The 69,204-nt window shown below is 56.4% G+C and overlaps 3 protein-coding genes across 5 annotated transcripts in view; 2 read left to right on the forward strand and 1 right to left on the reverse strand.

Moving 5' to 3' along the window:
* Positions 1–2,958: 2,958 nt before the first annotated feature.
* On the reverse strand, positions 2,959–21,171 carry LOC132534702 (uncharacterized PE-PGRS family protein PE_PGRS54-like). The gene is made up of 6 exons (XM_060179170.1): positions 18,536–21,171; positions 16,366–18,432; positions 15,098–16,000; positions 14,654–14,897; positions 3,863–3,994; positions 2,959–3,018 (listed from the first exon to the last, which is right to left on the reverse strand). Exons 1-6 carry the CDS (start codon positions 21,169–21,171, stop codon positions 2,959–2,961), a joined length of 6,042 nt encoding a protein of 2,013 aa, XP_060035153.1.
* A 258-nt stretch (positions 21,172–21,429) lies between these two features.
* TRPC3 (transient receptor potential cation channel subfamily C member 3) lies at positions 21,430–59,756 on the forward strand. Its single transcript, XM_060179172.1, has 11 exons — positions 21,430–22,125; positions 30,758–30,946; positions 34,700–34,864; positions 39,876–40,092; positions 41,392–41,625; positions 42,101–42,365; positions 43,773–43,968; positions 45,245–45,454; positions 53,990–54,073; positions 57,197–57,272; positions 59,632–59,756. Exons 1-11 carry the CDS (start codon positions 21,430–21,432, stop codon positions 59,754–59,756), a joined length of 2,457 nt encoding a protein of 818 aa, XP_060035155.1.
* A 5,790-nt stretch (positions 59,757–65,546) lies between these two features.
* Positions 65,547–69,204, forward strand: part of BBS7 (Bardet-Biedl syndrome 7) — a 51,654-nt gene continuing 47,996 nt past the window's right edge. Inside the window, exons 1-2 of one of the 3 annotated variants that reach the window (XM_060179131.1) lie at positions 65,547–65,674; positions 67,785–67,850. In XM_060179131.1, coding sequence (XP_060035114.1) covers positions 65,639–65,674; positions 67,785–67,850 — 102 coding nt within the window. In that variant the 5' untranslated portion in view covers positions 65,547–65,638. Of the gene's footprint in view, positions 65,675–67,782; positions 67,920–69,204 lie in introns of those variants that run through there. The other 2 variants (XM_060179132.1, XM_060179133.1) reach the window with 2 other exon arrangements.

Consider the following 69,204-nt stretch of genomic DNA (forward strand, 5'->3'; position numbering starts at 1 on the left):
CACTCCAGGGCCACACTTCCTGAGAACCAGGGTGGTGGCAGGCTGGACCAGCACCCCTGCAGGGTGGGGGCATTACTGCACAGCGACCTGCACCCCAAACTTAGTTGGAGCATATGCCCAGTCCAGTCTGGGGGAAAATTGCTCCTCAAAGAGAGAGAGAGAGAGAGGAAGAAAAAGAAAAAGAAAAAAAAAGATGAATGAAGCAGTAGAAATGGGTGCAGCCAAGGACGGCCTCTTGCTGATCTAAGTGGAGTCTGGAATCCTGAGCTGCACTCTGGAGCCTCTGAGGCCCTTTTGCAGCTCTCCCTCTCCCTCACCCTCTCCCTCTCCCTCTCCCTCACCCTCTCCCTCTCCCTCTCTCCCTCTCCCTCTCCCTCTCCCTCTCCCTCTCTCTCCCTCTCCCTCTCCCTCTCTCTCTCTCTCCCTCTCCCTCAGCACAGGGATTGACTCCTGCTGCTAGAGTGAAAGCCCAGAAGTGCTGCTCCAGAAACTGAAAATGCAAGGTTTACTTCCCCTTTGTCTTAAAAGACTTTGCTGTTTCCTGGAAAGTGTGTGTGGCTGTCTAGGTGTTTGCAGATGACTTTAAAACCTGATGCTCCTGGGATGGAGTGGCAGTTCTGGTGGAACAACATGGGGCCGTGCTAGGGACAGAGACCTGCAGAAAGACCCTAACCCTGGGAACCCTCGCCATTGGGCTCCTTTCCCCTGGAGAGTCCTCACCCCTGGGGTCATCAACTCCAGGGCTCCTCTCCCCTGGGGGATAGTCACTCCTGAGGGGTCCTCTTCCCTGGGGTCCTCTCCAACAGAGGACTCAAATGCCTTGGGCCCTCACCCCTAGGGTCCTCACCCCCGGGGTCCTCATCCTCCCCCTGGAGGGTCCTCATCTTCCCCCTGGTGGGTCCTCACCCCTGGGGTCCTCACCCCGGGTCCCTGTCCCCTGAGGGTCCTCACCCCTGGAGGGTCCCTGTCCCCTGAGGGTCCTCACCCCTGGAGGGTCCCTGTCCCTTGGGGGTCCTCACCCCTGGAGGGTCCCTGTCCCCTGGGAGTCCTCACCCCGGGTCCCTGTCCCCTGGGGGACCTCACCCCGGGTCCCTGTCCCCTGGGGGTCCTCACCCCTGGAGGGTCCCTGTCCCCTGAGGGTCCTCACCCCTGGAGGGTCCCTGTCCCCTGAGGGTCCTCACCCCTGGAGGGTCCCTGTCCCCTGAGGGTCCTCACCCCTGGAGGGTCCCTGTCCCCTGAGGGTCCTCACCCCTGGAGGGTCCCTGTCCCCTGAGGGTCCTCACCCCTGGAGGGTCCCTGTCCCCTGGAGGTCCTCACCCCTGGAGGGTCCCTGTCCCCTGGGAGTCCTCACCCCGGGTCCCTGTCCCCGGAAGCGGCCGAGCGCCCCCCCAGCCGAGTCCGCAGTGAGCGGCCGCCTCCCGCCCCGCCCGGCCGCCCCCACAGCGCTCCGCGCTCCCGGACCCGGGCCGGACCCTGAGCCCAGTGGAACCGGGTCCCGCTCCTCCCGACCCGGACTCGGACCCGGACGGGACTCCGCGCTCCTGCGGAACCCGACCCGGCGCCCACCCCCGCCCCGCCCCGCCCCGCGGCACCTCAGCCCCAGCCGGAGGCCCCGGTCACCTTCCCGGAGGAGGCGAGCTGCGGGCGGGCGGAGCGGGGCTGGGGCCGGTGAGTGGGTGCGGGGGCAGGGGCTGGGGACAGGGGCTGGGGGACAGGGGCTGGGGGGCAGGGGGACAGGGGCTGGGGGACAGGGGCTGGGGGGCAGGGGGACAGGGGCTGGGGGGCAGGGGCTGGGGGGCAGGGGCTGGGGCAGGGCTGGGGGACAGGGGCTGGGGGCAGGGGCTGGGGGGCAGGGGCTGGGGCAGGGCTGGGGGACAGGGGCTGGGGGGCAGGGGCTGGGGGCAGGGGCTAGGGGCCAGGGGCTGGGGGGCAGAGGCCTGTGAGTGGGTGCGGGGGCAGGGGCTGAGGGGCAGGGGCTGGGGGGCAGGGGCTGGGGACAGGGGCTGGGGGCAGGGGCTGGGGGGCAGGGGCTGGGGACAGGGGCTGGGGGCAGGGGCTGGGGGGCAGGGGCTGGGGGCAGGGGCTGGGGGACTGGGGGACAGGGGCTGGGGCAGGGCTGGGGGACAGGGGCTGGGGGCAGGGGCTGGGGGGCAGGGGCTGGGGGGCAGGGGCTGGGGGCAGGGGCTAGGGGCCAGGGGCTGGGGGGCAGAGGCCTGTGAGTGGGTGGCGGGGGCAGGGGCTGAGGGGCAGGGGCTGGGGGGCAGGGGCTGGGGACAGGGGCTGGGGGCAGGGGCTGGGGGGCAGGGGCTGGGGACAGGGGCTGGGGGCAGGGGCTGGGGGGCAGGGGCTGGGGGCAGGGGCTGGGGGACTGGGGGACAGGGGCTGGGGCAGGGCTGGGGGGCAGAGGCCTGTGAGTGGGTGCGGGGGCAGGGGCTGAGGGGCAGGGGCTGGGGGGCAGAGGCTGGGGCAGGGGCTGGGGGGCAGGGGCTGAGGGGCAGGAGCTGGGGGCAGGGGCTGTGAGTGGGGGCCATGAGGAGGTGCGGGGTGGGGGGGGCTGGGCTGACTGGGGTGGGGACTGAGTGGGGGGCATGAGTGGAGTGCAGGTGGGTGCTGGGTTGACTGAGGTGGGGGCTGTGAGTGGGGTATTGAGTGGGGGGCATGAGTGGGGTGCATGGGGGGTTGGGCTGACTGGGGTGGGGAGCCTGTGATGGGCTGTAAGTGGGGGTTGGGGGCCAGGCTACGGGAACGGGGTGCCAGGGTGTCTCCGGGTCACCATAAGGCCCTGCCCTGAATTCGGTCAATTTCAGGGTAATCTCTGCTGACACTTGGGGTGCCACAGGGCTGGGGGCTGTTCTGCCCAAGAACTGGGAACCTGTGGAGCTGAGGGGGGAAGATGCTGTTATGGGGGGGCACAGGTGAACCCCACTTGCATCCCACTCTCAGCGGTGTTCAGCCAGATCACCCCGATCTCCTGGTACTGGACAGTTCATTCATATTTGGGGGGCTGAAGCCATAGATCTAGGGACAGGGTGGGGATAGTGGCACTGTCAGGAGAAAATTGGAGGGTCCCAGAATGAGTGCTGGAAGGGGACCCCCGCTTCCATATGGAAGCCCCCGTTCCTCCCCTTGATCTGCTTTGCTGAGGTGCTCAGGGCAGTGCCATTTCAGGTCTGGGGTCACACTGACAGGCTGCACCGAGGTCCTGTGTGGGGTCCTGGTGGAGAACTCAGGTGCCTGGGGCCCCGGGGTGCTGTGCAGCATTGTAGCAGGGGTGACTTGCTCTCCTGCCTCCCTTTGGGGCGTCACCAGGGAACACCAGCTGTGTTTCCACTTGTTGTGGGTTCACTGTGAGCCTAGCTCAGGGGTCGGGGCTCCACTGGGGAAGTGGGGTTCACACTACCCAAACTGTGCCTTTCAGGGTTCAGGGTCCGTCACAGAGTGGGTTCAGAGCAGCAGACCCCTCCTGCTGGCCTCAGCTCAGCTCTGCTGGTCTGAGTGGAGGGTCTGGCAGGATTTGGGAAATCTGTAGGAGCTGCAGCCTGAGGGCTGGACTCAGCCAGGACCAGCACTGGGGAGCATCTGTCTCTGCAGCCAGAGCCGCAGCCCAGCTGCAGGGGTGGTGCCATTTCCACCCAGCTCAGCGGGAGGGAGGGAGTGGGGGCAGCCCAGGGAGGTGGGTCTGCAGGTCTGGGCCCCCACACACGCACTCCCCATGCGGGAGGACCCTGGGTGACTTCCGGCCCCTTCCATGGAGCCCCATCCCCATGTGCTCTGGAATTCGACTGGCGGGGTGGAGCCGGAGGTGGCTGTCTCCCTCAGCCCAGGTTTTTCTTTGTGCTGCTTGTTGGGTGGATGAGCCAACCTCATCCTCCAGGTTGTTAAAAACTCTGACAGCCCCCAGAAAGGCGTCCATGTGCCCTCCGTGTTTACAAGCACAGTGGCCTCCCCCTGCACTCTCCAGATTAAGCTCATGAGGAGAAGGCACCAGGATAAGCTGCGGGGGGGGGGGGGGGGGTGCAGGCAGCACAAGGCTGTGCACAGGAGTGGCCTGTACCCTCCCCCCACCCCCAAAGTGAAACATGTTTTGGGCAGTTGAGTTTGGTTGGATACGGAGCATATAGGAGGACAGTGGGGTTCTGCTGGGTGTGCCAGTGGGGGCTTGGAGGTGGAGGGCCTTGTGTGCCAGCCAGAGACCATAGAGGGCCATAGATTGCTTCAGAGCGGCAGAAACAGCCCTGGCTGTTTCTCTTCTGAGGAGGTGCTGCCAACAGCTCAGTATCTTCTGAGGGGTGATCTGTGCACGGGATACTGAGTGATCTCGTCTGCGCTGACTTGAGCTGATAGCACAGAGGAGGAAGGGCACTTCCTAAAGGCTACTCAGCAGGTGAGGGTGCATCTGTTTGGGACTTGGCCAGGGTGCTCTGTGATTGTGTCTCCAGCCGTGCCTCCTGGACAAGCCTCCTCCCCACCTGCTGCTCAGTCACCAGCTCCACCCTCTGCTTCTGCCATGCCCATGGGAGTGTGGTCTGCTGTGCCTGGCACACTGCCCGGGGATGCTGTCCCACAGAGATTCATATGACAGCCATAGTTTCCTTTGTCTTATAACTAAATAGAGAGTTGTACTTCATATCTATAACGTATGTTTGTACACAGTTGTATACGTTAACATAGCGTGTCCTTTGTCCTGTCACCTGACACACGACAAGACACCACTTGGGCTGCAGACACTTGTTGTTAAAATTCGGAGGCTCTTGCCGGCCGAGTAGCTTCACAGCGGGTAACAGAGACGCGGAGACAACGGCTGGGCAGGGCAGCTGTATTTCTTTATTCAGGAACAATGATTCACAAACTAAGACAAACTAATCACCAAACAGAACTCTGCTGTCTCTTTGCGGCGGCGCAAGCACTCTCTCTTTTACTCTCGAACTCCGGAACCCTCTCCCTTACTCTCGAACTCAGGGACTCTCTTACTCTGGAACTCTGGAACTCTGGAACTCTCGTACTCGGGGAACCCTCTGAAACTCTTCCACTGTGGAACTCTCTCTTACTCTGTAACCCTGAAACTCTCGGACTCAGGAACTCAGGAACCCTCTCTCGGGGTTCCTTGGGGCGGGGCCAAGCAGGCCCGCGAAATTAACAGGACTGATCCAATTCTCTTGGCGGGGGAGGGCTAGAACAAACCAATGTAAAGCATACGACAGACACTTTCTTTTTTGCCATCAGGATTTTAGATGGGGCGCTGTGCCTGCATGACCCCGCCACCATTCCCAGTGACCATATCTTTTTCTTTCTCTCTTCCTCTCATCCTTGCTTTTCTTTTTTGAATAGAAGGTAAGGGACAGAGATAGAGAAGGAAAGAGACAGAGAGAGATAGAAAGAAGAGACACCTGCAGCATGGCTTCCCCCTTCCTTACAAGTGGGGACCAGGGACTTTAACCCAGGTCCTCGCACGTAGTAATGTGTGCTCTCTGCCACCACCTGGCGCACAGGTTACATTTCTAACAGAAAGGAGACGCCCCATGGCGTGCAGGCTCCCTGGCCACGGGCAGCACCATAAGGCAAGAGTGGGCCTCAGCGGCAGGGATGAGGGTCCTCAGATGGCCCTGCCCTGCTGTCCCAGCGCCACGGTCCACATAGAATTAGCACAGCGTTTCTTTCTTTTTTATTAGTGACTTAATAATGCTGGATAAGATTGTGGGATCACAGGGGTACAATTCCACATAGTTTCCACTACTAGAGCTCCCTGTCCCATCCCCTCCATTGGAAGCTTTCCTATTCTTTAGCCCTCTGGGAGTGTGGACCAAAGATTTTTTTTCCCTTTTGTTACCCTTGCTGTTTATCATTGTTGTTACTATTGTTGTTGTTATTGCTGTTGTTGGACAGGGCAGAGAGGAATGGAAAGTGGAGGGGAAGACAGAGAGGGGGAAAGATATACACCTGCAGACCTGCTTCACTGCTTGTGAAGCAAACCCCCTGCAGGTGAGGAGCCGGGGGCTCGAACAAAGATCCTTATGCCGGTCCTTGTGCTTCGCGCCATGTGCGCTTAACCTGCTGCGCCAACGATCTTTATGGGGAGCAGAAGGTGGAGTTCTGGCTTCTGTAACTGCTTCTCTGCTGGACATGGGTGTTGGCAGGTGGATCCATCCCCCCAGCCTGTCAATCTTTCCCTAGTGGGGCAGGGCTCTGGAGAGAGGAGGTTCCAGGACACATTGGTGAGGTTGTCTGCCCAGGAAGTCAGGTTGGCATCATGGTAGCATCTGCAACTTGGTGGCTGAAAAGCATTAAGATATAAAGCAGGAAAAAAATGTTTAATAATCAGGAATGTAGAGGGAGGCTGGACAGCACAACAGGTTAAGCGCATATGGTGCGAACCTTGAGGACCAGAGTCAGGATCCCAGTTTGAGCCTCTGCCTCCCCACCTACAGGGGTGTCGCTTCACAGGTGGTGAAACAAGTCTGCAGGTGTCTATCTTTCCCTCCCCCTCTCTATCTTCCCTTCCACTCTCAATTTCTCTGTATCTTAACAAAAAAAAAATTTTAAATGATCAGGAATGTAAAGGTGAGAGTATAGCAGATGAGATTTGGGGTCTTCATGTTGGAAGACGCTAGGAGTCTGTTTTAAGTTTATTCCAAGAGGCACATGACTTCACTAAGTTTTGCCAGAGCCCGATAGCTAACATGCAGGTGGCTAAAAGTCTTGTCTGGAAAGATGGTATCAGAGTTGGGAATAGGACCAGAAAGCTTGATCAGGACAGAGAATAGTTCCTCAATATGGGAAAGTATATGAATACTGTTAACTGTAAAACCCATAGATATGACCTAGGGCCCATGTCTATTCATATTTAGCACAGTTGTCTGTGTAACCTCTATGGCCCTGTCAGCCTGAGCTCACAGTCCACGATCATAGCTGGGAACATTCTAGGCTGCTCTCATTTCAGGACCAGGCTTCGAGTGGCAGTTTCACATTGAGGGCAAGGCCGTGTAGAGGCTCACAAGAGGGTTTTTATGTTGTTCCTGTTGGAGATGACCAGTGATAGTGGAGAGAGGGATCTGTTAGAGGTCTAGGCCCATCCTGTCTATGTGGGAATCCCAGGATTCCCTGACTAGGGCCCCGGATGATGGGGTGGTCTGATAGAGACCAAGAGAGCCATCATTAAAGTGTGCCGGTCTCTTGCCCTTATCCAGCTTTTGCAGTTCTTACTTGATCTGACAGGGCTAGATTTAGAGTGGCTGAGGGAAGTGGAATAGGAAGTAGGTGAGGAGGGCATCTAGGTCTAAGTAGAAACTATCTGATTAATTACTTCATGGTGTCTTTCTTAGGCCTTTCTACTTGCACTTACTGACTCACTGCAAACTCTCAGGCACTTTGACTTTAAGGTGTATATTTTCCCCCAACTTATGGACACATGTGCACATGTGCTCTATCTCAGGGGCCCTTGTGCTCTATCTCAGGGGCCCTGGTCTGTATCTAGGTTCTGAGGCTTTGTTAGGAAGTGCACCACCTGAAATGGAGTTAAGGAGTCTTATGAGCTGGGGAAGGTCTCACCAGAGTAGTGAAGCTGGAGGGTTGACAGCTCACGCCAGGTGTGTCTAGACACAATCTGAAGTGAATCATGTTGAGGTGGCAGTGGCTGCGTTGACTTGGTTGAGATCAGAAGACAGGATCAAATGGTGTGGATCAGGAGAAGCATGAAAGAAAACAAGCAAAGCCCCCGAGGCTCCAGGACTGGGAGAATTATGGATTTTACTGAGAATGAGGAAGGTTCCTTGCCACCTTAGAATTGAAGATAAGTATTATTACCAAGTTATTTGGGCTCTTGGTTTACTTTGGAAATCCCATGATTGGGGATTTGCTGTACCATGCAAGGCCTTACCATGATCTATTTCATCTAATGCTATTTACAAATAACTATCCCTTATATAAACGGACAGGGCCAGTTGCTTCTGGTCTCCCTGGTCTGAGTTTCTTTCTTCTTAGTGCTTTCACATACAGAGAAAGAGAGTGAGGCCCCACAGCACACTCTTTTAGAAGGTGCGCCGTCTCACAGCCCACAGGCTGTTTCAGAGTGACTGTGATTGCCAGCTGGCCTCCGAGTCCTGCCACTGCTCCCCCAGATGAGGAGTGAGACTGAGGGGGGTGTCTGTCATGGCTGCCTCACGCCCTCCAGGATCCACAACTTGGACTCTTTGGGGCTGGCTGTGTGTCCTTTAGAAAGAGTTTAAACGTGTGTGCTGCTGGGAGGAACCACACAGGAAGTTACCAATCACTACAATTCCTTTATGAGCGCAAATTCTTTCCACGTAACTGCCCTGGAAGTGCCAGAAAGGCTTTGATGGAATCAGAGCAGGCTTGGGGGAGAGGAAAGTAACAGGAGGGGAGGAGAGGGGAGGAGAGGAGAGGAGGAGGTTTCCCCCAGCCCCCAGACTTCAGCCCACAGCCCCTCAGCTCCCACCCCCAAAACCGCAGCCTCCAGCCCATTACCCTTCTGTTTCCTAGCCGCCTGGACCAGCACTGGCCGCCATCTGAGGGCTGAGTTGGAATTTTAGGGCTCCTCTAGTACCTGGTTAGGACAGGGCTCTGTCTTTCTCTTTCATCCGTCTCATTATTCCTAAGCAGTGATCTTTGCCCTCCAGTAGCCCAGACCCCTCCGTCCCAGTAAAACATGCCAGGAGATGCTCTGCACAGGACCCAGGAGACGCAGGGCAGCCATAAGTTGTGACCTGAGCAGTGCCAAATTCCACTCACCTAACACCTGCTCAGCCCTGCCCCTGCCCCTGCCTACAGCCCTGCCCCCCTGCTCCTGCCCAAGCCCTGACCTATGCCCACAGCCCTGACCACCTACCCACAGCCCTGACCCCCTGCCCACAGCCCTGACCCCCTGCCTACAGCCCTGCCCCCCGCTCTTGCCCAAGTCCTGACCCCTGCCCACAGCCCTGACCCCCTGCCCACAGCCCTGACCCCTTGCCCACAGCCCTGACCCCTTGCCCACAGCCCTGACCCCCTGCCCACGGCCCTGACCCCCTGCCCACAGCCCTGACCCCCTGACCACAGCCCTGACACCCTGTCCACAGCCCTGACCCCCTGCCTACAGCCCTGCCCCCCTGCCCACAGCCCTGACCCCCTGCCCACAGCCCTGACCCCCTGCCTACAGCCCTGCCACCCTGCCCACAGCCCTGACCCCCTGCCCATAGCCCTGACCCCTTGCCCACAGCCCTGACCCCCTGCCCACAGCCCTGACCCCCTGCCTACAGCCCTGCCCTCTGCTCCTGCCCAAGTCCTGACCCCTGCCCACAGCCCTGACACCCTGCCCACAGCCCTGACACCCTGCCCACAGCCCTGACCCCCTGCCCACAGCCTTGACACCCTGCCCACAGCCCTGACCCCCTGCCCACAGCCCTGACCCCCTGCCTACAGCCCTGCCCTCTGCTCCTGCCCAAGTCCTGACCCCTGCCCACAGCCCTGACACCCTGCCCACAGCCCTGACCCCCTGCCCACAGCCTTGACACCCTGCCCACAGCCCTGACACCCTGCCCACAGTTCAGATACCCTGCCTGCAGCCCTGACACCCTGCCCCTGCCTACAGCGCTGGCCCCCTGCCCACAGCTCTGACCTCCTGCCCATAGCTCTGACCCTCTGGCAGGACAGGACAGGACAGGACGGGACGGCAGACTGGTGTGAGCTGCTGGTGACAGGGATAGGGCCTGGGGCTTGTGGCAGGCCAGGGCCAGAGGGCAGGTGCGAACCACTGGTGACAGGGCCAGGCCAGGCCAGTGGCCTGATGACAGGGACAGACCAGGCTAGTGGCTTGGTGACAGGGACAGAGCAAGCCGGCTAGTGACAGTACAGGGCCTGGTGTGAGCCTCTGGTGACAGGGCCAGGTCTGCGACAAGAGACAGAGCACCTCCTAGAGAGTGTCTGTGCCCCACCTGGCGGGGAGCCTCCAGGCCCCTGTGTGTCCTCCTGGCCAGGGCACATGGGACCTGGTGTGACTCTGAAGTGAGGCTTCTAAAGGAGTCTAGCCCGTTGGGGGAAAATGACTAGGCTGCTCTGTGTGTGCTGCCCTGCTCTCCCCCTCCCACTCTGTTTTGTTCTCTGTAACATGGGGGGGGGCGTTTCTGTGTCCCCTGGAGGGGACAGCTGTGTCCTCTGCCTCCTCATCTCTGGCCAGGTCCATTGTCTCATTTTTTGGTTGGCGCCCGGGGCTGGAACTCACTAGATGTTGGTTCAGCTGCTGACCCTGCTCCGGGGACTCAGCACAGATACTTGAGCTCCTGCCCTCCAGTCGCGATGAGGTGCCTGCTGTCTGCAGGGGGCAGGTCAGGGCACAGCCCCGGCTCCCAGGGGGCTTTCCCAGATCCCCATGTAAATGTCTTCCTGAGTGGAGCCCCCTTGGCTGGCTGGGCTCTAGCAACAACCCATGTCCTGTAGACAACTCCCCTGAGGGCGGGTGCTGTGAGGAAGGGGCAGGTGTGGACCCACCCCACCGTACCCCACCAGGCCAAGCGGACGCCTATCTCTGTGTAGCACACGAGACAGAAAGCCCCTGCTTGGACTCATGGAGACACTCACGTCCCGTCCGCTGTCTCTGCTTGAAATGGCAGTATTATTAGTTCTAATTGAGAATCTGATTTCACACTGAGTGTTAGGCTCCCTACAGACAGGCTCAGACACGGCCTGTGACTTGCTGTGCGGCGCTAACCGCGTGCAGACAGGCTCAGACACGGCCTGTGACTTGCTGTGCGGTGCTAACCACGTGCACTTCAGCTCAAGCTTGCAACATGGACGTAGGACTCCAAAGCGGGAAGGACTGGGCATTCAGAGAAAAGACTCACAAAAGGATCATTTATTTCCTGGTGTTTTCAGATTGTCCTCTATTGGAAGAAAAGTTGGGGCTTTTATAAGTGGTTTTCTTTGTAGGTTGCAATCATTAGACAAAAGTCCTTCCATGAAGACGTGGCACCACGTGTGCCAGAGTGATGTTCTGGTGTTCATTATCTGTCTGTCTGTCTGTCTACCTCCACATCTCAAATAAATTCATAAAATAAGTTTTTATTTAAATATGAAGCATATCGGCTTGCAGCTTAATGGTGAGATTTTTAATCCAGTGAAGTCAGTACCTATATCTATAGTGACAAGACATACTCCCTCCTCACAGTGATGACATCTACAGGGAAGTCATACAACTTCCTTGACTATCATGTTCCCAGGTTGAGTTTGAGTCTCTCAGAGCTGAGCAGCAGAGGCAGTGTTGCTGAGATGGGCCAGGGTCCCTCTCCCTGGCTGACTTTCACCCCCCAACTCTGGGAATCCTGTTGCTCGGGGTCAGAAGTACTGGGATACACATCGCCCAAGGAAAGCATCCCCAGCCATTCATGTTTATCTTGGTGCTCATGATTGCTGAAACCAATAACAAAACGGGAATTTATTTGTTACCATTTGGGGCTGCTCATACCAAAAAAAAAAAAAAATCTTTAAAAGTAAGTGATAATAAGTATTTCAGTCAGCAAAAAGTTAGATTTGATAAAGCAAAGGCATGACACAGCTTTACTTAGATGAACAGTTCCTGAAATAATAACAAGTAGCCATGAGTTTTGAAGTTGTATCCTTCAACATGGTTTCTTAGAGACTCGAGATTTCTACAGGTTTGTTGTTGTTCCCGGGGCTTCCCTGCTCCAGCGTGACTCCTCCAGATAGAGGAGAGGCAGAGGGAGGGTGAACCGCAGAGAGGGCACAGCAGAAGCTTCGCCACTGCTGGGGGCCAGCTCAGCCTAGGTCTCAGCAGAGCAAAGCAGCCTTGCTACTCCTCTGCAAATGTTGTGAATTCATGAGCTGGTGAGGAAAATCGGAAAGTCCTATGAGTTTTCATTTCCCATCCGGGATAAGGAAATGAAAATACTTTCCCAGCATCGCAAAGATTAAAGTGTGGGCTGGATTCTCTGCACACATGGGTCAGTGGGTCGTGTTCAGAACACAGCTCAGTCTATGAGGCTGGTGCCCACAGTAGAGCGTGGTTCTGAGTGTCCAGCCGCTGTCCAGCGCTGTACTCACAAAGTCAGGCTACTGATTTTTTAACACTTTATTTTTTTTTTGATAGAGACAAATTGAAAGGGAAGGGGGAGATAGAAAAGGAGAGAGGAAGAGAGGCACCTGCAGCTCTACTTCACCACTTGGGAAACTAGACAATAATGTGTGTGCTCTAGTGGTGTGCCATCACCCAGCCCGTAAGACTGTTCATCTCTGACATGAGATCACCATGCTATCTTCTTTTTGTTCAAAGTAGCAACTATAGAATGTTGGTCATGAAACAGCACTCACTGCAAAGGCAGTGTTAATGTCAGTAGAGTAGAGCCCAGGCTGACGATCTAGTTTGCTCATTGCTACGTGTCAACTGTGCAGCTGAAATTATGAAGCTGTCACATGGTTTTCTTTGTTTTTTCTTGGCAGGGGATATCCTTAAAAGAGAGGGAAAATAAAGGCAATATAGTGGCTGGGTGGGTGGTAATGCACTTAGTTAAGCACACATCTTATTACCATGAGCAAGGATCCAGTTTGAGCCCCCACTCCCCACCTGCAGGGAGGACACTTCATGGGCAAGCAGATCTGCAGGTGTCTGTCTTTCTCTCTTCCTCTCTCTCTCCCCTTCCCTCTCAATTTCTCTCTGTCCTGTCAAATAAAATAAAGTAGAAAGCAACAAGGGCAACAAAAGGGAATAAATAAATAAAATAAAATATTTAAAAAGACAAAAAATAAAGTAGAAAGGGGGTAAAATGGCTTCCAGGAACCGTAGGTTCAGAGTGCTGGCATCAAGCCCCAGGGAGAAGCCTGGTGACAGTAAACAAATAAAAAGATAATGTACCTATGGTCCTGAGAGATGATACTTGACCTAATTGCTAGAACTTTTCTTTCTTGTCAATGATGTTATTTGGTTAAAATCCTGAGAGCAGTGTTCTGACCTAATTCATTAAACTTTAATTTTTTTTTATCAATAAGCCTCACGCTTTGACACCAAGGGGCTACTAGCCTGTGCCTCCCAGGTCTGCAGGTGCAGGGCGCGGTGATTCCAGGCTCTGAGTCCTCCTTTCCAGGATCTTAAGGAGAGACAGGTGTCAGGAAGGCCATTGACACTCCTGTCCCTGCTAAAGCCCTTCTCTGGCAAACAGCAGCTCTGGCGCTGAGGGGCCACTTGTGGGAGTAGCATGGTGGGATGCAAAGGGTGCCGGACAGCTGGCAAAATGAATGGTGGGATGGTTGTCAAGACAGGCGGTAGGGCAGGTGTTCTGTCAACACAGGAGTCAGAGCAGGTATGGACACAGCACCTGTCCCAGGCCCACTGTCTTCTCCTGCAGGTACTGGGAGTGACAGGTATCAGCCCAGGTAAGATCCAGGTGAGGGCCTGGTGAGGACCAGGTGTGGATCGGAGCCACTCTATCCCTTCTCCTCTCTGAAGGTCTCAGGAGTGACAGGTGTCAGCCCAGGTGAGAGTCAAGTGAGGGCCTGGTGAAGGCCCAGATGAAAGCCAAGTGAGCACCATGTGAGGGCCCAGGTGAGGGCCTGTGAGGGCCCACGTGAGAACCAGGTGAGGTCTCAGGTGAGCACCAGGTGTGGCCTGGAGTCACTCTATCCTCTGTCCTCTGAAGGTCCCAGGAGGGACCAGTGTCAGCCCAGGTGAGAGCTAAGTGAGGGCCTCGTGAGGGCCCAGATGAAAGGCCAGGTGAGCACCATGTGTGGGCCCAGGTGAGGGCCTAGTAAGGGCTCATGTGAGCACCAGGTATGGCTCCAGAGTCGCTCTACCCTCTGACCTCTCTGAAGGTCTCAGGAGTGACTGGTATCGGCTCAGGTGAGGGCAGAGGTAAAAGCCAGGTGAGCTCAGGTGCGACCTGCCTGGAGTCGCCCCAGCTGCTGTCCTCTCCGCAGGTCCCAGGAGTGAGCGAGCCCAGGCGAAGCTCAGGCACGGCCCAGGTGAGCCCAGGTATGGCCCCACCATACCCCCCACAGGTCCCGGGAGTGAGTGAGCCCAGGTAGCCCAGGTACAGCCCAGAGTCGCCCCAGCCACTGTCTCCTCCCCTCGCAGGTCCCGAGAGTGAGCGAGCGAGCCCAGGTAGCTCAGGTGTGGTGCAGAGTCTCCCCAGCCACTGTCCCCCCCACAGGTCCCAGGAGTAAGTGAGCCCAGGGAATGGCCCAGAGTCAACCCAGCCACCACCCCTCCCCACAGGTCCTGGGAGTGAGTGAGCCCAGAGTTACCCAGGGAGTCCAGGTGTGGCCCGGAGTCACCCTGACCACCGTCCCCCCCACCCCCCGCGGTCCCGGGAGTGAGCAGACCCAGGGAGCCCAGGTGCGGCCCCTCCCCACCCCTCCCCACAGGACCTAGGAGTGAGCGAGCCCAAAGTTGCCAAGGGAGCCCAGGTGCGGCCCAGAGTCACCCCGACCGACCGCCGTCCCCGCAGGTCCCGGGAGGAAGCCCAAGTGCGGCCAGGAGTCACCCCGACCGCCGTCCCCCGCAGGTCCCGGACAGGGAGCCCAGGTGCAGCCCCAAGTCACTCCGACCGCCTTCCCTCGCAGGTCCCGGACAGGGAGCCCAGGTGCAGCCCCAAGTCACTCCGACCGCCGTCCCCGCAGGTCCCGGACACGGAGCCCGGGGCGGCCCGGAGTCAACCCGACCGCCGTCCCCGCAGGTCCCGGACAGGGAGCCCAGGTGCCCGGAGTCACCCCGACTGCTGTCCCCGCAGGTCCCAGACAGGGAGCCCAGGGGCGGCCCGGAGTCACCCCGACCGCCATCCCCGCAGTTCCCGGACACGGAGCCCAGGTGCCCGGAGTCACCCCGACCGCCGTCCCCACAGGTCCCGGACAGGGAGCCCAGGGGCGGCCCGGAGTCACCCCGACCGCCGTCCCCGCAGGTCCTGGGACAGGGAGCCCAGGTGCCCGGAGTCACCCCGACCGCCGTCCCCGCAGGTCCCGGACAGGGAGCCCAGGTGCCCGGAGTCACCCCAACCGCCGTCCCCGCAGGTCCCGGACACGGAGCCCAGGGGCAGCCCGGAGTCACCCCGACCGCCGTCCCCGCAGGTCCCGGACACGGAGCCCAGGGGCGGCCCGGAGTCACCCCGACCGCCGTCCCCGCAGGTCCTGGGACAGGGAGCCCAGGTGCCCGGAGTCACCCCGACCGCCGTCCCCGCAGGTCCCGGACACGGAGCCCAGGGGCGGCCCGGAGTCACCCCGACCGCCGTCCCCGCAGGTCCCGGACACGGAGCCCAGGTGCCCGGAGTCACCCCGACCGCCGTCCCCGCAGGTCCCGGACAGGGAGCCCAGGTGCCCGGAGTCACCCCGACCGCCGTCCCCGCAGTTCCCGGACACGGAGCCCAGGGGCGGCCCCGAGTCACCCCGACCGCCGTCCCCGCAGGTCCCGGACAGGGAGCCCAAGTGTACGGAGTCACCCCGACCGCCGTCCCCGCAGGTCCCGGACACTGAGCCCAGGGGCGGCCCGGAGTCACCCCGACCGCCGACCCCGCAGGTCCCGGACAGGGAGCCCAAGTGTACGGAGTCACCCCGACCGCCGTCCCCGCAGGTCCCGGACAGGGAGCCCAGGGGCGGCCCCGAGTCACCCCGACCGCCGTCCCCGCAGGTCCCGGACACGGAGCCCAGGGGCGGCCCCGAGTCACCCCGACCGCCGTCCCCGCAGGTCCCGGACACGGAGCCCAGGGGCGGCCCCGAGTCACCCCGACCGCCGTCCCCGCAGGTCCCGGACACGGAGCCCAGGGGCGGCCCGGAGTCACCCCGACCGCCGTCCCCGCAGGTCCCGGACACGGAGCCCAAGTGCCCGGAGTCACCCCGACCGCCGTCCCCGCAGGTCCCGGACAGGGAGCCCAGGTGCCCGGAGTCACCCTGACCGCCGTCCCCGCAGGTCCCGGACAGGGAGCCCAGGGGCGGCCCAGAGTCGCCCCGACCACCGTCCCCGCAGGTCCCGGACAGGGAGCCCAAGTGCCCGGAGTCACCCCGACCGCCGGCCCTGCAGGTCCCCGACACGGAGCCCAGGTGCCCGGAGTCACCCCGACCGCCGTCCCCACAGGTCCCGGACAGGGAGCCCAAGTGCCCGGAGTCACCCCGACCGCCGTCCCCGCAGGTCCCGGACACGGAGCCCAGGGGCGGCCCGGAGTCACCCCGACCGCCGTCCCCGCAGGTCCCGGACACGGAGCCCAAGTGCCCGGAGTCACCCCGACCGCCGTCCCCGCAGGTCCCGGACACGGAGCCCAGGGGCGGCCCCGAGTCACCCCGACCGCCGTCCCCGCAGGTCCCGGACACGGAGCCCAGGGGCGGCCCGGAGTCACCCCGACCGCCGTCCCCGCAGGTCCCGGACAGGGAGCCCAAGTGTACGGAGTCACCCCGACCGCCGTCCCCGCAGGTCCCGGACACGGAGCCCAGGGACGGCCCGGAGTCACCCCGACCGCCGTCCCCGCAGGTCCGGACAGGGAGCCCAGGTGCCCGGAGTCACCCCGACCGCCGTCCCCGCAGGTCCCGGACAGGGAGCCCAAGTGTACGGAGTCACCCCAACCGCCGTCCCCGCAGGTCCCGGACACGGAGCCCAGGGGCGGCCCGGAGTCACCCCGACCGCCGTCCCCGCAGGTCCCGGACACAGAGCCCAGGTGCCCGGAGTCACCCCGACCGCTGTCCACGCAGGTCCCGGACACAGAGCCCAGGTGCCCGGAGTCACCCCGACCGCCGTCCCCGCAGGTCCCGGACACGGAGCCCAGGGGCGGCCCGGAGTCACCCCGACCGCCATCCCCGCAGGTCCCGGACAGGGAGCCCAAGTGCCCGGAGTAGCCCCGACCGCTGTCCCCGCAGGTCCCGGACACGGAGCCCAGGTGCGGCCCCGAGTCGCCCCGACCGCCGTCCCCGCAGGTCCCGGACACGGAGCCCAGGGGCGGCCCGGAGTAGCCCCGACCGCCGTCCCCGCAGGTCCCTGACACGGAGCCCAGGTGCGGCCCCGAGTCGCCCCGACCGCCGTCCCCGCAGGTCCCGGACACGGAGCCCAGGTGCCCGGAGTCACCCCGACCGCCGTCCCCGCAGGTCCCGGACACGGAGCCCAAGTGCCCGGAGTCACCCCGACCGCCGTCCCCGCAGTTCCCGGACACGGAGCCCAGGGGCGGCCCCGAGTCACCCCGACCGCCGTCCCCGCAGGTCCCGGACAGGGAGCCCAAGTGTACGGAGTCACCCCGACCGCCGTCCCCGCAGGTCCCGGACACTGAGCCCAGGGGCGGCCCGGAGTCACCCCGACCGCCGACCCCGCAGGTCCCGGACAGGGAGCCCAAGTGTACGGAGTCACCCCGACCGCCGTCCCCGCAGGTCCCGGACAGGGAGCCCAGGGGCGGCCCCGAGTCACCCCGACCGCCGTCCCCGCAGGTCCCGGACACGGAGCCCAGGGGCGGCCCGGAGTCACCCCGACCGCCGTCCCCGCAGGTCCCGGACACGGAGCCCAGGGGCGGCCCCGAGTCACCCCGACCGCCGTCCCCGCAGGTCCCGGACACGGAGCCCAGGGGCAGCCCCGAGTCACCCCGACCGCCGTCCCCGCAGGTCCCGGACACGGAGCCCAAGTGCCCGGAGTCACCCCGACCGCCGTCCCCGCAGGTCCCGGACAGGGAGCCCAGGTGCCCGGAGTCACCCTGACCGCCGTCCCCGCAGGTCCCGGACAGGGAGCCCAGGGGCGGCCCAGAGTCGCCCCGACCACCGTCCCCGCAGGTCCCGGACAGGGAGCCCAAGTGCCCGGAGTCACCCCGACCGCCGGCCCTGCAGGTCCCCGACACGGAGCCCAGGTGCCCGGAGTCACCCCGACCGCCGTCCCCACAGGTCCCGGACAGGGAGCCCAAGTGCCCGGAGTCACCCCGACCGCCGTCCCCGCAGGTCCCGGACACGGAGCCCAGGGGCGGCCCGGAGTCACCCCGACCGCCGTCCCCGCAGGTCCCGGACACGGAGCCCAAGTGCCCGGAGTCACCCCGACCGCCGTCCCCGCAGGTCCCGGACACGGAGCCCAGGGGCGGCCCCGAGTCACCCCGACCGCCGTCCCCGCAGGTCCCGGACACGGAGCCCAGGGGCGGCCCGGAGTCACCCCGACCGCCGTCCCCGCAGGTCCCGGACAGGGAGCCCAAGTGTACGGAGTCACCACGACCGCCGTCCCCGCAGGTCCCGGACACGGAGCCCAGGGGCGGCCCGGAGTCACCCCGACCGCCGTCCCCGCAGGTCCCGGACAGGGAGCCCAGGTGCCCGGAGTCACCCCGACCGCCGTCCCCGCAGGTCCCGGACAGGGAGCCCAAGTGTACGGAGTCACCCCAACCGCCGTCCCCGCAGGTCCCGGACACGGAGCCCAGGGGCGGCCCGGAGTCACCCCGACCGCCGTCCCCGCAGGTCCCGGACACAGAGCCCAGGTGCCCGGAGTCACCCCGACCGCTGTCCACGCAGGTCCCGGACACAGAGCCCAGGTGCCCGGAGTCACCCCGACCGCCGTCCCCGCAGGTCCCGGACACGGAGCCCAGGGGCGGCCCGGAGTCACCCCGACCGCCGTCCCCCGCAGGTCCCAGACACGGAGCCCAGGGGCGGCCCGGAGTCACCCCGACCGCCATCCCCGCAGGTCCCGGACAGGGAGCCCAAGTGCCCGGAGTAGCCCCGACCGCTGTCCCCGCAGGTCCCGGACACGGAGCCCAGGTGCGGCCCCGAGTCGCCCCGACCGCCGTCCCCGCAGGTCCCGGACAGGGAGCCCAGGGGCGGCCCGGAGTAGCCCCGACCGCCGTCCCCGCAGGTCCCTGACACGGAGCCCAGGTGCGGCCCCGAGTCGCCCCGACCGCCGTCCCCGCAGGTCCCGGACACGGAGCCCAGGTGCCCGGAGTCACCCCGACCGCCGTCCCCGCAGGTCCCGGACAGGGAGCCCAGGGGCGGCCCGGAGTCACCCCGAAGGCCGTCCCCGCAGGTCCCGGACACGGAGCCCAGGGGCGGCCCGGAGTCACCCCGACCGCCATCCCCGCAGGTCCCGGACAGGGAGCCCAAGTGCCCGGAGTAGCCCCGACCGCTGTCCCCGCAGGTCCCGGACACGGAGCCCAGGTGCGGCCCCGAGTCGCCCCGACCGCTGTCCCCGCAGGTCCCGGACACGGAGCCCAGGGGCGGCCGGGAGTAGCCCCGACCGCCGTCCCCGCAGGTCCCTGACACGGAGCCCAGGTGCGGCCCCGAGTCGCCCCGACCGCCGTCCCCGCAGGTCCCGGACACGGAGCCCAGGTGCCCGGAGTCACCCCGACCGCCGTCCCCGCAGTTCCCGGACACGGAGCCCAGGGGCGGCCCCAAGTCACCCCGACCGCCGTCCCCGCAGGTCCCGGACAGGGAGCCCAAGTGTACGGAGTCACCCCGACCGCCGTCCCCGCAGGTCCCGGACACTGAGCCCAGGGGCGGCCCGGAGTCACCCCGACCGCCGACCCCGCAGGTCCCGGACAGGGAGCCCAAGTGTACGGAGTCACCCCGACCGCCGTCCCCGCAGGTCCCGGACAGGGAGCCCAGGGGCGGCCCCGAGTCACCCCGACCGCCGTCCCCGCAGGTCCCGGACACGGAGCCCAGGGGCGGCCCCGAGTCACCCCGACCGCCGTCCCCGCAGGTCCCGGACACGGAGCCCAGGGGCGGCCCCGAGTCACCCCGACCGCCGTCCCCGCAGGTCCCGGACACGGAGCCCAGGGGCGGCCCGGAGTCACCCCGACCGCCGTCCCCGCAGGTCCCGGACACGGAGCCCAAGTGCCCGGAGTCACCCCGACCGCCGTCCCCGCAGGTCCCGGACAGGGAGCCCAGGTGCCCGGAGTCACCCTGACCGCCGTCCCCGCAGGTCCCGGACAGGGAGCCCAGGGGCGGCCCAGAGTCGCCCCGACCACCGTCCCCGCAGGTCCCGGACAGGGAGCCCAAGTGCCCGGAGTCACCCCGACCGCCGGCCCTGCAGGTCCCCGACACGGAGCCCAGGTGCCCGGAGTCACCCCGACCGCCGTCCCCGCAGGTCCCGGACAGGGAGCCCAAGTGCCCGGAGTCACCCCGACCGCCGTCCCCGCAGGTCCCGGACACGGAGCCCAGGGGCGGCCCGGAGTCACCCCGACCGCCGTCCCCGCAGGTCCCGGACACGGAGCCCAAGTGCCCGGAGTCACCCCGACCGCCGTCCCCGCAGGTCCCGGACACGGAGCCCAGGGGCAGCCCCGAGTCACCCCGACCGCCGTCCCCACAGGTCCCGGACACGGAGCCCAGGGGCGGCCCGGAGTCACCCCGACCGCCGTCCCCGCAGGTCCCGGACAGGGAGCCCAAGTGTACGGAGTCACCCCGACCGCCGTCCCCGCAGGTCCCGGACACGGAGCCCAGGGGCGGCCCGGAGTCACCCCGACCGCCGTCCCCGCAGGTCCCGGACACAGAGCCCAAGTGCCTGGAGTCACCCCGACCGCCGTCCCCGCAGGTCCCGGACACGGAGCCCAGGGGCAGCCCCGAGTCACCCCGACCGCCGTCCCTGCAGGTCCCGGACACGGAGCCCAGGGGCGGCCCGGAGTCACCCCGACCGCCGTCCCCGCAGGTCCCGGACAGGGAGCCCAGGTGCCCGGAGTCACCCCGACCGCCGTCCCCGCAGGTCCCGGACAGGGAGCCCAGGGGCGGCCCAGAGTCGCCCCGACCACCGTCCCCGCAGGTCCCGGACAGGGAGCCCAAGTGCCCGGAGTCACCCCGACCGCCGGCCCTGCAGGTCCCGGACACGGAGCCCAGGTGCGGCCCCGAGTCGCCCCGACCGCCGTCCCCGCAGGTCCCGGACAGGGAGCCCAGGGGCGGCCCGGAGTAGCCCCGACCACCGTCCCCGCAGGTCCCGGACAGGGAGCCCAAGTGTACGGAGTCACCCCAACCGCCGTCCCCGCAGGTCCCGGACACGGAGCCCAGGGGCGGCCCGGAGTCACCCCGACCGCCGTCCCCGCAGGTCCCGGACACAGAGCCCAGGTGCCCGGAGTCACCCCGACCGCTGTCCACGCAGGTCCCGGACACAGAGCCCAGGTGCCCGGAGTCACCCCGACCGCCGTCCCTGCAGGTCCCGGACACGGAGCCCAGGGGCGGCCCGGAGTCACCCCGACCGCCGTCCCCCGCAGGTCCCGGACACGGAGCCCAGGGGCGGCCCGGAGTCACCCCGACCGCCATCCCCGCAGGTCCCGGACAGGGAGCCCAAGTGCCCGGAGTAGCCCCGACCGCTGTCCCCGCAGGTCCCTGACACGGAGCCCAGGTGCGGCCCCGAGTCGCCCCGACCGCCGTCCCCGCAGGTCCCGGACACGGAGCCCAGGTGCCCGGAGTCACCCCGACCGCCGTCCCCGCAGGTCCCGGACAGGGAGCCCAGGGGCGGCCCGGAGTCACCCCGACCGCCGTCCCCGCAGGTCCCGGACACGGAGCCCAGGGGCGGCCATGCAGCCCAAGGCGCGGAGGCCCGGGCCCGCCTTCCTGTTCCGGGCGCGCGGCGCCAGCCTGACGGCCGAGGAGGAGCGCTTCCTGGCGGCCGCCGAGTACGGCAACATCCCGGTGGTTCGCAAGATGCTGGAGGAGTCGCGCTCGCTGGACGTCAACTGCGTGGACCGCATGGGGCAGAGCGCGCTGCAGCTGGCCGTGGGCAACGAGCACCTGGAGGTGACGGAGCTGCTGCTGCGCCGCGCGCCCCTGGCCCGCCTGGGCGACGCGCTGCTGCTGGCCATCAGCAAGGGCTACGTGCGCATCGTCGAGGCGCTGCTCGGCCACCTGGCGCTCAGCCCCGGGCCGCCGGCCGCCGACTTCTTCGCCTACGACGAGGACGGCACACGCTTCTCGCCCGACGTCACGCCGGTGCTGCTGGCGGCGCACTGCCAGCGCTACGAGGTGCTGCACCTGCTGCTGCTGCGCGGCGCCCGCATCGAGCGACCGCACGGGCCCCGCTGCCGCTGCGCGCACTGCGCCGAGCCCGGCCGCCCCGCCGCCGACGCCTTCAGCCGCGCGCGCGCCCGCATCAACGCCTACCGCGGGCTGGCCAGTCCCGCCTACCTGGCGCTGTCCGGCTCGGACCCGGTGCTCGCGGCGCTCGAGCTCAGCGACGAGCTGGCCCAGCTGGCCAACGTGGAGAAGGAGTTCAAGGTGGCGCGGCGGCCGGGTGCGGGGGGCGGCTGCGGGTGCGGCGGGCTGCGGGTCGGGGGGGCTGCGGGGCTGCGGGTGCAGGGGGAGAGCTGCGGGTGGGGGGATGTGGGTGCGGGGCCTGCGGGTCGGGGGGGGCTGCGGGGCTGCGGGTGCAGGGGGAGAGCTGCGGGTGGGGGGATGCGGGTGCGGGGCCTGCGGGTCGGGGGGGCTGCGGGGCTGCGGGTGCGGGGGTGGCTGCGGGTGCGGGGGGAGCTGCGGGGCTGCGGGTGCGGGGGGAGCTGCGGGGCTGCGGGTGCGGGGGGGGCTGCGGGTGCGGGGGGAGCTGCGGGGCTGCGGGTGCGGGGGGAGCTGCTGGTGAGGTGATGCGGGTGCGGGGCCTGCGGGTGGGGGGGGGCTGCGGGGCTGCGGGTGCAGGGGGAGAGCTGCGGGTGGGGGGATGCGGGTGCGGGGCCTGCGGGTCGGGGGGGCTGCGGGGCTGCGGGCGCGGGGGGGCTGCGGGTGCGGGGGGAGTTGCGGGGCTGCGGGTGCGGGGGGAGCTGCGGGGCTGCGGGTTCGGGGGGGGCTGCGGGTGCGGGGGGAGCTGCGGGTGAGGGGATGCGGGTGCGGGGCCTGCGGGTCGGGGGGGCTGCGGGGCTGCGGGTGCAGGGGGAGAGCTGCGGGTGGGGGGATTCGGGTGCGGGGCCTGCGGGTCGGGGGGGCTGCGGGGCTGCGGGTGCGGGGGGGGCTGCGGGTGCGGGGGGAGCTGCGGGGCTGCGGGTGCGGGGGGGCTGCGGGGCTGCGGGTGCAGGGGGAGAGCTGCGGGTGGGGGAATGCGGGTGCGGGGCCTGCAGGTGGGGGGGGGGCTGCGGGGCTGCGGGTGCGGGGGGAGCTGCGGGGCTGCGGGTGCGGGGGGAGGCTGCCGGTCCAGGGGGGCTGCGGAGGCTGCGGGTCAGGGGGACTGCGGGTGCCAGGGGAGGTGTTGTGGGTGCGGTTGGGAGGTGCTGCGGGTGCGGGAGCCCTGCTCCAGCTGGTGTCAGTTCTCAGGAAGCGTAATTATTCTCCCTTTCAGGTTGTCTTTGTTTTTTCAGGGCGGGAGGGACCTTGGGCCACCCAGAGCGCAGCACTGCACAAGTCTGCTTTCATGATTCTCTGGGAATGCATCTGCTTTTCGCTGGGCATCCTCACAAGTCTAATACGGCTACTCATTTGTATAAAACTTGCGGGTTTAGGACAGAACGTGTCATCTGATTGCCACACCCTCCTGTTCACTCTGGTGGTTCTGTGAGATCAGGACTTTTCAGGTTCTGGAGCTCTGGCCTCTCCTGTTGCCTCAGTAGTAGACCACAAACAGTACTTTCTTAGAGTGTTTTCTGGCTGCTGAGTTAAACTTTAAAAAATTATTCATTGTGGGGGTCAGGTGGTAGCGCAGCAGGTTAAGCGCAGGTGGCGCAAAGCGCAAGAACTGCCACAAGGATCCCGGTTCGAGCCCCCGGCTCCCCACCTGCAGGGGAGTCGCTTCACAGGCGGTGAAGCAGGTCTGCAGGCGTCTGTCTTTCTCTCCCCCTCTCTGTCTTCCCCTCCTCTCTCCATGTCTCTCTGTCCTGTCCAACAACGACGACATCAATAACAACAACAGTAAGACAACAAAGGCAGCAAAAGGGGGGTAGAAAGGCAAAAACAACAACACTGTTGATTGTCTGAAACCAGCGCTAGTGCTGAGTGCCAGCACTATGAAGCCGCCACTGCTCCTGGCAGCCTTTCTTTCTTCCTTTCTATTTTATTGAGAAAATCTGAGAGGATGGGAGAGGATATGGAGAGGGAGGAAGAAAGACAGACACCTGCAGACCTGCTTCACTGCTCATGGAGCGTCCCTGTGCAGGTGGAGAGCGGGGGGCTCCAGCCCAGGTCCTTCTGCATGGCGATGTGTGTGCTCAACCAGGTGCATCACTGCCCGACCTCATCTGAGTAAAACTTCTTCATTTAGTGTTGTGATGTCAGTTCTCAGGAAGGGGGATTATTCTACCTTACAGGCCTTACTTGTTTCTGTATGTATGTGAGATTTCTATGAATGCAGCTGGCAATATAATTTGGGGTGATGAAGGTGCAGAAAATGGTAGGAAAATTTCCCCTACGACACACCAAACTCCAGAAATACTCATTAACTTTCACTTTTAAAAAATCTCTTCTTTTTATAAGAGAGAGAGACCAGAGAACTGCGCTGCTCTGGCATAAGGAAGGGGGTTGACCCTGAGACCTCTGGGCAAATTGGTGTGTGGGGAAGAACTGAGCTGTCTCCCTGGCACAGCCCTCGTCTTGTCCTGATGGAAATCTGACCTGAGTATACTTTTGTTTGCTCTTCCAATAACTTGATTTTTATATATAAACTACACATACTTATTGAAATAGCTTGGAAAATTTATAAAAATACAATGAAGAAATCAGGTACCACCTTTATCTACTTCATTTGAGAAGATTATTACTTGGTTTTGGAAACTATTTCCTTGGATTCAACATGAATGTCTATAGACAGAACTACTCAGATAGAAATGAGTACTTCAGCTTCTTTTAGAGAGAATGGAAAAAGCCTTCAGGCAAAATAGACATCATTGTCACCTTTTTATTTGGACAAAGTTATAGAAATGCTATTCTCATGTTGTTGACTTGCTGCCATTTCTGTCTCTCAAATCTTGACATGACACAGTTGAGTCTGTAAGAGAGAGACTACAGAAGGGGTGTTTCTTAGGCCTATGCTGATATTTTAATGACTTGCTCCTGGTGGAAGTGTTGGCAGTGGTTCCAGGGATGTCAGCTGAACAAAGCGTGGGGGCCCTGTGTTCCTCCCCCAGCTCCAGCTCAGAGTCCTGGTCCTGGAATGAAAGCACAGGTGATGTGCTGCCTGGTGAGGTGAGGAGGAGAAGGTGTTCCCTTTCAGGCACCTGTTTTCTGTTGCTGTTGGCTTTTATCATCCAGCTTCTCACCCCTCAAATTGCTACCACTCAGGTGCTTTGGGGAAGATTCTAGGCCCCACGCTATTTTCAGAGACCAATACAGGGGCATACTGCTGGCAGCATATGAAGGTTGTTACGTTCCAGGGGACAGATTTAGATAAACTGGTGGAGGATGGCTTGGTGACAGGTTATTAAAGAAATACTCTGGGTCTGTAAATGCTGTCTGAAGCTTTTCTGAGAAAAGACACAGCAGACAGGACAGACTCCAGGCCCCCGCCTCCAAATGTCAGTCACAAGGAAGCCTGTCATCAGTGAGACTGTAGATGCAAAGTGAAACCGCCTAGTTCTGGGTCAGTATCCACCTGTTTCCAGAGCCAAAACTTGGCTTGGCTTGGGTTCAATTTCATCACCCTAGATCACTTTTTCATTCAGCTAGAAAGACACCGGAGAGACAACAGGGGCCAGGCTGTGGTGCACCTGGTTAAGCACACACATCACAGTGCACAAGGACCCGGGTTCAAGCTGCTGGTCCCCACCTGCAGGGTGAGGCTTCATGAGTACTGAAGCAGGGCTGCAGGTGTCTCTCTGACTTTCTCCCTCTATATCTCCCACCTTCTCTCAATTTCTCTCTGTCTCTATCCCATAATAAATAAATAAATATATTAAAAAGAGAGAGAGAGAGAGCGCATTGGAGCTTCCTCTGGTGCGGTAGTACCTCCATGAGGTGCCAGGGCTGGTTGTGCCACACATGCACAACCCAAAGGTGCACTCTTTGCAAAGAAAGAGAGGAAGAAGGGAGTAAGAAGCAGCAGCAGGAGGAAAGAGGCGTGTGTCGAGGAGACGTGTCTTCCCTCTGCTCCCTGACCACCTTTGCCTGTGCTCCTGCAGTCCCTGCCCAGTGCTCCCCACAGTCCTAGCCCAGTACTCCTGTAATCCATGCCTAGTACTCCTGTGATCCATGCCCAGTACTCCTGTGATCCATGCCTAGTGCTCCTGTAATCCAGGCCCAGTGCTCCTGTGATCCAGGCCCAGTGCTCCTGTAATCCAGGCCCAGTGCTCCTGTGATCCAGGCCCAGTGCTCCTGTGATCCATGCCCAGTGCTCCTGTGATCCATGCCCAATGCTCCTGTAATCCAGGCCCAGTGCTCCTGTGATCCATGCCCAGTGCTCCTGTAATCCAGGCCCAGTGCTCCTGTGATCCATGCCTAGTGCTCCTGTAATCCAGGCCCAGTGCTCCTGTGATCCATGCCCAGTACTCCTGTAATCCAGGCCCAGTACTCCTGTGATCCATGCCTAGTGCTCCTGTGATCCATGCCTAGTGCTCCTGTAATCCAGGCCCAGTGCTCCTGTGATCCATGCCTAGTGCTCCTGTAATCCAGGCCCAGTGCTCCTGTGATCCAGGCCCAGTGCTCCTGTAATCCATGCCCAGTGCTCCTGTGATCCATGCCCAATGCTCCTGTGATCCATGCCCAGTGCTCCTGTGATCCATGCCCAGTGCTCCTGTGATCCAGGCCCAGTGCTCCTGTGATCCATGCCCAGTGCTCCTGTGATCCAGGCCCAGTGCTCCTGTGATCCATGCCTAGTGCTCCTGTGATCCAGGCCCAGTGCTCCTGTGATCCATGCCCAGTGCTCCTGTAATCCAGGCCCAGTACTCCTGTGATCCATGCCCAGTGCTCCTGTGATCCAGGCCCAGTACTCCTGTGATCCATGCCCAGTGCTCCTGTAATCCAGGCCCAGTGCTCCTGTGATCCATGCCCAGTGCTCCTGTAATCCAGGCCCAGTGCTCCTGTGATCCAGGCCCAGTACTCCTGTGATCCAGGCCCAGTACTCCTGTGATCCATGCCTAGTGCTCCTGTGATCCAGGCCCAGTACTCCTGTGATCCAGGCCTAATGCTCCTGTGATCCAGGCCCAGTGCTCCTGTGATCCAGGCCCAGTGCTCCTGTGATCCAGGCCCAGTGCTCCTGTGATCCAGGCCCAGTGCTCCTGTGATCCAGGCCCAGTGCTCCTGTGATCCAGGCCCAGTGCTCCTGTGATCCAGGCCCAGTGCTCCTGTAATCCAGGCCCAGTGCTCCTGTGATCCAGGCCCAGTGCTCCTGTAATCCAGGCCCAGTACTCCTGTAATCCATGCCCAATGCTCCTGTGATCCAGGCCCAGTACTCCTGTAATCCATGCCCAATGCTCCTGTGATCCAGGCCCAGTACTCCTGTAATCCATGCCTAGTGCTCCTGTGATCCAGGCCCAGTGCTCCTGTGATCCATGCCCAGTGCTCCTGTGATCCATGCCCAGTGCTCCTGTGATCCAGGCCCAGTGCTCCTGTGATCCAGGCCCAGTGCTCCTGTGATCCAGGCCCAGTGCTCCTGTGATCCATGCCTAGTGCTCCTGTAATCCAGGCCCAGTACTCCTGTGATCCATGCCTAGTGCTCCTGTAATCCAGGCCCAGTACTCCTGTGATCCATGCCCAGTGCTCCTGTGATCCAGGCCCAGTGCTCCTGTGATCCATGCCCAGTGCTCCTGTAATCCAGGCCCAGTGCTCCTGTGATCCATGCCCAGTGCTCCTGTGATCCATGCCCAGTACTCCTGTAATCCAGGCCCAGTACTCCTGTGATCCATGCCCAGTGCTCCTGTGATCCAGGCCCAGTGCTCCTGTGATCCAGGCCCAGTGCTCCTGTGATCCAGGCCCAGTGCTCCTGTGATCCAGGCCCAGTGCTCCTGTGATCCAGGCCCAGTGCTCCCCGCGGTCCCTGCCCAGTGCTCCCCGCGGTCCCTGCCCAGTGCTCCCCGCAGTCCTGCCCAATGCTCCTGCAGTCCCTGCCCAGTGCTCCCCGCGGTCCTGCCCAGTGCTCCCCGCGGTCCCTGCCCAGTGCTCCCTGCGGTCCCTGCCCAGTGCTCCCTGCGGTCCCTGCCCAGTGCTCCTGCAGTCCCTGCCCAGTGCTCCCCGCAGTCCTGCCCAGTGCTCCTGCAGTCCCTGCCCAGTGCTCCCCGCGGTCCTGCCCAGTGCTCCCCGCGGTCCCTGCCCAGTGCTCCCTGCGGTCCCTGCCCAGTGCTCCCTGCGGTCCCTGCCCAGTGCTCCCCGCAGTCCTGCCCAATGCTCCTGCAGTCCCTGCTCAGTGCTCCCCGCAGTCCTGCCCAGTGCTCCTGCAGTCCCTGCCCAGTGCTCCACTCTTCAGGCTCTGAGCATCTTGTGTTGTAGTGCAGCAGCCTGGAGAGCAGCAGAGGAGACAGCGTCTGACGATCTGTGTATGGAAACAGACAGGTTTAATGCTTCTCCTGCTTTCGTGAAACGCGCCGTCCGCCTCTCAGGAGTGGGAGTGGGGGCACTGAACTGACGCTCTCCATAGACTCCAGAGACTAAACAACCTGTCAGTTTAATCAGCTGTGTGGGACCCACGTGAATGGAAACCAGAGGATAAGTTTTCATTCATTGTGTCTGCTCCATTGTGAGGGAAAAGCACTAACTGCAAGTGCTTTTTACCTGACTTTCTGAAATGTAAACAGTCTCTCTCTACTTGTTACCTTAGTTTAATAAAAATCAGTTATTGAAGAGGGAAACTGGAATTATTCACGTGCCTTTTTATTTCAGATGGAGAGAGTGAGAAAGAGGAGGCACATGGTAGCAGTGCTCCCCTGCATACGGTGCTTCCCAGGTGCCACCCATGGTGGTGCTGGAGCGTGAGTCCTGGGCCTTGTGCATGATGAGGGTGCACTCTGCCAGGTGACTTGTGCCCGCATCTCTTCGTGTCTTTTTTTTGTCTCCAGGGTTATCACTGGGGCTTGATGCCTGCGAATCCACTGCTCCTGGAGGCCATTTTTTTCCCCGTTTGTTGCCCTTGTTGTTTATCATTGTTGTTATCATTATTGTTATTATTGTTGCTGTTGTTGGGTAGGACAGAAAGAAATGGAGAGAGGAGGGGAAGACAGAGAGGGGGAGAGAAAGACAGACACCTGCAGACCTGCTTCACTGCTTGTGAAGCGACTCCCCTGCAGGTAGGGAGCCGGGGGCTCAAACTGGGATCCTTATGCGGGTCCCTGCGCTTTGCACCATGTGCACCACTGCGCCCACTGTGCTACCACCTGGCCCCCGTGTCTTTTTTGTTTCTTTTTAAGTATGACTTTGGGCCCAGAAGCTCTTCTGTGTTCGGTCTTATGCACAGCCTCTCAGCCTGCGTTGAAATGAGCAATTCCATTTGCCCCATCAGCATCCAAGTAAAATATCAAACCCACTTTCTCAGAGGGCTAGGGTTCAGGTGACCGTCACAGACATGGTCTCAGGTTCCCGAGCCTGGGGCAGTTTCCCAGGAGATGACCATGGAGATGCCCAGCGGCCAGGCCCAGGGTTCCTGCAGAGCCGGCACAGTCTGCAGCTGATTTGTCCCAGCCAGCCACAAACTCTGAGGTCAAGGGCTCCGGTTATTTTTAGCAAGGTGTTAGTTCCAGTGTCCTGGAAATTGCTCCCTCAAGTATTGATATTCTGCCTGCTTGAGAATTCAGTGACACACAGCCAGAGGTGTCACTCATGCCAGCACCGCAGGAGGTGACAGTCTGCCCTTAGGCCGGGGAAGAGCCTCGGTGTGGCGCCCGACCCTGCCTCACAGCCGCTGTGACCACAGTTACCTCAGGGCAGAAGCACTGTAGATCCAGCCAGCAGCTTGAGTCAGGACTTGATGTGGTCTGAGACTGCCCAGATGTGCCCCATGTGCAGATGAGGACTGTCCCTGAGAGCAGAGTCCCCGCAGGGCAGGGGACAGGAGCGGGCAGGCCTGGTGTGGTCTGAGACTGCCCAGCTGTGCCCCACGTGCAGATGAGGACTGTCCCTGAGAGCAGAGTCCCCACAGGGCAGGGGACAGGAGCGGGCAGGCCTGGTGTGGTCTGAGACTGCCCAGCTGTGCCCCACATGCAGATGAGGACTGTCCCTGAGAGCAGAGTCCCTGCAGGGCAGGAGACAGGAGCAGGCGGGCCTGGTGTGGTCTGAGACTGCCCAGCTGTGCCCCACGTGCAGATGAGGACTAGCCCTGAGAGCAGAGTCCCCGCAGGGCAGGGGACAGGAGCGGGCAGGCCTGGTGTGGTCTGAGACTGCCCAGCTGTGCCCCACGTGCAGATGAGGACTGTCCCTGAAAGCAGAGTCCCCGCAGGGCAGAAGACAGGAGCGGGTAGGCCTGGTGTGGTCTGAGACTGCCCAGCTGTGCCCCACATGCAGATGAGGACTGTTCCTGAGAGCAGAGTCCCCGCAGGGCAGGGGACAGGAACTGGCGGGTTTTCTTGCCATGTGAGCAGTCCTGGGGCCACCATTGCCGTGTGGGAGTTTTCATTATAGAAGCGGGTTGCTCGGGCTCTAGGAGAGCCGTGTGTCTGCACCATGGCTGACTCCCAGTGACTCCTGGTGACCTCAAGGGTGGCACCTCAGGCTGCAGATGGCAGCTGCTGAGCATAAGTCTCCAGAGCTGGGCAGCGGCAGAGAAGCTGCAGAAGGCTGGGGACAATTCAGCCTGAACTGACCGCCAAAGCAGTGTCCACAGAAGGCATGGTCCCCTCCTCCCAGGGACAGCTTTCTCTGGTTCTCACGGACAGGTCCAGCCTGAGCCAACCTCCAGAGAGGCCATGGTCCTTCCCTGCCACACCGCCGACAGCTGTTTCTGGCTCACAGAACCCTGCACACCCTCCACCAAGCCGCACTCGCTCTGTGTAAACCCTGGTCCCTTTGTCCTCAGAACGACTACCGGAAGTTGTCCATGCAGTGCAAAGACTTTGTGGTGGGGGTGCTGGACCTTTGCCGAGACTCTGAAGAGGTGGAGGCCATTCTGAACGGAGACCTGGAGTCGGCCGAGGCCCTGGAGCCACACAGGCACAAAGCTTCCCTGAGCCGTGTCAAGCTGGCCATCAAGTACGAAGTGAAGAAGGTGGGTGTCCCCGTGCAGGCCCCCGTCCAGGCCTGCTGGGAGAACTGTCCCCTCACTAGCCCAGGGCCCCAGGACAGAGGTCAGTAGGAGACTGGCTGACCTTCATGAAAGAGATCAGGTAGGGCAGAGGGTAGACAGCATAATGGTGATGCAAACAGACTCATGCCTGAGGCTCCAAAGTCCCAGGTTCAATCCCCCGAACCACCATAAGCCAGAGCTGAACAGTGCTCTGGTTAAAAGAGAGAGAGAGAGAGAGAGAGAGAGAGAGAGGGAGGGACCAGGTGTCGTGATTACTTTGTGAGCAAATATCTGGTTTCCATTCCTAAGTAGGATCTCGTAAAGTCTTCAATTTTTTTATTTCCATCCCTTCATATAAAAGGAGAATAAGGAGGGCTGGACGGTGGTGCAGCGGGTTAAGCGCACGTGGCACAAAACACAAGGACCGGCGTAAGGATCCCGGTTCGAGCCCCCAGCTCCCCACCTGCAGGGGAGTCGCTTCACAGGTGGTGAAGCAGGTCTGCAGGTGTCTGTCTTTCTCTCCCCCTCTCTGTCTTCCCCTCCTCTCTCCATTTCTCTCTGTCCTATCCAACAACAACGACATCAATAACAACAACAATAAAAACTGCAACAATAAAAAAACAAGGGTAACAAGAGGGAAGATAAATAAATATTTTAAAATATTAAAAAAAACAAAAAAGAAAAAAGAAGCAGGGGGGCAGTCGGTAGCGCATATAGTGCCAAGTGCAGGGACCGGTGTAAGGATCCCAGTTCAAGCTCCCAGCTCCCCACCTGCAGGGAGGTCACTTCACAGGCGGTGAAGCAGGTCTGCAGGTGTCTGTCTTTCTCTCCCCCTCTCTGTCTTCCCCTCCTCTCTCCATTTCTCTCTGTCCTATCCAACAACAATGACAGCACTAATGACAATAATAATAATGATAAACAACAAAGGGTAACAAAAGGGTAAAAATAGCCTCCAGGAGCAGTAGATTTGTAGTGTAGGCACGGAGCTCCAGATATAAGCCTGGAGGAAAAAAAAAAAAAAACAGCTTGAGCAGGTAATTCACAGAAGAGAAAATGTTAGTAGCTAATGAATGCATTTTAAATACTCATGCCCTCTAGTGATGGAATACTGAAGGGCAGAAAATGACCCCCCCAAAAAAATGCACACAGAGAACTGGCCCTCCACAATCCCAGTGCTGCTACCTGGCTGACACCAGCCTGCTGTCTGTCAAGATTCTGAAGGTGGCTCGTCCCAGAATCGTATCTGAGGAGTACCTAAGGCCAATAAGAAAACTGGAAAATAGTAACGCATGTTCACCTTCAACTTTGGAGTGGAATAGAGAGGGAGGTAATATCTGATTTAAAAATGACAATATGCATGTTACTAAGCTATGCAAAGTAAGCAGCACTTGGGGCAGACAGTAATTATTATTTTCCAACTAGAATAATGGCCTGTTCTTTTAAAAAATATTTATTTATTTATTCCCTTTTGTTACCCTTAGTGTTTTATTGTTGTTGTTATTATTGTTGTTAATTGGTGTCATTGTCGTTGAATAGGACAGAAAGAAATGGAGAGGGGAGGGGAAGACGGAGAGGGGGAGAGAAAGACAGACACCTGCAGACCTGCTTCACCACCTGTGAAGTGACTCCCCTGCAGGTGGGGAGCCGGGGGCTCAAACCAGGATCCTTACGCCGGTCCTTGTGCTTTGCATGGACTATTCTTAATTGTCCTGAATTGTCCTCTCTCTCTGAGGATGCTCCCCCCATCTCCTGCACACACACACCACACATTCACACACACCACACACACTCACACACTCACACACACACACACATACACACACTCACACACTCACACACACACATACACTCACACACACACTCACACACTCACACACTCACACACAATGCACACACATACTCACACACACACTCACACTCACACACATACACACACACTCTCACACACTCACACTCACACACATACTCACACACACACTCACACACACTCACACACACTCACACTCACACACACTCACACTCACACACACACACACACACTCAGACACACTCACACTCACACACACTCACACACACTCACACTCACACACACTCACACACACACTCACACACACTCACACACTCACACACACACACTCACACACACACTCATACACACACACTCACACACTCACACGCACTCACACACTCACTCACACACACACTCACACACACACTCACACACACACTCACACACACTCACACACTCACTCACACACGCACACACACTCACACACAGCACACACACACTCACACACACTCACACACACACACACTCACACACACTCACACTCACACACACTGACACACACACTCACACACTCACACATACACTCACACACACACGCACACTCACACACTCACTCACACACACACACACACTCACACACACACTCACACATACACACTCACACACTGTCACACACACACACACACTCACACACTGTCACACACACACTCACACACACTCACACACAACCACACACACAACCACACACACACTGTCACACACACACTCACACACACACTCACACGCAACCACACACACACTGTCACACACACACTCACACAAAACCATATACTCACACACTCACACACACTCACACTCACACACACTCTCACACTCACACACACTCACACACACTCTCACACTCACACACACTCACACACACACACACACACTCACACACACACTCACACACACACTCACACACACTCACACACACACACACACTCACACACACACACTCACACACACACTCACACACTCACACACTCACACACTCACACACACTCACACACACTCACACTCACACACACATTCACACACACACACTCACACTCACACACTCACACACACACTCACACACATACACACACACTCACACACACACACTCACACACACTCACACTCACACACACTCACACACACACTCACACACTCACACACACTCACACACACACACTCACACTCACACACACTCACACACACACTCACACACACACACACTCTCACACACTCACATTCTGTCTCCTTCCCAGTGAGGGTTCCCTTGGCCAGAACATGCTCCACACAGGTGGAAGAGGCGATACCCTTGCTGTTGAGTCTGGGAAGGGCACACCTCTCCTGAGTCCTGCCTGCCTCTTCTTTCTTCCATGGTGGGATTAGCATTCGTGCCAGAAAAATCCCCTGAAAAGGAGATTTGAAGCAGTATTGACGGGTGGGGACGGGGACGGCCTGTGGGTGGCTGTTTTGACAAAGAGGCTGCCTAGCCGGGACTGTTTGCCTTGAGAATGGGACTGTTTGCCTTGAGAATCATCGTGTGGTCTGTGACCTGCCCTTTGTTGATGGTGGCTCAGTTCACAATCTATTAGCTGCTGTAGTTTGTTACAAGGAAGCTGTTCATGATGCTACAGTAGTTTTCCTGTGGAAAGACAGATTTTCTTTCTTTCTTTTTTATTTTATTAAATTGTCTTTACTGGATAGAGACAGCCAGAATTTCAAGAGGAAGAGGGAGATAGAGGGGGATAAAGATAGAGAAACCCTGCAGCCCTGCTTCACCACTCGCGAAGCTTTCCCCTGCGAGGGGACTGGGGGCCCGGGTGGTTCTGAAGCTGGCGTGGCGTGGCGTGGAGGGCCTCTGCAGGCCCCTGCTCTGTGGGAGATGCGGCTGCGTGACCTGTCTCTCCCCACAGTTCGTGGCTCACCCCAACTGCCAGCAGCAGCTCCATACCATCTGGTATGAGAACCTGTCGGGCCTGCGGGAGCAGACGGTGGCCGTCAAGTGTCTGGTGGTGTTGATGGTGGCCTTGGGGCTCCCCTTCCTGGCCGTAGGCTACTGGATCGCGCCATACAGCCGGGTAAGTGTCCCTGCTGTGGGGACAGGAAAGGGCTTCCTGCATCTCAGTGTCACTCCAGTGCTTGAGGCTCAGGAATGCAAGGCCCACTCTTGAATGGCAGAAGATAATTCAGACAAGATGTGAGAAGGGCTCTTGCGAGGAGGGGCCAAGTCACTCGAGGCAGGACACATTGAGGCTCAAGCTGACACCCCCTGCGGCAGGGAGGCTGCCCTGGAGTGAGGCCCCAGAGGCTCAGTCAGTAGAGTCCTTGGGCTGGGCTGGTGAGGAACTGGACCCCCAGTGACTCTGAGACTGGAAGGACAGCAGTCCAGCCCTTTGTCCCTTTAGAAAACTCTGAAAAGTGGGTTTGGAGGCTGGGTGTCCCACAGTGTGTGCTCACAGTGTGGCTGGAATCCTGCCTACGTCCCCCTCAGTGTCTGTCTGCTGGCTGTACCTGAGAGCTGAGCAGGTGGAAAGGGAGCCAGCTCCTGAGTCTGCAAGCCAGAGAAGGCCCCGCACGCCAGGGTCCTGGCCCCACGTTCTGAAACCAGGCTTTGTTCACATCAGAGGACACTTGCAAGCAAGCCTGGGGACCTGCCCTTTCCAGCTCAGTGTGACCCGGTCTGCTGGCAGGCACGCTGGGGGTGGGGTGGCGAGCAGGACGCTGAGCTGTCCGGGGTGTGAGGCAGGAAGCTGGACCTTGGGGTCACTTTTGATGGTTCCTTTACTATGTATCGTGGGAAAGCGCCTTGAGGTGCCTGAAGGGCATAAACACAAAGGTTCAGAATGACAAATGATGCAGAAAAGCATACCTGAAAGCAGAACTCTTTCCCACCTAGTGATTCTCTGTCCTGAGGGAAATGGAAGTCCGGGTGTACCTGTGTATCCCCTGGGGCGGCTCAGTCACCTAAACCCCAGCCGGTTCCAAGCCAGCACCTTCAGGCTTCCCCTCCCCTCACACTTGCCACGGGAGGGAGCCTGCCAGCAGAGCCACACAGCTGCCCCAGGCCTCCCTCCTCCAAAAGGGGCCGCTCACCTGCCCCTGCTTGCCCCCCCCCCACGTTGTTAACATCAGCCTGCAGTGCAGCAGGGCAGCAGCCCAGGCAGGCGTGTGACACTTTCAGACCAGTACCAAAAGTGCCTGGCTGGGCTCTGGGCTCTGCTGCGTGTGTTTCTGTGCCATGCGGACGCCGTGGCATTTGTCTCTGCATGCTGATCCCAGAGACGCTCAGGGCTCTGGGCTCTGCTGCGTGTGTTTCTGTGCCATGCGGATGCCGTGGCATCTGTCTCTGCATGCTGATCCCAGAGACGCCCAGGGCTCTGGGCTTTGCTGCGTGTATTTCTTTGCTATGCGGACGCCGTGGCATTTGTCTCTGCATGCTGATCCCAGAGACGCCCAGGGCTCTGGGCTTTGCTGCGTGTATTTCTTTGCTATGCGGACGCCGTGGCATTTGTCTCTGCATGCTGATCCCAGAGACGCCCAGGGCTCTGGGCTTTGCTGCGTGTATTTCTTTGCTATGCGGACGCCGTGGCATTTGTCTCTGCATGCTGATCCCAGAGACGCCCAGGGCTCTGGGCTTTGCTGCGTGTATTTCTTTGCTATGCGGACGCTGTGGCATTTGTCTCTGCATGCTGATCCCAGAGATGCTCAGGGCTCTGGGCTCTGCTGCGTGTGCTACTGTGCCATGCAGATGCCGTGGCATTTGTCTCTGCATGCGTCTCTGCATCCCAGAGACGCTCGGCATTCTTGGGTCACTTACGGCATCAGTTTAGGGTCCTGGACACACCAAATGCTTGTTGAGGTTACAGTTTCCTAAGTGTGAAGCTTCATGCTTTTCAAGGGCATGTGGAGGTTGAAAGAAAGGTCTGAGTGTGTAGACAGCCGACTTGACAGAGCTACCAAATGTACCTAATTCTTGGGCTACAGAAGCCCTGGGAACAGGAGGAACTGTTTTTTATTTCTCCTAGAAGACGGGGTTTTTAAGAACGTTTTGTCATGTGGGATATTAAAGGACTTACCTTAAAATAATTGTGAACTGAACTTTATACTTTTGTAGTATTTTTATGACTTTCTAAAACTCAGGGATGACTTGTAAGTTAACCTGCTTAGATGTTTTAATTTTATTTTTGAAGACAGTTTATTTCACAAAACAGACAGAGTGGGAGAGAGAGAAAGAGGGAGGGAACACCTGAGTGTTCTGGTATACAGGATGCAGAAGATCAAACTGGGGACCTCATGACTAAAAGTGCTAACCTTGACCACTGTGCCACCTCCTGGGCCACACTTTCTTATCTCATTTTACTAAATAAATAAGAAAAAGAAATGACTGACAAAATAGCTCAGTCACATAGTATGTTGCTGTTCCATGTTTGTGACTGAAGTTTGAGCCTGGCCCCCACCACATTGAAGAAATCTTCTGTTTCCTCTCTCTCTCTCTCTCTCTCTCTCTCTCTCTCTCTCTCTCCCTCCGTCTAAAAAAGGAAAAGGAAGACCTACCACCATCTACTGAAGCCCATCCCCACTTCCTGCTGCTCCAGTTACTCTGGTTGTTGACAAAGAACTCTAATTTATTTCTCTTTGATTGTATCTGTTCATCACTTTGTTTCCTTATGTTGCAGAAGTAGGTGAAATCATCTAATATTTGTCTTTCATTTGGCTTGCTTACACTTAAAATAATAACTTCGAATTCCTTTGATTCTGTTACTGATGGTAAAACTCCCATCTCTTTTTTTCCTTTTTTTTTTTTTTTTTTGCCTCCAAGGTTATTGCTAGGGCTCAGTGCCTGCACTACAAATCCACTGCTCCTGGAGGCCATTATTTTTCCATTGTTATTGTTGGATAGGACAGAGAGAAACTGAGAGAGGAGGGGAGACAGAGAGGGGGAGAGAAAGACAGACACCTGCAGACCTGCTTCACCACCTGTGAAGTGACCCCCCTGCAGGTGGGGAGCTGGGGCTCGAACCTGGATGGTTGCACAGTCCTTGCCTTTGCACTATGTCCGCTTAACCGAGTGCGCTAACTCCTGGCCCCAAACTCCATCTTTTTATGGCTGGAGAATGTTTGTTGTGTCTGTACCACATCGTCTGCACTCTGTTGTCTATCAGTGGGGTCTTCTTTTCTTTCTTTCTTTCTTTCTTTCTTTCTTTCTTTCTTTCTTTCTTTCTTTCTTTCTTTTCCCTTTTGTTGCCCTTGTTGTTTTTATTGTTGCTGTTGTTATTGATGTTGTCATTGTTGGATAGGACAGAGAGAAGTGGAGAAAGGAAAGGAAGACGGGGAGAGAAAGACAGACACCTGCAGACCTGCTTCACCGCCTGTGAAATGACTCTCCCGCAGGTGGGGAGCCGGGGGTTATGTGTCTTCTTATTGTGCTAGCAGCAAATAGTATTTTCCTTGAACACAACAGTTTGTGTCTTTAAAAAAAAATACACGGTGAGGCCAGGCAGTAGCGCAGCAGGTTAAGCACACATGGTGCAAAGTGCAAGGACTGACATAGGGATCCTGGTTAGAGACCCCGGCTCCCCAGCTGCAGGGGGGTTGTTTCACAAGTGGTGAAGCAGGTCTGCAGGTGTCTGTCTTTCTCTCCCCCTCTGTCTTCCCCTCTTCTCTCAATTTCTCTCTGTCCTATCCAACAACAACAGCAATAATAACAACAACAATGATAAACAAGGGCAACAAAAGGGAAAAAAAACATACACAAGAGTCCTGAGAAATGTCACAGTGATGGTAACTCTCACGTGAGAGCCCCCAGACTTCAGCCCAGCACGACCAACCACTAGAGTGAAAGGGTGTGTGTGTGTGTGTGTGTGTGTGTGTGTGTGTGTAACAGAAAACAATGCAAGATACAGCATGATTTTAGGAATTTAGAAATGAGAACTAAAGTTTATTTCTATAGTAATAGTACACTGCTTTTAATATTTATTAATCTGTTCATTTATGAGAAAGGGAGAGAACCAGATCCCCACTCTGACACATGCATTACCAGTGATGGACACAGGACTCATACTTGAGTACTCGGCACTCTAGCCACTGCACCACCTCCTGGGCTGCAGTGACATTTGTTTTAACCCTCAAGGAATTTTTTCTTAATTTTTATTTATAAAAAGGAAGCACTGGCAAGATCATAGGATAAGAGGGGGTACAATTCCACGCAATTCCCACCACCAGAACTCCGCATCTCATCCCCTCCCCTGATAGCTTCCCTATTCTTTATCCCTCTGGGAGTATGGACCCAGGGTCATTGTGGGATGCAGAAGGTGGAAGGTCTGGCTTCTGTAATTGCTTCCCCATTGAACATGAATGTTGGAAGGTGGATCCATACTCCCAGCCTATCTCTCTCTTTCCCTAGTGGGGTGGGGATCTGGGGAAGTGGGGCTCCAGGACACATTGGTTGGATTGTCTGTCCAGGGAAGTCCAGTTAGCATCATGGTAACATCTGGAACCTGGTGGCTGAAAAAAGGAGTTAACATATAAAGCCAAACATATTGTTGACTAATCATGAACCTAAAGGCCAGAATATTGCAGTTGAAGATTTGGGGTCTCCGTTTTGAAGATAGCTAGTAGGACTATTTTAGTTATATTCCAAAGGGCCCATGACTATATTGGTTTTTTCCTGAGCCTGACATCTGATATGCAGGTGGACCCAAGTTATTATCTGGGAAGATGATGCCATGGAATTTTTAACATGCTACCAGCACCTCATAGCATTTCAAGCATAAAGCAATAATGAGTTACACATACCAATTTGAGTTCCTTTTCTTTGATTCTAAGACCCTTGGCATTGCACACTCTCACATAAAGACAAGAATAGCCATCATGTGCTTTGAGCTCTCCAGAGATGCACCTGTGGTTGGCACAGTGACGTGCTGAACACCGTAGGTCACTTTGGAGGAAGTGCCCACTGAGACGTTCTGCAGTGCAGACGCAGAGGCAGGTCTGATGTGCTTATCCTGTTTGTCTGGTCCTGTGTGTGAGTTCTCTGGAGTGAAAGCAGACCTCTGGAGTGAAAGCCCCTGTGTATCTGCCTTTGTGCAGCTGGGGAGGGTTCTCCGAAGCCCCTTCATGAAGTTTGTGGCTCACACGGCGTCCTTCATCACCTTCCTGGCTCTGCTCGTGTTCAATGCCTCAGATAGGTTTGAGGGCATCTCCACACCGCCCAACGTAACCAAGGTCGACCACCCCAGACAGGTCTTCAGGGTGAAGACCACCCAGTTCACATGGACCGAGATACTGATCATGGTCTGGGTTCTTGGTAAGCTCACTCTTTCTTAGGTAGGTGGGAGGGAGGGAGGAAGGGAAAAGAGGGAGAAGGGGAGAAAGATGGAGAGAGAGAGAGAGAGAGAGAGAGAGATGTCACAACACCAAAGCTTCCTTCAGCGTGGTGGTGGCCAGGCTTGAACCTGCATCTCATGCATATAGCAAAACAGTGCATTATCCAAGAACTAGTTCACCAACCCTGTAAGCACTTTCTCCTAAGTATTTTAGACTCCACCAAAAAGAACATCTAATAGTGACTGTCATCTTTTAGTTCAAATATGATTGTACATCATATAGTAACATCACTTTTCTAAGAGAAGCAAAATACCAAAGCAATATTTTTTTTTGTTCAGGGGGCCAGATTATGGCACTTAGAGCACACGTGTTACAATATATGTGGCCCTGGGTTCAAGCTCCCACCCACCGGCAAGGGGGAAGCTACCTGAGTGGTGAAGCAGGGTTGCAGGTGTCTCCCCCTTTCCTCTCAGTTTCTCCCTGATCTATCAAATAAATTAATTAAATATTATAAAGATTGATTCACTAGCGATATTAACAGGTGTGCCATAGCATGGATAGGCATTTCAGAGAATGATGCAAGCCAACCCATGAATATAACATGTTTTAGAAATCTAATGTCAGTTACTGAACAAATTCTAAATTTTAACATGACTTTTTGTAGTGATCAAATATTTGATTAAAATACTTGTAAGAACTCGTGATTGTTCCCTCGAGATTAAATAGCGTTCATACTGGTTTAGTTCCAGGAAAGCTTTATTCTCAGACTGTTGTTACTTCTCCTCACACTGGCTTGTTTGAGGAAAAGCTGTAAGCCCCCATCAGAAAAACTGGAGCCAGCCCCCAACTTGTTTCTCTAGCCTCTCGCTCCCTGTCAGTATCTCCCCAGCCCCTGAGTCAGTGGCTGGGCTCACTGTGTCACTCTTGTGGCCTCTGCCTGCTCTTGTCTTCACATCATACGTCCCGTGTAGATTCCTGTTTCTCTCTGGGACCTGCTTGCGTCCCTCACATGCCCTCTCCTCCCAGAAAGGCCAGGACTCAGGGTCCCCCCAAGAGCTGAGGGAGGGGTGCAGGGGGTGGTGAGAGGTCGGGTCTTCTGCTAAGTGCTCCTGGAAGCTCCAGGCTGGGGGGTGAGCATCAGGCCGCATGGTCTCCTCCCCGCAGACCCCTGGTGCAGACCCCCTGCCTGGGCGTCCACCAGACCCACCAGCCGCACACCCCTGGGTGCCCGGTCCTCTCAGCCCGGCTGGCGCCCGCTGACCTGGCCTGTCTGTGGCAGGCATGATGTGGTCCGAGTGCAAGGAGCTGTGGCTGGAGGGGCCGCGGGAGTACGCGCTGCAGCTGTGGAACCTGCTGGACTTCGGGATGCTCTCCACCTTCATTGCCGCCTTCACCGCCAGGCTCCTCGCCTTCCTGCGGGCCTCCAAGGCGCAGCAGTGGGTGGACGGGCACGTCCAGGAGAGCGGCCTCCACTCAGCCGCCCTCCCACCTGAGGTCCAGTACTTCACATTCGGTGAGGGGCCATGGCAGGCCTGGGGGGCAGGAGGTAAGGGTGGTCTGAGTGGAGGGGCAGTGCAGCAGATGGGGGAGGAGACACTCAGGGGGCAAGATTTGGGGGCCGGAGGCTGGGTGGAGGGGGAGAGACTCGAGGGCCTGGGAGCAGGATGTAGGGGGCAGGAGATGACGAGAGGGCCTGAGAGACAGGAAGCAGGGGAAGGGGCACCTGGGGGTCAGGACATGGAGGGGCGGAGGCTGGTAGAGGGGGAGGAGATGGAGACCTGGAGGGCAGGAGGCGGGTGGCCTGCCAGTGTTTCCCATGCTGAAAGAATTCATGAACGTGGGATTCGGGCCTAGAGTGAGCCCAAGCAACTGTAGGGCGGCTCCAGCTGGGATGGTGGTCACCTGCCCACTGGGACGACTGGCCCGGCTCTAGCCGTGCTTGCTGGCCAGCACCCGGAAGGCTCCACTCTGGCCTCTGCTCTCTGCAGCCAGGGACAAGTGGCTCCCCTCCGACCCTCAGATCATCTCTGAGGGCCTCTACGCCGTGGCCGTCGTGCTCAGCTTCTCCCGCGTCGCCTACATCTTGCCCGCCAATGAGAGCTTTGGACCCCTGCAGATCTCCCTGGGCAGGACCGTCAAGGACATCTTCAAGTTCATGGTCCTCTTTGTCATGGTGTTTCTTGCCTTTATGATTGGCATGTTCATGCTGTACTCTAACTACCTGGGGGCTAAAGTGAACCCCGCCTTCACCACGTAAGTAGTGCGGCTCATAATAGAGGGAAATTTCAGCAAGTCTTGAGGAGGGGAAGACAGAGGCGGGAGAGAAAGACAGACACCTGCAGACCTGCTTCACCACCTATGAATCGACCCCCCTGCAGATGGGAGGCTGAGGGCTCGAACCAGGATCCTTACTCTGGTTCTTGCACTTTGCGCCACCTGTGCTTAACCCACTGCGCTACCACCCAACCACCAACCAATGAGTTTTTAAGAGCTAAAAACAATTAGTGCGTGTGTGAGATGACAACCCTCCATAGCCACCCCTCTCAGCCTAACATTTGATCACCAAGCAGATCAAAACTTGGGGGAATTCTAGCTGGGGAGACAGCATTAAGGTTGCAAAGAGACTTTCCTGCCTGAGGCTCTCAGGTCCCCGATTCAATTTCCAGCATCACTGTCAGCCAGAGTTGATTCTGACATGAAGTAAAAAGAATAAACCTTGGGGAAACTCTGGGCAGAAATGGCCATTTATAGGGAATTGGCCATTTGGCAATTTGATAATGTTGGCTGTCTCTCCATTATGCACCATGTCAGATTTGGTTTCAGCATCTTGTCGCCATCACCACTGTTTCCCGCAAGAGTCGCAGCCTCTGCGGCAACAAAGCATGGATACTGCAGACAGTCAAGTGGCCTTGGAGCAGAATGGCCGCAGCGCACGAGGTCTGGACCCTCCTGCCTCTGGCCACATGGTTTCCATGCTGGGTCTCACCTGCCCATGAAGTCTTCTTTAGCTTCCTGCAACTGAGACCCCCCACACTTCACTGTGAGGGGACAGCCTGGCCTCTTTGGGGGTCCCTGATGCCATTTATTCCTCCCTGCCTGTGAGTGGTGGAGCATGTCTGCAGGTGTCTGTCTCTCTCCCCCTCCCTTCTGAATGTCTCTCTGTCCTATCAAATAAAATAGAAAGGAAAGAGGAAGAAGAAAAAAAAATGCCAATGAGAGTGGTAGATTCACTGAGCTCCAGTGACAACCCTGTTAGCACTATATATACACAAACACACACTTATATATGTAGATGGAGAGGAAGAAGAAAGAAAAAGAGAACCACAGCATCACTGTGGCACATGTGATACCAGGGATCAAACTCTGGACCCCATTCTTGAGAGTCCAACATTCTACCCACCATACCATCTCTCGTCCTGAGCTGCATGGTCAGGGAATTTTCACTGATGAACATAGAAAAAAGCTTGGCTATTACACCACTTAGCCACAATTCCTGAAACCCTGAGAGACTGGCTTCTATCAAGTATAATAAGATATTTCTATTCTTAGGACTTATTTTGATAACAATTTATAGCTATACAGTATTCAGATTCACATATCTTTTGAGCTTTTAATACTGAGAACTGTTTATTTATTTACTGCACCTTGTTCTGTCAACAGTGTAGAAGAAAGCTTCAAGACTTTGTTTTGGTCAATATTTGGGTTGTCTGAAGTGACTTCTGTTGTGCTCAAGTATGATCACAAGTTCATAGAGAACACTGGATACATTCTTTATGGAATATACAACGTGACAATGGTGGTCGTCTTGCTCAACATGCTGATCGCTATGATTAATAGCTCCTATCAAGAGATCGAGGTGTGCCTCCATTTCTCCTCGGTGCCTGTCTGCCGACCACTCTCATAGCACCCGGCTGGACGCATCCCCTGGGTCTGCTAGGAGGCCGGCAGGGTCCCTGTGAAGGGACCATCACTCTGCCGTCTCTTGGGGGTGTTTCTGCAGTTCCGACCCTGGAGCTGGAGGCAGCATAGGCTGCAGGGTGTCACTGTCCACTGGGAGAGTCAGCCGGTCATCTGATCAGCCTGGCAGAGGAGCCTGCAGGCATCAGTGAGCGCTGGTGATGTTCTGTTTCTGGCCAGCATTTTCCATAGTCTACCTTCTCCCTGACATGTCCTCCAACTTGTTGCTCAGTTTCCTGCTGGAGTTTTGCTGTCAGTTAAGTTCATGAATCTCCAGGTGTGGTCCAGAAGCTGGTAGATAATGTCCCCACAGCAGAAGTTAGTTCTCCAGAAACTGGTCCCTGAACACTGCAGAGTGTGGGCAGCAAGCTCTCCTCTGTGCCAGCACCTCTGTGTGCTCTCTCCGGCCTTCCTGAGCTAAGAGGGTCATGTCACTTCCTGAGCTTTGCAGCAGACCAAAGGAGACACAGGTGGGGCCTAGGCTACCGAGGGTGTAAGGGGCCTTTCAGGACATGCAGCAGACACAGATGCCATCTGAGTGCCATGTCCTCCGCCCTGGGACGTGACCTACAGCATCCTGCATCTGTGGGCAGGTCTGCATGAGGAAGCAGGAATTGTGGAACCTAGTGTCGTAACATGGAGTAAAGGGGTGTGGAAGAGGGAGGGAGGGATCTTTTCAACCCTTCTTGGCCCTGGGTTTCTCTTGTGCTTTCTTTGGTCTGGGATGGGAGATGGGAAATTCTGGTTATATTTTCACAAGGGCATGTGGAAGAAGAAGTAAGAAAGTGAGGTCCATGAAAGATATCCAGGGTATTATGTAGGTTGATAGGGACTCTGTGCAGATGGATGTGTGGAAGTCACTGCAGCGTCTTTGCAGTTCATTCACAGATGCCACCCAAACTGATCAGCAGCACCATCCTTTAGTTGCTATTTCTCTTTTTTTTATTATGTTTATTTATTTATTGGATAGAAATAGCCAGAAATTGAGAGGGAAGGGTATGATAGAGAGGAGGAGAGACAGAGAGACACCTGCGGCCCTGCTTCACTATTCATGAAGCTACCCCCCCCGCAGGTGGGGACCAGGGGCTTGAACCGGGGTCCTTGCACACTGTAATATATGTGCTCAACCAGGCCGCCACCACAAGGCCCCTTTCTCTTCTTCTTTTGTAACACAGGATGACAGTGATGTAGAATGGAAGTTTGCTCGTTCAAAACTTTGGCTGTCTTATTTTGATGATGGGAAAACATTGCCCCCACCCTTCAGTCTGGTCCCTAGTCCGAAGTCGTTTGTCTATTTCGTCATGAGGATCATCAACCTTTCCAAATGCAGACGGAGACGGCTACGGAAGGACGTAGAGCTGGGGATGGACAACTCCAAGTCCAGGGTAGGTGGCCAGCACAAACAAGTCCTCAAGACACAAATCTCCTCTCCCCTGGTCTTGTGGTGTGGGGATAGTCATTTCTGTGTGTGAACTTAGAAACTGAGTAACAGGCTGTCATAGGCTGATGCTTAGCATCTTCTCAATGTCTCAGGGAGTCAGTGTCTTGCTTTTGTTCAGAACTTCATATAAAATAAGCTATCAGCTTATAAGCAAAAATAAATTGTTGGGGCTGGGCAGTAGCGCAGTAGGTTAAGTGCAGGTAGTGCAAAGCAAAAGGACTGGCGTAAGGATCCTGGTTCAAGCCCCCAGCTCCCCACCTGCAGGGGAGTCGCTGCACAGGCGGTGAAGCAGGTCTGCAGGTGTCTGTCTTTCTCTCCCCCCCTCTGTCTTCCCCTCCTCTCTCCATTTCTCTCTGTCCTATCCAACAACACCACCAGCAATAACAATAACAACAGCAACAAGGGAAGCAAAAAAAATGGAAAAGTGGCCTCCAGGAGCAGTGGATTCGTAGTGCAGGCACTGAGCCCCATTGATAACCCTGGAGGAAAAAAAGAAAAAGAAAAGAAAAGAAAAAGACATTGTTGATTTGTTGAAAGTAAACAGAAAAAATACCTGAGGTTTTCTTATGACTCTTTTTGTGTTCCAGACTTCCGACTGTTATCCTAAAGCTGCTGTTGTTGTTGTTATAGATCCAGACTTCTCGACTGTTATCCTACAGCTGCTGATGTTGTTATAGATCCAGACTTCCGACTGTTATCCTAAAGCTGCTGCTGCTGCTGTTGTTATAGATCCAGACTTCTCGACTGTATCCTACAGCTGCTGCTGTTGTTGTTATAGATCCAGACTTCTCAACTGTTATCCTACAGCTGCTGCTGTTGTTGTAGATCCAGACTTCTCGACTGTTATCCTAAAGCTGCTGCTGTTGTTGTTGTTATAGATCCAGACTTCTCGACTGTTATCCTACAGCTGCTGCTGTTGTTGTTATAGATCCAGACTTCTCGACTGTATCCTACAGCTGCTGCTGTTGTTGTAGATCCAGACTTCTCGACTGTATCCTAAAGCTGCTGCTGTTGTTATAGATCCAGACTTCTCGATTGTTATCCTAAAGCTGCTGCTGCTGTTGTTGTAGATCCAGACTTCTCGACTGTTATCCTAATGCTGCTGCTGCTGTTGTTGTTATAGATCCAGACTTCTCGACTGTTATCCTAAAGCTGCTGCTGCTGTTGTTGTTATAGATCCAGACTTCTCGACTGTTATCCTAAAGCTGCTGCTGTTGTTGTTGTAGATCCAGACTTCTCTACTGTTATCCTAAAGCTGCTGCTGCTGTTGTAAATCCAGACTTCTCGACTGTTATCCTACAGCTGCTGCTGTTGTTGTTGTAGATCCAGACTTCTCGACTGTTATCCTACAGCTGCTGCTGCTGTTGTAGATCCAGACTTCTCGACTGTTATCCTACAGCTGCTGCTGCTGTTGTTGTAGATCCAGACTTCTCGACTGTTATCCTAAAGCTGCTGCTGCTGTTGTAGATCCAGACTTCTCGACTGTTATCCTACAGCTGCTGCTGCTGTTGTTGTAGATCCAGACTTCTCGACTGTTATCCTAAAGCTTCTGCTGCTGTTGTAGATCCAGACTTCTCGACTGTTATCCTACAGCTGCTACTGTTGTTGTTGTTGTAGATCCAGACTTCTCGACTGTTATCCTAAAGCTGCTGCTGTTGTTGTAGATCCAGACTTCTCAACTGTTATCCTAAAGCTGCTGCTGCTGCTGCTGTTGTTGTTATAGATCCAGACTTCTCGACTGTTATCCTACAGCTGCTGCTGTTGTTGTTGTAGATCCAGACTTCTCGACTGTTATCCTAAAGCTGCTGCTGCTGTTGTTGTTATAGATCCAGACTTCTCGACTGTTATCCTACAGCTGTTGTTGTTGTTGTAGATCCAGACTTCTCGACTGTTATCCTACAGCTGTTGTTGTTGTTGTAGATCCAGACTTCTCGACTGTTATCCTAAAGCTGCTGCTGTTGTTGTAGATCCAGACTTCTCGACTGTTATCCTACAGCTGTTGTTGTTGTTGTTGTAGATCCAGACTTCTCGACTATTATCCTACAGCTGTTGTTGTTGTTGTTGTTGTTGTAGATCCCCTTTTTCCTGCCTGGATTTTGCTGGGGGCTTTACACCTGCACAATTAGACTGGTCCTGGCCGCTTTGTCTTTTTCTGTGGCAGGTGAGAGACCCTCTGAGATGCACTTCCACCACTTGTGAGGACTTCCCCTTTAGTGTGGTGCTTCCATGTGGTGTCCAGAGGCTCGAACCCTGGTCCTTGTGTATGGTAAAGTGTGTGCCATCTCCTGGCCCCAGAATAACATTTTCTTAGGTTTATTTCTCTTATTGAATATGAAATAGAGAAGCCAGGGCACCTCTCTAGTACATGCACCACTAGGCATCAAGCTGGGAACTCCAGGCATGCAGTCCTGCACTCTGCCAGCTGAGCTATGAGAGCTAACACTGAAGTTGTCTTTCCAACTTCAGCTGAGTCTATTGTAGGAACGGCAGTTTGCAGGACTGTTGTCACCTAGGTGCCGCTGAAGCTTTCACTGCATTTCCCTTTACCACGTTCTTCCTGTAGAAACCTTTTCACTGGGCAGATGGTTTCTGTCACTGTACAGGCCTAAGCACACCTTCTGACAGTAATTATAAAGACCCCTTTATGGGGAGTCGGGCGGTAGTGCAGCGGTTAGAGCACGTGGCGTGAAGCACAAGGATCGGCATAAGGATCCCGGTTTGAGTCCCCAGCTCCCCACCTGCAGGGGAGTCGCTTCACAGGCAGTGAAGCAGGTCTGCAGATGTCTGTCCTTCTCTCCCCCTCTCTGTCTTCCCCTCCTCTCTCCATTTCTCTCTGTCCTATCCAACAACAATGACATCAATGATAACTAGAAACAACAACGGCAACAAAAGGGAATAAATAAATATATTTTTTAAGTCTTAAACAAAAAAGACTCCTTTATGATTAATCAAGAAATGTCTGCCACAGTGTCATTCCAATTAAGTCAGACTTTGATTTCTCTTTAAAGATGAGCTTCCTGGGGCTGGGTGGTGGCGCACCAGGTTGAGTGCACGTTACAATGGGCAAAGACCTGGGTTCAAGCCCCCAGCCCCCACCTGCAGGGGGAAAGCTTTGTGAGTGGTGAAGCAGGGCTGCAGGTGTCTCTTTGTCTCTCTCCCTCCTACTACTCCCTTCCCCCTTGTCTCTTGATTTCTGGCTGTCTTTATCCAAAATAAATAAAGAAAAATAATAAAAAATTAAAGAAAAGATGAGCTTCCTGGTAGCACTGTAGTAGCATGAACTTAGTTTTCACTAAAGGAAATGGCATGGAGGCAGAGGATGTGGGGGAACCTGAAGTGGTAGGAGGGAGGCAGATACGAGGCTGCCTCACCTGTTAGCCAAAAGGTGTGGAATTGTCCAGTGGCTGAGACACCTTAGGAAGTCACAGCATAGCAGCATCTATACCACAAAGTGTCTATACCACAAAGTGCTGAGTTGAAGGGCGGGGAGATCAAGACGGCATCTGTGCTGTCTCTCACTTTGGGAAATCCACATTCATTCCCCAGATGTAATGCCCTGGCATCTCATTCTTCTTTAATGCTCATCTTGGTGGGTTTTTTTTTACCTGGAGGTGGGCTCACACCCCGGGGATGTGCCCTCCTGGGACACGAGAGGGAATCTGCCAAGGAGGGTCAGCAGCAGTGGGCGCTGCCCAGCCCCCAGGGAGATAAGTGAACTCACATGGGTGCAGAGCCCTCCTCCCCTCCAGCTCCCTGCACCAGCCCCCAGGGAGATAAGTGAACTCACATGGGTGCAGAGCCCCCTCCAGCTCCCTGCACCAGCCCCCAGGGAGATAAGTGAACTCACATGTGTGCAGAGCCCCCTCCAGCTCCCTACACCAGCCCCCAGGGAGATAAGTGAACTCACATGGGTACAGAGCCCCCTCCAGCTCCCTGCAACAGCCCCCAGGGAGATAAGTGAGCTCACATGGGTGCAGAACCCCCTCCCCTCTAGCTCCCTGCACCAGGCCCCAGGGTGATAAGTGAACTCACATGGGTGCAGAGCCCCCTCCCCTCTAGCTCACTGCACCAGACCCCAGGGAGATAAGTGAACTCACATGTGTGCAGAGCCCCCTCCAGCTCCCTGCACCAGGCCCCAGGGAGATAAGTCAACTCACATGGGTGCAGACCCCCCTCCAGCTCCCTGCACCAGCCCCCAGGGAGATAAGTGAACTCACATGGGTGCAGAGCCCCCTCCAGCTCCCTACACCAGCCCCCAGGGAGATAAGTGAACTCACATGGGTACAGAGCCCCCTCCAGCTCCCTGCAACAGCCCCCAGGGAGATAAGTGAGCTCACATGGGTGCAGAACCCCCTCCCCTCTAGCTCCCTGCACCAGGCCCCAGGGTGATAAGTGAACTCACATGGGTGCAGAGCCCCCTCCAGCTCCCTGCACCAGACCCCAGGGAGATAAGTGAACTCACATGTGTGCAGAGCCCCCTCCAGCTCCCTGCACCAGGCCCCAGGGAGATAAGTCAACTCACATGGGTGCAGACCCCCCTCCAGCTCCCTGCACCAGCCCCCAGGGAGATAAGTGAACTCACATGGGTGCAGAGCCCCCTCCAGCTCCCTGCAACAGCCCCCAGAAAGATAAGTCAACTCACATGGGTGCAGACCCCCCTCCAGCTCCCTGCACCAGGCCCCAGGGAGATAAGTGAACTCACATGGGTGCAGAGCCCCCTCCAGCTCCCTGCACCAGGCCCCAGGGAGATAAGTGAACTCACATGGGTGCAGACCCCCTCCAGCTCCCTGCAACAGCCCCCAGAAAGATAAGTCAACTCACATGGGTGCAGACCCCCCTCCAGCTCCCTGCACCAGCCCCCAGGGAGATAAGTGAACTCACATGGGTGCAGAGCCCCCTCCAGCTCCCTGCACCAGCCCCCAGGGAGATAAGTGAACTCACATGGGTGCAGAGCCCCCTCTAGCTCCCTGCACCAGGCCCCAGGGAGATAAGTGAACTCACATGGGTGCAGAGCCCCCTCTAGCTCCCTGCACCAGCCCCCAGGGAGATAAGTGAACTCACATGGGTGCAGAGCCCCCTCCCCTCCAGCTCCCTGCACCAGCCCCCAGGGGATAAGTGAACTCACATGGGTGCAGAGCCCCCTCCAGCTCCCTGCAACAGGCCCCAGGGAGATAAGTGAACTCACATGGGTGCAGAGTCTCCTCCAGCTCCCTGCACCAGCCCCCAGGGGATAAGTGAACTCACATGGGTGCAGAGCCCCCTCCAGCTCCCTGCACCAGCCCCCAGGGAGATAAGTGAACTCACATGGGTGCAGAGCCCCCTCCCCTCCAGCTCCCTGCACCAGCCCCCAGGGGATAAGTGAACTCACATGGGTGCAGAGCCCCCTCCAGCTCCCTGCAACAGGCCCCAGGGAGATAAGTGAACTCACATGGGTGCAGAGTCTCCTCCAGCTCCCTGCACCAGCCCCCAGGGGATAAGTGAACTCACATGGGTGCAGAGCCCCCTCCAGCTCCCTGCACCAGCCCCCAGGGAGATAAGTGAACTCACATGGGTGCAGAGCCCCCTCCAGCTCCCTGCACCAGGCCCCAGGGAGATAAGTCAACTCACATGGGTGCAGAGCCCCCTCCAGCTCCCTGCACCAGCCCCCAGGGAGATAAGTGAACTCACATGGGTGCAGAGCCCCCTCCAGCTCCCTGCAACAGCCCCCAGAAAGATAAGTCAACTCACATGGGTGCAGACCCCCCTCCAGCTCCCTGCACCAGGCCCCAGGGAGATAAGTGAACTCACATGGGTGCAGAGCCCCCTCCAGCTCCCTGCACCAGGCCCCAGGGAGATAAGTGAACTCACATGGGTGCAGACCCCCTCCAGCTCCCTGCAACAGCCCCCAGAAAGATAAGTCAACTCACATGGGTGCAGACCCCCCTCCAGCTCCCTGCACCAGCCCCCAGGGAGATAAGTGAACTCACATGGGTGCAGAGCCCCCTCCAGCTCCCTGCACCAGGCCCCAGGGAGATAAGTCAACTCACATGGGTACAGATCCCCCTCCCCTCCAGCTCCCTGCACCAGGCCCCAGGGAGATAAGTGAACTCACATGGGTACAGATCCCCCTCCCCTCCAGCTCCCTGCACCAGCCCCCAGGGAGATAAGTGAACTCACATGGGTGCAGAGCCCCCTCCAGCTCCCTGCACCAGCCCCCAGGGAGATAAGTGAACTCACATGGGTGCAGAGCCCCCTCCCCTCCAGCTCCCTGCACCAGCCCCCAGGGGATAAGTGAACTCACATGGGTGCAGAGCCCCCTCCAGCTCCCTGCAACAGGCCCCAGGGAGATAAGTGAACTCACATGGGTGCAGAGTCTCCTCCAGCTCCCTGCACCAGCCCCCAGGGAGATAAGTGAACTCACATGGGTGCAGAGCCCCCTCCCCTCCAGCTCCCTGCACCAGCCCCCAGGGGATAAGTGAACTCACATGGGTGCAGAGCCCCCTCCAGCTCCCTGCAACAGGCCCCAGGGAGATAAGTGAACTCACATGTGTGCAGAGCCCCCTCCAGCTCCCTGCACCAGCCCCCAGGGAGATAAGTGAACTCACATGGGTGCAGAGCCCCCTCCAGCTCCCTGCACCAGCCCCCAGGGAGATAAGTGAACTCACATGGGTGCAGAGCCCCCTCCAGCTCCCTGCACCAGCCCCCAGGGAGATAAGTGAACTCACATGGGTGCAGAGCCCCCTCCAGCTCCCTGCAACAGCCCCCAGAAAGATAAGTCAACTCACATGGGTGCAGACCCCCCTCCAGCTCCCTGCACCATCAGTGGAGGAAGGGGGACAAGTTTCTTCCAGAGAGGAGGCTACAATTGGAGTGCTGTACTCTCTCGGGAGGTGTGCCCCTGAAGCGTTTGTCTCCATTTCTGCTTACAGACAGCTTCCTGTGCACTGGGGCCTCCGCCATGCAGGGTCTACCACTCCGGCGCCACTGTGTCTTTCTGATAGAGACAGACAGGATGAGCCCTGGCAGCACAGAGCTTCCCCGAGAGCTGCAGCACCCTCCAGGGCACAGGGGGGTGTGGCCGTTTGGGTTTTACTGTTAAAACTGTTCATGGAGCTGTTTAAATGTCCTCAATGTCACCCATGTCACATACATGCACTTTGTGTGTGAGAGCTAGTAAACCTTTGGAGAAACTGCGATTTCCTGCTCTTCTTTTCAGAGGGAGGAGACTGGGGAAGTGTGGGCACCCCTGCAGTTCTCCTCGGCCACACTGCCCTCTGGTGGAGCACAGAGGCATTGCATCTGTGGACCCGATGTCCGAAAAGGACTCGGCCCTTCCTGCGGCTCCAGGTGCCACCCCAACCTCGTTACAGTGGTGGCAGGCAGTGAGCAAGGGACACAGGCGGCCTGCCCGTGACCACAACGTGCCCATGAGGCCAGGCGGGCCTGCTCACACGAAGGTCAACCTTAGAAAGCCCCTTTTTTATTTTATAATTTTTATGTATTAAAAGGAAACATTGAAAAATTCATGTGAAGTGAAATAAGTCAGAAACAGAAGGATGAATATGGGATGATCTCACTCTCAGGAAGAAGTTGAAAAACAAGATCAGAAACGAAAACACAAGTAAAACCTGAAATGGAATTGGCATATTGCACCCAAGTAAAAGACTCTGGGGTGGGTGGGTGGGGAGAATACAGGTCCATGAAGGATGATAAATGACATAGTGGGGGTTGTATTGTTAAATGGGAAACTGGGGAATGTATGCATGTACAAACTATTGTATTTACTGTTGAATGTAAAACATTAATTCCCCAATAAAGAAATAAATTTTTTTTAAAAAGGAAACATTGATAAGACCATAGGACAAGAGGGGCACAACTCCACACAGTTCCCACCACCACATCTCCGTATCCCATCCCCTCCCCTGATAGCTTTCCTGTTCTTTATCCAGAATCATTATGGGGTGCAGAAGGTGGGAGGTCTGGCTTCTGTAGTTGCTTCCCCGCTGGACAGGGCGTTGGCAGGTCGATCCACCCCCTAGCCTGTCTCTCTCAGAAAGCCCCATTTCTAAGCCAGTTCTCTGCAGATATGGTGGCCTTGCTTGGGAAAGGTCCTGCTTTTCACAGATGTTTCAGGGTAACTACACCAAAGGCCACCTCCAAGTTGGTGTAGGAGGGGCTTTGGCTGAGGAGCAGGTGGGCCAACTGGTGATTAAGCCAGGGGCCCGGGAACAAGGGTTCAGCGTGAGCCAGCTGCTTAAAAAGCTTCATCTGTGAGCCGGCTCCCTTTAGTACAGTGACAGCACTTCGACAAAGGCCTGTGGCTGTTCACATGGGTCTTCCCTTTGCAAGCACAGGAAACCATTTGTAAAACTCAGCTTCCACAGAATGCTCCTTGGAAATGTTGACTCCAGAAATGCCACCCAAGAGAATCAGTGGATTCAACTTTTGACTTCCAGATGAATGTATTCTGGTTTACTGTGTTAACTGTTTTTTCTCCTAGATAAACCTCGTCACTCAGTCTAACTCAGGAGTTTTTGAGGCACACAGTTTTAACAGCATCCTCACTCAGCCCACACGCTATCAGGTGAGCTCCGTCAGTGGCTGGTCCATTTTCTTCATCTGTCTGTAGCCTTGCTCCCTCTCCCAGAGTGGGGTGCTGACATGAGAGACTTAGGGGAAGCCTGCTTGCTGCAGACCTGGGTTCCGGTCGCAGGCCAGTCCTGCGTGTTACCTCATCATCGGTGCTCAGTGCGTCCCTGAAGGAGGAGTGGGTGTGTGCGGGCCCAGACCTGCCCATGGGATGTAGTGCATTTCACACCTTACAGGGACTGGTAAGTGGCCCTTTCCTTTCCATGTCTGGGTTCCCTCTTCACCTGCAGTGACTCCATGAGGAATGACACCCCTCCGATGTGACCTTGACATCATTCATGAGCCACTTCTCATAATTTCTACTTACTTAAAATTGAGGGGGGCCAGGTGGTGGCGCACCTGGTTGAGCACACCTACTACAGTGCGCAAGGACCCGGGTTCGAGCCCCCAGTCCCCACCTGCAGGAGGAAAGCTTTGCGGGTGGTGAAGCAGGGCTGCAGGTGTCTCTCTGTCTCTCTCCCTCTCTGCCACCCCCTCCCCTCTTGATTTCTGGCTATCTCCAATAAATAAAGATAATAAAAAATAAAGAACTGAAGTCTGTTTTCTGTTCCTGCTATATGAGCACTTTAGCTCCAAGCCACTTTCCTTTATTATATTTTACTGAGACCTCTGGTATGTGTGTGAGTGTGTGTGTAACAGGTAGGGAATTGTGACTCCATGTGGCATGCACACCCACCTGAGAAGGTCAGTGCCATCTTCAGTGCCCCCCACTGGCCCCACCCCCCAATCGAGAGGAGGTTATTGTCCTCAGATTTGAGTTTCTCAACACATTGCTTTGATTTAATTTTTTAATATTTATTTATTTTCCCTTTTGTCGCCCCTGTTGTTTTTATTGTTGTTGTAGCTATTGTTGTTGTTGTTGTCATTGTTGTTAGATAGGACAGAGAGAAATGGAGAGAGGAAGGGAAGACAGAGAGGAGGAGAGAAAGACAGACACCTGCAGACCTGCTTCACCGCCTGTGAAGCGACTCCCCTGCAGGTGGGGAGCCGGGGGCTCGAACCAGGATCCTAACACTGGTCCTTGCGCTTTGCGCCGCATGCGCTTAACACACTGTGCTACCGCCCGACCCCCAAGACTTAGATTTCTTGCATATGTAAACATTTCTAATAATGCGTTGCATAGATGTGGTGGTTATTGTTTTTTTTTTCATTTTTTATTTATTCCCTTTTGTTGCCCTTGTTTTATTATTGTAGTTATTATTGTCGTCGTTGTGGGTAGGACAGAGAGAAATGGAGAGAGGAGGGGAAGACAGAGAGGAGGAGAGAAAGACAGACACCTGCAGACCTGCTTCACCGCCTGTGAAACGACTCCCCTGCAGGTGGAGAGCCGGGGGCTCGAACCGGGGTCCTTCCGCTGGTCCCTGCGCTTTGCGCCACATGCGCTTAACCCACTGCGCCACCGCCCGACTCCCGGTATTGGCTTTTATACAAAGTTTCTTATTTCATGAAGTCTGCAACTTGGATTCTTCACTCACTGCTGCTGCTTGTAGGCCTCATCCATACTGTTTCGAGTGGTCATAGTCCATTAGCTCAACACTAATGCTGTCTGCGGCACAGAGGCAGAACATTCTTTTTAACATGTCAAGGCTTATTTGTCTAGCGTCCCTGTTGAGGTTTGTTAGACTGCTTTCCAACTTTTTTTGTGTGTGTCAATTTGGATAGAATTATTACAAATGTTCCTGTCTCTTTGTCCAAGTATGAAAAATTTATTTAGGCTCTTTGCAGAGAAATGAACTGCAGGAGTTTAGCTTTAAAAGATAATGCCGGGGAGTCGGGCTGTAGCGCAGCGGGTTAAGCGCAGGTGGCGCAAAGCACAAGGACCGGCATAAGGATCCCGGTTCGAGCCCCCGGCTCCCCACCTGCAGGGGAGTCGCTTCACAGGCGGTGAAGCAGGTCTGCAGGTGTCTTTCTCTCTCCCTCTCTGTCTTCCCCTCCTCTCTCCATTTCTCTCTGTCCTATCCAACAACGACAACAACAATAATAGCTACAACAATAAAACAACAAGGGCAACAAAAGGGAATAAATAAATAAAATAAATATTAAAAAAAAATTTAAAAAGATAATGCCAAGGGCTGGGGAGATAACATAATGGCGTGCGAAAGGCTCTTAGGGCTGAGGCACTAGGGTCCCAGGTTCACCATAAGCCTGAGATGAGCATGGTTCTTGTCTCTCTGTGTTTTTGTCTATAGATCTCTCTCTCCCATTAAAATAAAATTAGGGCAGGGAGACAGCATAATGGTTATGCAAACAGACTCTCATGCCTGAGGCTCCTAAGTCCCAGGTTCAATCCCCCACACCACCATAAGCCAGAGCTGAGCAGTGCTCTGGTGTTTCTGTGAGTGTGTGTGTGTGTGTGTGTGTGTGTGTGTGTGTGTGTGTGTGTGTGTCTATGCATCTCTCTCAAAAATAAAATTAATTTTAAAAATAATAATAAAATTAATATAAAAAACTAATGCCAAATTGTTTTTCAAGTTACTTGTCTATGCTGGTGCCAGCAGGTGCAAAAGTTCCATTCATTCCCACCCTAACACTTGACAGTGTTGACCTTGTTAATATTCCCTTGTTTGTATTTCCATTTCTGTATTTCCATTTCATTCACATTTTAATTTTTATTTATTTATTTATTTATTTATTTTGGAGACATAAATTGAAAGGGAAAGGAGAGAGAGAGACCTGCAGTCCTCTCTCACTACACATGAAGCTTCCCCTTGCAGGTGGGGATGGGGAGGTTTGTGCACTGTAACATATGTGCTCAACCCTGTATGCTACCACCCAGCCCTTATATTCATATTTTTAAATGATGAGGAAGGTGATATCTACAAATGATAATATAGTGTTAGTGTAATTGAAAGAGAATCATGAGTTGAGGTCTTCCAACTTCGCTAGATAAACAAAACTTTTTCATTCCTGAAGCAAAAAAAAAGTTTGAGGATCAGCAATAAGTCACAAAGTTCTGGGTGGTTCTTCAGTAGGTGTGGGGATCTCTGTGGGAGTGGTTTCCAGGTTACTTGTGTATTTCCCTGGTGATGTGATCATTTCTGTTTGTCTTGCCCAACAGCAGATAATGAAAAGACTTATCAAGCGGTATGTCTTGAAAGCACAAGTCGACAAAGAAAATGATGAAGTGAATGAAGGTGAGCACCTCTGAACTGGAGAAATAATCCCTTTGCAGCCAACTTAACAGACCTGGAAAACTCCCTACTGGAGGAGACTCAAAACATCCAGTCTCAGGACCAGCTGGGGGGTCCTCTGAGACTTACTGAAGGACCTCATGCATTTCTAAAACTCTTTCAGAGATCAGTTCTTTGAAAGGTCAGTGAGAAACAGTCTGTCTCCACTCAGGACACCCGACTGGCTTTGAGAATGGGAGGGCACTGTCCTCCCGGGAGCCTGAGGCCCTTGTCACAGATGGTGACTAGATCTCAGGTTTGCTCTAGACGGTGCACCTGCGTGTTGGCACTATTCCCGTGGCACAGGTAAAGTAATGGCTGGCTCAAACAGATTTCACTCCTTGGAAAGATCTCTGCCTTGTTGTTCAGAAAGAAATCTCTGACCTGTTTTTCTCTTCTGCTCTCTCTCTTGACTTCTACTTCCATGTGCCCATCTTCCCAGGATTACACTAGACCAGGCATCTATCGGGATCATAAAAAAAAAATTTTTTATGATCCCGATAGATGCCTTAAAAAAAATTAAAAAAAATTTTTTTTCTCTTAAAAAAAATTTTTTTTTAATCCCAAAGATTTGTTTATTCATTAAGGATACAGAGAGGAGAGAGAGCCAGAGCATCACTCCTGCACATGAAATGCCTGGGGTCAGACTCAGAATATCATGCTTGAGAGTCCAGTGTGTTATCCACTGTGCCACTATAAAAAAAATCCAGACAAGGCAGGGCAGGGGAGCCTGAACAATAGGCATAGTGTTGTGGGGAAAAATGCAACTTTTTCCTCCATGTTGATTTATTTATTTTATTTTTATTTTTGCCTCTGGGGTTATCACTGGGGCTTGATGCCTGCACTATGAATCCACTGCTCCTAGAGGCTATATTTTTCCCCTTTTGTTGCCCTTGTTGTTGTTACAATTATTGTTATTGCTGTCATTGTTATTGGGTAGGACAGAGAAAAATGGAGAGAGGAGGGGAAGCCAGAGAGGGGGAGAGAAAGACAGACACCTGCAGACCTGCTTCACCGCCTGTGAAGCGACTCCCCTGCAGGTGGGGAGCCAAGGGCTCAAACTGGGATCCTTATGCCGGTCCCTGCGCTTTGCACCATGTGCGCTTAACCTTCTGTGCTACCCCCCAGCCCCCCAGGATGATTTTTTTCTTAAGTTGCAATAAATACGAAAACTGTCCCTTCCAACACTAAGATGCTGCCAGATTTTTCTGCATTAATAAGAAGAGGAAATGCTAACTTGGGCAAAAAACAGTGAGGCATTTTAAGAGTGACTTGTAGGTATGTGTCAGGGTACAAGGACTTTTTCTATGTGTGTATTTGTTTGCTAAACACACTGATTTGTTTTCAGTAAGGCTTTGTTTTGCTAGGATTCCCTTTCATGTTGGTATTGATCTTGATGACTACAGGAGCCAGAAGAATTCCTTGTAGACAGACCTTCCCACAGAAAAACATGTTCTCAGAGTCAGACAAGTCCCAGGACAACGCTCCAGTCCAATTTTATTATTAAATGTTTCGCTGGGCTACTTTTAAAAAATTTATTCTTAGTGGTCCAGGAGGTGGTGCAGTGGATAAAGCACTGGGCTCTCAAGTATGAGGTCCAGAGTTCAGTCCCCAACAGTACACATGCCAGAGTGATTTCTAGTTCTTTGTCTCTGCCTACCAGGCTTCATAAATAAATAAATATTTTTAAATGTATATAATAGGGGGCTGGGCGGTAGCGCAGCGGGTTAAGCGCAAGTGTCACAAAGCACAAGGACCGTAAGGATCCCGGTTTGAGCCCCCGGCTCCCCACCTGCAGGGGGTTGCTTCATTAGTAGTGAAGCAGGTCTGCAGGTGTCTGTCTTTCTCTCCCCCTCTCTGTCTTCCCCTCCTCTCTCCATTTCTCTCTGTCCTATCCAAAAATGATGTCAACAATAATAATAACAACCACAACAAGGGCAACAGAATAGGAAAAATAGCCTCCCGGAGCAGTGGATTCGCACTGAGCCCTAGCGATAACCCTAGAGGCAAAAAAAAAAAAAAAAAAATGTATATAATATATAACTTATTTTTTATTAGTGACTGAATGATGGTTTACAAGATCATAAGAGAATAGGGGTATAGTTCCACACATCTATGCCCTAGGCTAACAACAGTAATTTTCATAGTCTTTGCAAGAGACCTGTATATTTTTAGCAATATTTTTTCAGCATTTTCATGGAAAAATATGAAATAATTATTTGAATACTTTATGAAGCAAATGTGTTCATACTGTATGATTTAGCCTTTTTTTTCTAATCTAACAAGCAGATTACTGATTATCTGTTTAAATCAAATACTACAGGTGAATTAAAAGAAATCAAGCAAGATATCTCCAGCCTTCGTTATGAACTTTTGGAGGACAAGAGCCAAGCAACTGAGGAATTAGCTGTTCTGATACATAAACTCAATGAGAAGCTCAGACTATGACCCACATAGTCAACGACTGCCACCTCTCCAGATTCAAAGGAGGTCTCGAAACTTGACATCAGGCTCAACCTGACGCCGTTGACTGGCTACGGAAGAAGGGCAAACGCTAGAAGAAGAAGAAATGAGAAGCTGAACCCTGGTGTGCCAAGATGTGAATGATTCGGAGCCTGGGGTTATGGCTAACATGACAGCACAAATGTGGACAGTAATCTAAGTATGAAATACTTGAAAACCTGTGGTGTGGATTTTTAGCATTAACTACTTTTATCATGTGAATCTCTAAAAGCTAGTTCTTCGTGATGTTACAGTTTCAGCACATGAAAGTGATTTCTATTTTGTTTGCCTTGACATTGAAAACAAGGACATATCATTGTACTTAATGGCCCAATATTACTGACATCCTGTCTGTTTTAGAATAAACTTGATGTCTTTGCACTGTGTGTTTGCCCACAAGAGACAAAAGCTCCATGGGGACAGGGACCATGTCTGACTCTCTTTGTATTCTCAGCATCTAGTAAGTGTTCAGCGGGTATTGTTGAACTGCCAACACGATACAAATAAAGATTAAAAGTCTATCACTAAGTAGCATACTCTCCTTGTTTGCTGAGAGATTTTTTTTAAATAGAAGCTGAAGAAATTTTACGACTAGCTATAACTTGACAAGATCTTAGAATTTTTAGCATCACTGATAAAAACATAAAATGAAACAACTCATTTAAAAAATAGATTCTGAGTAAAGAATTTAACATCATATGAGTTAATAAAACAAATTATTATATTACTATTTAAGTGTCACAGCATTTCTCAAAACAACACCTCAGGGGCCAATGGTGGCGCACTTGGTTGAGCACACATGTTACAATGTGCAAGGACCTGGGTTTGAGCCCTCAGTCCACCTGCAGGGGGAAAGTTTTGCAAGTGGTGAAGCAGGGCTACAGGTGTCTGTCTCTATCCCTCTCTATCTCCCCAATCCCTCTCCATTTCTGCCTATTTATATCCAATAAATAACTTAAAAACCAAAATAATTTTTTAAAAGAATTGAGAAAAAACACATTAAAGATTTTCTCTGAAGGGGAGTCAGGCAGTAGCGCAGCGGGGTAAGCGCAGGTGGTGCAAAGCACAAGGACCAGCGTAAGGATCCCGGTTCAAGCCCCGGGCTCCCCACCTGTAGGGGAGTCGCTTCACAGGCGGTGAAGCAGGTCTGCAGGTGTCTGTCTCTCCCCCCTCTGTCTTCCCCTCCTCTCTCCATTTCTCTGTCCTACCCAACAACGACCACATCAATAACAACAATAGCTACAACAATAAACAACAAGGGCAACAAAAGGGAATAAATATTAAGATTCCTCCCAAGTCTATATAGTTACTATCTATCTTAGACATCCATTTGTGAATCAGTCAGTGGTTGAAAAAAATTTAAGGTAGGTTTTTTTTTCAGGGTTGTAATGTTGTTCCAACCTAAATTTTGCTTTCCTATGCATACTCCTGTTTTGCTCCCGGCCGGTGCGCCGCTATGTTCCAGCGCCGGGGAGCCAGAGACGACCCGAACTGCCCCTGCGGCTCCAGGCAGACTGTGACCCACATAGTCAACGACGGCCACCTCTCCAGATTCAAAGGAGGTCTCGAAACCTGACATCAGGCTCAACCTGACGCTGTGGACTGGCTACGGAAGAAGGGCAAATGCTAGAAGAAGAAGAAGTCTGTGAGGAAGGTGTGATTAAGGGAAGAAAGAGAGAGACAGAATGACTGTGCACCTGAGAAGGCCCGGCCAGCCATCATCAGGTGTATCCCATTACCTCTGAGGCCTCCTCTCCTTCCACCATTTTTTACTATGGCTGGCTGATGTTTACTTTCTTTTCTTTTCTTTTTTTTTTTTTGATGTTTATTTTCATTTATTCATTTTGGCCTCTAGGGTTATTGCTAGCGCTCGGTGCCAGCACTACGAATCCACTGCTTCTGGAGGCCATTTTTTCCCTTTTGTAGCCCTTGTTGTTAATTGTTGTCGTAGTTATTATTATTGTTATTATTATTATATTTCTACCAGAGCACTGATCAGCTCTGGTTTAGGGTGGTGTGGGAGACTGAACCTGGGATTTTGGAGCCTCAAGCATGAGAGTCTTTTTTACATAACCATTATGCCATTACCCCCACCCTGTTGTTGTAGTTATTATTGTTATTGCTGTCATTGTTGTTGGATAACAATGAAGGAGGACAAGAGAAATCAAGAGGGGAGAGGAAGACAGAGAGGGGGAGAGAAAGACACCTGCAGACCTGCTTCACTGCTTGTGAAGCAACCCCCCTGTAGGTGGGGAGGTGGGGCTCGAACGCTGGTCCTTACCCTTTATGCCTTGTGTGCTTAACTCGCTGCGCCACCGCCCAGCCCCTGGCACATGTTTATTTTCAAAGCTTACTGATGACACTTTCTACCCAAGATAGACAGTGATGTACCTGTGACTTATTGTAGAAGTGAGCCGAATACTGCAGGTCCACAACTCTGGGTGACTTTCAGAGGAAAAGGCTCAGAGGTCTGTATCGGACACTCAAAATGTTTTAACCAACTCAGTTTAGATGGCTCATAGAGCTATGCTTAACATGCTGGTTCTCTTCTGTGTGTTTCCATTAAGTCTTACAAGAATAAGAATTGTGATCATAGCACAAAGAAAGTATTATAGATCCTAAAATCCAATTAAACCATAATTTAAAAGTCATTATCTCACAGGAAGGCTCTCTGGCCATTGAGCCAAAATAATATTTAATAGAAGTACTCAGAATCCCTTAAATATTATTTCTTACTTTTGGGTAAAGACAGTTAAGATATTTAAAATTAAAATAATTTGCTGTCATTGTCAATTAATTCAGTTAACTATTGTGTTGTGCTGTAGTATTTGTCTTAGACTTTTTTCAAACTTTATGAATGTTATTCCACAGAACTGATTAAAATATTGAACGTTATTATGACATGTTGCTATGCTTCATATTATGAAAGTAAGGTGTGGAGTTTCCAGAATAGACAATACCTCCTGTCTTACATTATCATTCAGGATTCCAGATGTGGACTTTTGCTCAGAGCTATGGAGTATTTAGTAATATTCCTAACTGCAGCTGGGGAAAATGTTGAATGAAAAAGGGATTCACTGTGGTCCAGGCAGGGGATAAAGCACAGGACTCTCAAGCATGAGGTCCCAAGTTCAATCCCTAGCGGCACATGTACCAGAGTGATGTCTGGTTCTTTCTCTTTCCTCCTTTCGCATTAATAAATAAAATCTTTTTTTAAAAAAAGAGGGGGATTCACTGGGACCCCGAGACTGAGGTCCTCGGAGTGCTGGCTCGTGGCTTTCTGTCCCTGCCTCCGTGGACTGCAGAGCCGAGCCGCCATGCTCTGTTCCTGGCTGTGTTGACAGGCTGGAAGGCGGGGGTGGGGTGGGGTGGGGGGGCTGGGGGGGTGGCGCAAGGAGGCAGGGGTGCAGGGGGCGCAGGGGGCGCAGGGGGCAGGGGGCGCAGGGGGAAGGGGGCGCAGGGGGCGCAGGGGGCAGAGGGCGCAGGGGGCGCAGGGGGCAGGGGGCGCAGGGGGCGCAGGGGGCAGAGGGCGCAGGGGGCGCAGGGGGAAGGGGGCGCAGGGGGGCGCAGGGGCAGGGGGCGCAGAGGCGCAGGGGCAGAGGGCGCAGGGGCAGGGGCGCAGGGGCAGGGGGCGCAGGGGCGCAGGGGCAGAGGGCGCAGGGGCAGGGGCGCAGGGGGCAGGGGCGCAGGGGGCGCAGGGGCGCAGGGGCGCAGGGGGCAGGGGGGGCAGGGGGCGCAGGGGCGCAGGGGGCAGGGGGCGCAGGGGGCAGGGGGCGCAGGGGGCAGGGGGCGCAGGGGGCGCAGGCGGCAGGGGGCGCAGGGCGCAGGGCGCAGGGCGCAGGGGCGCAGGGGGCAGGGGCGCAGGGGGCGCAGGGGGCGCAGGGGTGCAGGGGGCAGGGGGGGGCAGGGGGCGCAGGGGCGCAGGGGGCAGGGGGCGCAGGGCGCAGGGCGCAGGGGGCAGAGGGCGCAGGGGGCGCAGGGGGAAGGGGGCGCAGGGGGGCGCAGGGGCAGGGGGCGCAGAGGCGCAGGGGCAGAGGGCGCAGGGGCAGGGGCGCAGGGGCAGGGGGCGCAGGGGCGCAGGGGCAGAGGGCGCAGGGGCAGGGGCGCAGGGGGCAGGGGCGCAGGGGGCGCAGGGGCGCAGGGGCGCAGGGGGCAGGGGGGGCAGGGGGCGCAGGGGCGCAGGGGGCAGGGGGCGCAGGGGGCAGGGGGCGCAGGGGGCAGGGGGCGCAGGGGGCGCAGGCGGCAGGGGGCGCAGGGCGCAGGGCGCAGGGCGCAGGGGCGCAGGGGGCAGGGGCGCAGGGGGCGCAGGGGGCGCAGGGGTGCAGGGGGCAGGGGGGGGCAGGGGGCGCAGGGGCGCAGGGGGCAGGGGGCGCAGGGCGCAGGGCGCAGGGGGCAGGGGGCGCAGGGGGCAGGGGGCGCAGGGGGCGCAGGCGGCAGGGGGCGCAGGGGCAGGGGCGCAGGGGGCAGGGGCGCAGGGGGCGCAGGGGCGCAGGGGCGCAGGGGGCAGGGGGGGCAGGGGGCGCAGGGGCGCAGGGGGCAGGGGGCAGGGGGCGCAGGGCGCAGGGCGCAGGGGGCAGGGGGCGCAGGGGGCAGGGGGCGCAGGGGGCGCAGGCGGCAGGGGGCGCAGGGGGCGCAGGGGGCAGGGGGCGCAGGGCGCAGGGGGCAGGGGGCGCAGGGCGCAGGGCGCAGGGGCAGGGGCGCAGGGGGCAGGGGGCGCAGGGCGCAGGGGGCAGGGGGCGCAGGGGGCAGGGGGCGCAGGGGGCGCAGGCGGCAGGGGGCGCAGGGCGCAGGGCGCAGGGGCAGGGGCGCAGGGCGCAGGGGCAGGGGCGCAGGGGGCAGGGGGCGCAGGCGGCAGGGGGCGCAGGGGGCGCAGGGGGCAGGGGGCGCAGGGCGCAGGGGGCAGGGGGCGCAGGGCGCAGGGGCAGGGGCGCAGGGGGCAGGGGGCGCAGGGCGCAGGGCGCAGGGGCAGGGGGCGCAGGGCGCAGGGCGCAGGGGGCAGGGGGCGCAGGGGGCAGGGGGCGCAGGGGGCGCAGGCGGCAGGGGGCGCAGGGCGCAGGGGCAGGGGCGCAGGGGGCAGGGGCGCAGGGGGCGCAGGGGCGCAGGGGCGCAGGGGGCAGGGGGGCAGGGGGCGCCGGGGCGCAGGGGGCAGGGGGCGCAGGGCGCAGGGGGCAGGGGGCGCAGGGGGCAGGGGGCGCAGGGGGCAGGGGGCGCAGGGGGCAGGGGGCGCAGGGGGCGCAGGGCGCAGGGGGCGCAGGGCGCAGGGGGCGCAGGGGGCAGGGGCCAGGGGGCGCAGGGGGCAGGGGGCGCAGGGGCAGGGGGCGCAGGGGCGCGGGGCGCAGGGGCGCAGGGCCGGCCTCCTACCCGCACCTCCGGGCGTGTTGCGTCCCCTGCGCGCCCGGGGCCCGTCCCCGCAGCTGCGCCCAGTCCCCCCGCACAGCGCAGTGTGGGCCCTGGCTCGGGGTGCGACGCAGCGCCCGCCTCCCAGCGCGGGCAGCGGTCAGGGCGAAGCCACCTCCCGGCGCCGGAGTCCACACACAGCCCCGGGGAGGTCCGGGGCCCGGCGGCCGCAGGGTCCGAGCGCCGACGGGCCAGGAAGCCCCGCCCCGGGCTTCGCTCCTCCCCCTCCCCGTCTCCCTGGAAACCACGCTGCGCGTCTCCAGGACGCTCCTGAACTCTCTGCTCTGATTGGAGCATGTCGGGGGCGGGCCCGACCCGGGGTGTGGCTTCGTGTGGCCCCGCCCCCTCGCGGGACGGCGCAGGCGCGTGTGGGCTCCGGCGGCGCAGCTCAGGCGCTGGGCCCGGGCGTCCCCTCAGGGGCCGACGCCGCCATGGAGCTGACGCTGAACCGCGCGGACTACGTGCAGGTGACGGGCCCGAGCCGGGGGCCGCAGGAGTGGGCGCCCCGCAGGAGCGGGTCCGCCCGCGGGCCACCCCCTGAGCCCCACCCAGCGCTGGCCCCTCACGACGACCCCTCCCCGCTGACCCCTCACGACGACCCCTCCCCGCTGACCCCTCACACCGACCCCTTCCCGCTGACCCCTCACGACGACCCCTCCCCGCTGACCCCTCACGACGACCCCTCCCCGCTGACCCCTCACACCGACCCCTCCCCGCTGACCCCTCACGACGACCCCTCCCCGCTGACCCCTCACGACGACCCCTCCCCGCTGACCCCTCACACCGACCCCTTCCCGCTGACCCCTCACGACGACCCCTCCCCGCTGACCCCTCACGACGACCCCTCCCCGCTGACCCCTCACACCGACCCCTCCCCGCTGACCCCTCACGACGACCCCTCCCCGACGGCCCTTCCCCGCCAACCCCGTGACCCCTCCCCTCTAACCCCACTGACCCCTAACGCCGACGACGGCCCCTCCCCACCGACCCCCTCCCCGCCGACTCCTCCCCGCTGACCCCTCCCTGACGACCCCCACCCACCAGTCCGGGGACGCGTCGGATCCCTCCTGGTGGGCTGCCTGAGCCCCCGGGTCCCTGAGCCCATGGCCCACCGCCACCCAGCTGCCAGGCCTCCCTCCCCAAAGCCCGAGACCAGGGGCGCACCCACGAGCGACCACCCTGCCCGCCCTTCCTAGGCGCCGCCTCCCTCTCGCCTGGGCTCCCTCCCTCCCTTCCGCCAAGAGGCTGAAGAAAGGCTCTGGAATTCTCTTTTTATCTTCTTTTTCTTGGATAGACAGCCAGAAATCTAGGAGAGAGACCCGCAGCCTTGCTTCACCATCTGCAAAGCTTTCCCCCTGTAGGTGGGGACCAGGGGCTCGAACCCCGGCCTCGCGCTGTAATGCGGCCCTGGGCATCCTCCTCACAGGCTCCTCAGCCATGTCACCGGGCCCTGAGCATCCTCACAGTCGGGCTCCTCAGCCATGAGCCGGGCCCTGGGCATCCTCCTCACAGCTTCCTCAGCCATGCCGCCTGGCCCTGGGCATCCTCCTTACAGTCGGGCTCCTCAGTCACGCCGCCGGGCCCTGGGCATCCTCATAGTCGGGCTCCTCAGCCGTGAGCCGGGCCCTGGGCATCCTCCTCACAGCTTCCTCAGTCACGCTGCCGGGCCCTGGGCATCCTCCTCACAGCTTCCTCAGTCACGCTGCCGGGCCCTGGGCATCCTCCTCACAGTCGGGCTCCTCAGTCACGCTGCCGGGCCCTGGGCATCCTCATAGTCGGGCTCCTCAGCCGTGAGCCGGGCCCTGGGCATCCTCATAGTCGGGCTCCTCAGCCGTGAGCCGGGCCCTGGGCATCCTCCTCACAGGCTCCTCAGCCATGCGGGGGGGCCCTGGGAGTCCTCACAGTCGGGCTCCTCAGCCATGCTGCACCTCTTATATCAGCAGTTAGAGTCTGTGCTGGGGGTTTAGCACAAGTCTCTGTTTTTACTAAGAGCTGTTAATTTCTAATCACTTGACAAAAACTCTTCGATAGCTACATGAAGGCTGCTAGAAGCATTGTTCCTGAACTATCTTGTCAGTGTTGTCACGATTTTTCCTTTACAACCTATGATTTTTGAAATGTTTAATTTTTTTCTTTTTTTTATATTTATTCCCTTTTGTTGTCCTTGTTTTATTGTTGTAGTTATTATTGACGTCCTCGTTGTTGGGTAGGACAGAGAAAAATGGAGAGAGGAGGGGAAGATAGAGGGGGAGAGAAAGACAGACACCTGCAGACCTGCTTCACCGCCTGTAAAGGGACTCCCCTGCAAGTGGGGAGCCGGGGGCTCGAACCGGAATCTTCCTGCTGGTGCTTGTGTTTTGTGCCACCTGTGCTTAACCCGCTATGCTACCGCCCGACTCCCTGAAATGTTTAATTTTTACTATATTATGACTTTTGTGGCATTTCTCAGAAAATAAGTTGATAACATCACATCCCAAATTACAATAAAATTCAAGCTGAGTCTACTAGACTTTTTAATCTTTGATCTAATGACTTAACATTAAGGAGTGACTGGTTTATTTATTGTTTGCTTATTAGGTGGGAGTGACCTCTCAGAAAACTATGAAGTTACTTCCTGCTTCAAGAAATAGGGCTACGCAAAAGGTACTGTAGAGATGCTGATTTCTCCACATCCATTATCTCTGACAGTGCAGCAATTACATTAATTCTCTAGTAAGTTATTCTTTTTTAAAATTTAATTTTGTCCAGAGACAAAGAAATCAAGAGGGAAAGGGAAGATAGCAAGCGAAGAAACATACCTGTAGCCCTGCTTCGCCACTTGTAATTATTGTGCGCAATTAATAAGTCATGAGCAAATTTGTTTTTAAAAAAATCATTCTTAAGAGTGGGGGTAGTTAGCATAATGGTTATGCAAAGAGACTCTCATGCCTGAGGCTCCAAAGTCCCGGGTTCAATCCAACACACCACCATAAGCCAGAGCTGAACAGTGCTCTGCCTGGCTAGCGTGGGAGTGCCTCTTCCCTGGTGGAGGGTTGGAGAGAACGTGATTGGAGCAAGCCTGGGCTGTTACTCACTCAGTGATGCAAGAGAGATGACCCAGGGACAGAGCTGGTGGCAGCAAGGCAATTCAATCCTTTATTGATCGGAGAGCCAAGGCTTTTTAAGAGTCGGAAGTGGCAAGTCGAAATGGAAATGGTTAGGAAAGGGGTGGAGAAGGGCAAAAGGGCTGGGAAAGATAGGAACTTCCTTAGCAACTGTTGCGAAGGTTTTAACTGGTAGGATTAATATTACCCTGCAGGCAGGGAGGGTCTTGAGAGTAGAAAGAAGATAGATCAAAGGAATGGAATGGGTGGGGATCTTTCAGGCAAAACAATGATTATGAAGATAATAAGGGAGCAGGCCATAGTATCAAGAATGCAGGGTGCTTTGTGAGGCAGGGAGTCTGATAAGATGAGGTAAACCTTGGGGGTTTTCCCTCCTTGCTCAACCTCAGTAGAGAGAGAGAGACTGACAGGATGGATGTCCCCTCAAGTCAAACCCTGCCAAGCTTAACCACATCCTCACAATTTCCCAACAGTGCTCTGCTTAAAAAAATAATAATAATAATTTTTAAAAAAACATTCTTTTAATCTACTGTGTGTTTAACTGTGTATATCAAATTACAAATATAAAAAAGAAATGTAAAACAATAGGGTATAAAGAAAAATACTTTTTAAAGCTTTAGAATGGGCAGTCTGGGAGGTGTTGCAGTAGCTGTAACATTGGATTTCAAAGAATGAGTTCTTAACTTTGATTCCATGAGATGGCATGTACCAGAGTGATGTTTTTGTTTTTGTTTTCCTTCTCTCTCTCCCCCCTCCCTCCCTTCCTCTTCTCTGTATCAAATAAATAAATACATGTTTATTGCTTAGCCAGTGAGATAACTCACCTGGAAGGTGCCTGCTTTGATGTGCACTTTGACATGGTGCTCTTGTGTCCCCTGTCTCTGTCTCTTTTT

Source organism: Erinaceus europaeus, chromosome 19, assembly GCF_950295315.1.
Source record: "Erinaceus europaeus chromosome 19, mEriEur2.1, whole genome shotgun sequence".
Classification (NCBI taxonomy): domain Eukaryota; kingdom Metazoa; phylum Chordata; class Mammalia; order Eulipotyphla; family Erinaceidae; genus Erinaceus; species Erinaceus europaeus.

What these genes read in the sequence shown, in the direction of transcription:
- LOC132534702 (XM_060179170.1), bottom strand. Translation starts at nt 21,171, where the DNA reads ATGGCGGTCGGGGTGACTCCGGGCCGCCCCTGGGCTCCGTGTCCGGGA. An exon ending in CTGCGGGGACGGCGGTCGGG is followed by an intron (nt 14,898 to 15,097) that starts GTGACTCCGGGC and finishes TCCCTGTCCCAG; the next exon opens with GACCTGCGGGGACGGCGGTC. An exon ending in TTAACAACCTGGAGGATGAG is followed by an intron (nt 3,019 to 3,862) that starts GTTGGCTCATCC and finishes CCCTGTCCCTAG; the next exon opens with ATCTATGGCTTCAGCCCCCC.
- TRPC3 (XM_060179172.1), top strand. Translation starts at nt 21,430, where the DNA reads ATGCAGCCCAAGGCGCGGAGGCCCGGGCCCGCCTTCCTGTTCCGGGCG. An exon ending in GATCATGGTCTGGGTTCTTG is followed by an intron (nt 40,093 to 41,391) that starts GTAAGCTCACTC and finishes TGTCTGTGGCAG; the next exon opens with GCATGATGTGGTCCGAGTGC. An exon ending in GCTCCTATCAAGAGATCGAG is followed by an intron (nt 43,969 to 45,244) that starts GTGTGCCTCCAT and finishes TTTGTAACACAG; the next exon opens with GATGACAGTGATGTAGAATG.